At 44.5% G+C, this 60,948-nt stretch overlaps 2 protein-coding genes and 1 pseudogene across 9 annotated transcripts in view; 1 reads left to right on the plus strand and 2 right to left on the minus strand.

Moving 5' to 3' along the window:
- LOC124014393 (RNA-binding protein 4B-like) overlaps window positions 1-10,081 on the minus strand; it is a 12,110-nt gene extending 2,029 nt beyond the window's left edge. The window contains exons 1-8 of one of the 8 annotated variants that reach the window (XR_006835012.1): window positions 8,175-8,325; window positions 7,626-7,830; window positions 7,051-7,178; window positions 5,837-6,795; window positions 4,699-4,770; window positions 4,203-4,439; window positions 2,025-2,112; window positions 1,243-1,347 (exon numbers count right to left, since the gene is read on the minus strand). Coding sequence is in view for 7 of the 8 variants with exons in the window: in XM_046329306.1 (XP_046185262.1) it covers window positions 4,103-4,439; window positions 4,699-4,770; window positions 5,837-6,795; window positions 7,051-7,178; window positions 7,626-7,830; window positions 8,175-8,318 (1,845 nt within the window). In the remaining variant the exon portion in view is untranslated. The other 7 variants (XM_046329306.1, XM_046329307.1, XM_046329308.1 and 4 more) reach the window with 7 other exon arrangements.
- A 74-nt stretch (window positions 10,082-10,155) lies between these two features.
- Window positions 10,156-14,359, minus strand: LOC124014394 (annotated as a pseudogene).
- A 4,648-nt stretch (window positions 14,360-19,007) lies between these two features.
- Window positions 19,008-56,651, plus strand: LOC124014557 (galactose-3-O-sulfotransferase 3-like). The gene is made up of 3 exons (XM_046329704.1): window positions 19,008-19,368; window positions 52,438-52,534; window positions 52,931-56,651. Exons 2-3 carry the CDS (start codon window positions 52,452-52,454, stop codon window positions 54,264-54,266), a joined length of 1,419 nt encoding a protein of 472 aa, XP_046185660.1. The 5' UTR covers window positions 19,008-19,368; window positions 52,438-52,451; the 3' UTR covers window positions 54,267-56,651.
- The last annotated feature ends 4,297 nt before the right edge of the window (window positions 56,652-60,948 follow it).

Raw genomic sequence — 60,948 nt, forward strand, 5'->3', positions numbered from 1 at the left:
TGGTGGTGTTGGTAGTGAACAGTGATTAACCCCCATACAATCATGGCAAACCCATCACAGTTTTTGCTAAGCAAAAACTCTCCCTACAAAGTCTGTTTCATGAATACCAAAGATGGTGGATAAACAAGAGTTGACTCTGGCCGTTAACCATTTTACAATAATGGTCAAGGGTTCCTGTTTGTGTAAGTGGGATTTTGCATCTCTCGCGTGAGCATGCTTTTCCCGCACGAGCTCAGTTCCTCCATATAGGTTGCATTCCCTTGCATGCATCAACCGATGTTTGCGTGCCACGTCATCGACTGACTGATTGCTATAACATAATTCAAGTATCAGCTAATCACATTACCTATCCAGGCGTTGTAGGATAAGGTATGCATCATCAACGCCTGTGCAGAGGCACGCGGCCAATGTCTGGCATGTGAGACTGGCTTTTGTCTATTTACTGTCCCCATCTCACTTGCCCCGACCAACCAGAAAAAAATGAGCCAGTGAGATTTCTTGGCCTGGGTCACCCCCCCCCCCCCCGCAGTAGACCAGAGTGGGCCTGCCCCGATTAGAAAAAAAATAAATAGGGAGTGGGGTGTCTCGCTTTCTCTACCGTTGCTGGTAATACTCTTACCAGCCAAGCGACCCCACTGGGCCACCATACACTGTGTCCATTGTCATTCACTAGGTCTCTATAGCTACAGCCATACCCAGGGGTGGGTGTGGCCAGCTGATCCGCAGCTAGAGCCACAGAACCCAGCCGAGATCCAAGATGGCAGCGGTGGAAGTGGAAAGCGTTGTGTACGGCGGACAGGCACAGAGGGATGGGTTGGGAGGAGGGGTGGCGAACACGGCGGTGTAGGAGTCACTAGCGGGGGGCAGGAGATCCAAATGTGCCAAGCCTCAACACACCAACGACACCACACACTGGCTCACTCTATTAAACATGTAGTCACACACAAAAAGTCAAGCACAAGCACAGAATCTCTCACCCTAACACACACACACATCAGCACGACAGAGAGAGACTGACGGAACAGTCCAAATGTAGGTGCTGCAAGGCAAGAGACGGGACAATTCACTGGAAGTCTGGTAGGAGACATCACAGCAGCAGTGAGCAGTGACCCCTCCCCAAGAGAAGCCCCCCGGCTTTGGCAATGTCAACGCAGGTGAGTGGGGAGCTACGGAGGGGTGGTGGGAGTTTGGTCAAAGCACAGTCAGAGAAGGGGGGGGGGGAGCGGTGCTTTGTTTCATTACCTTGGTGGAGTAGATTTGAGTTCCCACTTCCTATTTGCCTGCGCGACGTTTATTGTCTTCCCCCTCTCACCTCACACGCTTGGCTGTGTCTGGACGGCCGGGGACCTATTTCAGTTGACATAGTTAGTCGGTATGTACAGGGCTTTGGATATAGAGCACAGTGACACATGCACGTCTAGAACAGAAGTCACTGGAGACAGACATTGTTGGGTGTTGTGGTTGGGTAGGAGCAAGCCCAACAGATCAAAATGCTACAGATGGAGCCATTCTATCTGCGTGCCTCTCTCCAGCTCTCGGATGCTGTGTGTGTGTGTCCGCCATTGGTAAACAAGGAATCATCTGCAAACGAGTAATGTGCGCTACTCGGTTCAACATTGAATCTGCAATTAAAATGTTAAAATCGACACAAAGCGGCAATCAAAAAAGATCAGAGGTCATGGAAACGGTTTTCAGACATGAGCGCATGGTAACAGTAGCCTTGTTGGGATACCAGTGAGAGGTTATGTCCCAATGATCTCTTTCTTCCTGAAGTGTACACTCGTTCACTACTTCTTACACATCTAAATCGCATTGGATTAGTGGATGCATGGGCTAGAGGGTGTTTCCATCAAATTTCTTATACAAGTCCTTTCCTCTCAAATTAGTGAAGGGATGTGAACAAGTGCACAATTGAGGAAAAAAAATATAGATATTATTGGGACACACCCGGAGCCTGTCTGTGCTGTAGTCCTACAGAGTTCGAGTGAGGCTGGAAAGAGAGGCCGACCCCAGACTAGACTTACCCCATCCACCGAGGCAGACTAGGGGGGGAAGCACACACTGACGCTACTCCTCATTTTCTCTGCCACCCTGGTCCCCAGTCACATGGGTCTGGTCATTACAACAAGGAGAAACAGGAAGGAGTGAAAAATACAAAAAAAAAAAAAACATCTGAAACACTCAGGCCCACCCCTCCCCACTAGTCAGAAACATTCTTTATTTTAAAAATGGTGGGCATGTATAGTGTACATATTAAAAAGCATGCCAGTTTAATTGTTTATTATTTTTTTTAAGACAAAAAAAAAAGGCTAAATAAAAAACATGGTCAGACACAAGGCAAGCAATAAGAATAAAAAATATTTTTGTTGTTGTGACCATCGAGATTTCACAGGAGATGCAACCGTGTGTGCGTTGGTATATATGAGAGACGGAGAGAGAATATGCAACATAAAAAGCTACATCACCACAACCACAAGGCGAAAGGGCAGTGGGGTACGGGGGTAGTGAGTCGTCTTACAACGGGGGGGGGGTGCACGGACACGTCGGGGGCGGGCGACTGAAAGATACTGCTCCACCTGTCATCATACCATCGGTGCGAAGGTCACCGCACCACAAAAAAAAAAAAAAAGATCACGTCACGTTATCTTAACCCGTTAACCCTCCACCTCAGATTTTTTATTTTATTTAAATTTTTAAGACTGCCATTAGAAAAAAAGCACTTCAAAAACAGGAGCTATTCCCTCCACTAAATGCACTTCACGCAACGCTCGGGCACAACGTCAAGCTCACCGAAACTCATGGTTCTCTAGCTAAAAAGTCAAAAACGTTGACTTGCTTATAAATCCACCAAACAGTTCATACATACATGATCTGAGGGGTTAGAATGTACTCGTCGACCCAACAACCACTTACAAAAAAAACTAAAACATACTTCAAAAGGCCTCAAAATATACTGATGCAGCAAGACACTATTAGTATAGTACATCATCTTTGTCACTAAAATGTGGCATTCTCCAAACTCCTGACCAGGGTTGGGGTCCATTCCATTTCAGGAAGTAAATCGACTGATTTGATTTCAAATGGAATGGATCCAAACCCTGCAACTGACACCAATTTATACACTGGATGGATAGAAAGCAGACAATTCATATTCTAACCAGCTAATCTCAATCCTATCTCATCGTCAGAGGTAGGTATAGATAGCCTGGTGAAACCTGACAATGTGGAATCCTCCATTGTTTCAGTGGTGAGCACAGCATTCAATCTGGTTTAACCAGGCTAAGGTATAGATGGGAGTAAAAGAGGGCAGAAATGTAGCAGTGTCTTTCAGTGTTCTGGTTGCGGCGGGGTGAGGGGAGGGATGAGGCTGGGTAGGTAGAATGTAGTTCTAAAATAATAGTGTGGCTGTGGTCTGTGCCCTCGCGTCCCCCAGGGTTCCACTAGTGAGGGAACCGGACAGTGTGAATTACATTGAAACAGAAAGCCAACATCTCTCTCGCTCGCTCACACCACAGTCCCGACGCATGCAAGACACACAGACCCCTCCAACCCTGGACCTTCACAACAAACCACAGTGCAGTTTCAATACATTCATATCGTTAAAATAAAAGCTAGAAATATTTCTGTTGAACCAGTGGAGAGATTAGCTAAAAAAACGAATCCTCGAGAACCCTCATATTTTGGCCTTTACACTGTAAATCATCACTCTTGAAGGCATTGAAAATGTATGACGGTTCTCAGTCCATTTCTCACACTTTAAAAGGCAATAGAAATCCCTACTAAAAAAAGCCACCGGTATGTGGCGGGTAAGAGCTAATTTTCCCCCTTTTCACTGCACTGTGTGTGTGGTATCAGGACCACGGTTGGGGTTTAGAGGCTTGGGTGTTTATCCATTGACTACAGTAAAAACTAATACCAAACCAACTCCACACACAAAACACTAATTCTCACACAGATACACATCCAGAGACACACACAGATATATATATACCTCCACACACAGATACACACAGCCGCTGAGAGAAAGGAAGGGTACGAGGGTGGTATATACGGGTTGTGTGCGGTAGGGTGGCAGAGGAGGTGTGAGCGAGGGAGGTGTGGACTATCGGAACGGGGGCTCAGGCGTGTGAAGGGAGAGTTCGGGGGCTCGGCGGAGGACGGCCTCCTTGCGGTTCGGTGGCGGCGGCAGCGGCGACTCATACACTCTGGGCACGGCCACCATAGCGGAGGCGGGCACCACTGGCCTGAGGGCGGAGTCCAGCGCCGTGACGTGACCGGGCTGGCCGTGGTGGTGGGCGTGGCCCGCAATGGCGTGGGCAGGGATGGCGGCCATGGCGTGGTGGTTGGGAGGTGGGTAGGCGTACTGGAGCTGTTGGAGTTGCTGGTACTGCTGGAGTTGCTGGTACTGTTGGTACTGCTGGTAATACTCTGCATAGTACCTAGGGGAGAGGAGAGAGAAAGGGGAACGGAGGGGAGGGTGGGTAGAGGGGGAGAAAGGAACAGACAGAGGGAAGGAGAAAACGGAGTAAAGAGGGAGGGAAGTTAGGAGAGGGAAAAAGAGGAAAGGAGAGGGGGGGACAGACAGACAAGAGGGTTTTGGGTTATATACTAGGGATTGTATATTAGTCTTTTACACACAAGGTTTCAAGTGGGGGTACAGAGTCTTTTCGGGGGCGGTAGGTAGGGTAGGTAGCGTACTGTAACTGCTGCAGCTGCTGGTACTGTTGGTGCTGTTGTTGGTAGTACTCAGCATACTGTTGGTACTGCTCTCTAAGATACACACGGAGGGAGGGAGGGAGGGAGGGAGGAGGGACAGATTTTAGATCATGTACCAGTAGGGAACAGGCTTTCAGAGAATGTGCAAAAGGGGGGTTGGTTAAATTAAAACAAGCCTCGGTGACGGCAATGAAGGATAACGTATTGAGCCATTTGGCTCAGCGCATGTCCACTACCACTCCTGAAGTCTGAACATCAGGAGGGGTCATGTAGTGGAAAAGGAGAGAGAGTGCAGTACACTGGGAAATGTCAGAGAGGATTCAATAAGGAGAGCGATGGGTTAAGTGCCCCTAAAAACCATTGGGGGCCCTAACTTCCACAGAAGTCAAATGTCACTGAGCCACGCATTGATGTAAAATGTGAGACTAAGTGAAGAGTCGACTTAGAATGGAAATTAGGATTTGCCTAATTACTGTAACTGCTGGAGCTGCTGGTACTGTTGGTGCTGTTGTTGGTAGTACTCAGCGTACTGTTGACACTGGTCTCTAAGATACACACGGAGGGAGGGAGACAGAGAGTGTTTCAGATCATCTACTAGCAGGGAATAGATGTATTTTCACACAAAAAGAACAGGCTTTCAGAAAATGCACAAGGGGTAAAGCGAGTCTGTGACTACAATGAAGGATAACGTATTGAACAATTCTGGTACAGTACGTACAGGACCAGTCAAAAGTTTGGACAAATACTCATACCAGGTTTTTTTATTTTATTTTAAAACTCATTTCTACATTGTGACATCACATTTGCCTAGTTCTGTATGTCCACTTCCACTCCTGAAGCCTGAGAACAGACGAAGGTTTGTAGTGAGAGGGTAATGTACTGAGAAAGGAGTGTTTATGGTGTCGAGTGCAATGCATTGTGGAGGATCAGAGAGGATTAAACATTCCTACAACCACTGGGGAGAATACAAATCTCTACTGCACTCAGTCCTGCACTGATGTCAACGGGACACTAAATTGTTACTTAAAAGTGGAAATCTGGATACACCCCATAGAACGTAAAGTCAACTAAACGGTGAATGAGGGTCAAATAGGATTTGATAAGGAGAAAGTGCTAGTACCTAGTCATGGGGTCCTCCGCAGCCTCCGCTTCCTCCTCTGCAGCTCGCCCAGCGGGGGTGGGGAGCAGCGGCCGGCGTTGCTTGGGGGCTCTCTGATACATGAAGGGCTTCATGACCGGGTCGGGCAGCAGGGACCCCGCCGAGCGCCTCAGGGGACTCCGGTCCCTTTCCCCGGACTTTGCCGCTTGGGCCGCCGCCGCATTCTGCTGCTCGGCCAGAACCTGCTGTCCCTGGGCGAAGTAGTGCTGCACCCTCGCCGCCTCAAAAATGGCCGCCGACGGGTCCGCCGACACGCTCATGGCTCCCATCCCCATGTGACCGTAGGCATGGTGGGCGCCCCCATAGAGCGCCGGTGCCAAGGCGTAGGCCTGGTTGATGGCAGCAGCGGTCGTAGGCATCTCTACGCCAGGGGCTGCCAGGTAGACGGCCCCTGGGTGGTGGTGGTTGGCCATGGCATGCGCGTAGACGGGTGTGGAGTAGGCAGCGGCGGGGCTGGCAGCGATCTGACTGAGCTGACTGTAGAGGGCGGCGTGGCTGGGGTTCATGGACCTGGCGTACACCTGCGTGGCGCCCGCCTGCGTCAACGCCGCCGCCTGATTTGCTGCCTGGACTCCATAGAGCTGATTGGCCACGTTGGCGCCGTAGACCTGCGTCGCCAGGGCACCGTACACTGCCTGGTTGACGGGGTTGCCGTCCGTCCTCGTGCCGGTGGTGTGGCCCGCCAGCGCCGCGTATGTGGGGTCAAAGGTCGAGGTGTTGTAGACAGAGTTGTGGACGCTCTGCTGGACCTGGAGTGGGAGGCCGGCTGCGGCGGCGGCGGCTGCAGCTAACACAGCAGCCTGGCTCTGGTACTGTTCCAGAGAGGGCTTCCCTGCAGGGCACTCCCCAGCATAGTGGCCCTGCTTCCCACAGCTCACACAGGGGATCTTCCCGGTGGGGGTTTGCTTAGAGGGCTGTACCTGTAAGGATAAATAGACAAGACACAATCCCGTTAGCTTCGGGGGGCATCATTACTGAGATAAAAAAACAGATATACAATGCAGGGCGTTACGGGTACGGTAGTACACATAGAAATACAATCACTAGAACGGAAATATCCCTTCAGCCACAGCAATTTGGCCGCACCCTCACGGGTCCACTCAAAATGGCCACTGGTCCACCCATCAATCCCTTTCCCCATTCTATTTCTATGTCAGGGCATCGTGCTACAGCACCTTGGAGAGCTCCACGGAGAGCGGGCGTCCCTTGAAGGAGGTGCCGTGGAGGGCCTCGATGGCCTGTAGAGCCTCCTCCTTATTCTCCATGTGCACAAAGGCGTATCCTGCAGAAGAGGAGAGCCTGGCTGTCATTGAGCGCAGGGACACCAGTTAGAACCACACCGGGCATGCCACACACACCTTAACGCTCTATACACACATTTCTTATTGTTCTATACAATTATACACAGACCGTACCTGACTGTAATTCAAGTTGCATAATGAAGAAGCCCTAAACAGCTAAGAATACCTTGGCTCTTAACTAGCTACCAAATGGTACACGGTGCTTGAAGTGCACTGAAATAGGTGCCGGTACTCATTCTGGGTGCTGGAACTCTTTATATTTAGTTACTAGTACACATATTACAGCCAATATTCTATAAGAGGTACGGTACTTCCTTCAGCAGTAGAACATTTGAGGTGCAAGTTCTTCGTACCAGACAGCACCATCCGGCCCACTTCAGGCACCGGTGGACCAAAATGTACTGCATCTCCCTTCCGAGTACTCCTCCATTAGAAAGGACGAGACTCACCTTTGACCTTGTCGCACTCCAGTACTTTGCCGAAGGTCTGGAAGAGCTCCTGGAGGTCCTCAGTGGTGCACATGCCCGACAGGTTGCCCACAAACACCTTGGTGGAGTGGAGAGGTCTGCCCCGGGACTCCTCCACCACCAGGTTCCTCCCACGGAACTCCCTGCCGTTCAGCTCACTGATGGCCCGCTCTGCAGCCCCCTCGCCCTGGGGAGTACATTACATTAGATTGCATTTCAAAAATGTTACCTAAATAAATAGGGTCATTTTTAGATATTTAGATTTTAATGTTACATTAGAAAACAATGTGAGAATCACCCAATAAGGAATTTAATGTTGTACTGTATGGACTCAATGTAGCCTACAAAGTAACAACCAACACACAGTTCTGGAGTTCCCTCCCCATCATGGGTTTAAAAACATAGGATTGTTTGGTGTAAACTTTGTCTAGATGGAGTTAAGGCCATAAAGAACAGTCTGTGCAACCAAATATACACTTTAGGAGAATTGGGACATGCCTTAGTCCTCCCTATGGGATATCTATAACGTACCTGTAGGTGTACGAAGGCGAACTGTCGGAGAACGCTGCAGCTGACCACCTGGCCATACGACTCAAAGATGGCCGACAGCTCCTCCTGGGTGGTGTCCAGAGCCAGGTTGCCCACGAAGAGCTTCACCGTGTTGCTCTTGTCCATTGTGGCGCTGGGGACACACCGATGCAGGCGCACGCGCACACACAGAGATACAGGCAGACAGACGCACACAGACAGACAAACAGAGGCACACACACAAGGGAGGGAGAGAGCAGACAAGTGAATAATAATAATAATAATATATATAATATAATAATAATATATGCCATTTAGCAGACGCTTTTATCCAAAGCGACTTACAGTCATGTGTGCATACATTCTACGTATGGGTGGTCCCGGGGATCGAACCCACTACCCTGGCGTTACAAGCGCCATGCTCTACCAACTGAGCTACAGAAGGACCAAGTGAACATACTGAATACAACATTCCTGAACTTCAACTTGTTGCTCTTGTCCACGGCGGTCACTGGAGAAAAGTAATTACAACCACTCAGAGGGAGAAATCAAGAGATGAGTAAATGAATGAAACCACAGGAGAAGAGGGGGATGAAATGTGTCAAGAGATTTGACAGTTGACCACCACCCATAATAACTACAAAGGCATGAATGTCCGATTGAAGACACCATATCGAGTTATAATATGTTATTCTATGGATGACACCATAGAACCGTGGTTGTTGCCTATTCTAGTCACAAGCAACAAGTTGACCTCACTTCCTACAGGTCAAGAAGCACTAAGCTACCCTATAGGTTTGTCGACAGCTTAGCCTGGGCCAGTTGCTATGCTAGCTGTAGATCAAATCAAATGGTATTGGTCACATACGCATATTCAGCGGATGTTATGGCGGGTGTAGCGAAATGCTTGTATTCCTAGCTCCAACACCGCAGTAGTATCTAACAATTCACACAAATCTAAAAGTAAAATAATGGAATTAAGAAATATTAGGAAACGCAATGTCGGAGTGGCACTGACTAAAATACAGTAGAAACATTAAAATAGTGAAATAGTACATACATTAAAGTGACTAGTGTTCCATTTAAAGTGATCGAAGAGCAACAAAAAAATAAGGAACTTGACACCAGAGTGATGTTTCTGTACATACCAAGCACAACATGTATAGAATACTGAAAATTCTAAAGTTATACATAGTAGCCTATCCGCTAAGATCACCTATATTTACAGTAACGTTAGTTTAAAAAGTTCAGATGATGGATCATCGCGTATGGAAACGATTATTTTTCTGATGACGCAGCAATAGAAAATAAAAAATGTTTTGCTACAAACATTGGGAATCTCCAGATCGATCACGATATTACAGAAATTTTACAAAAATGTGGTGCGGGTTTACATGATTTCGAAAGTCGCAGTTAAGACTGAGCAACCAGTTTTATTTCAAACCAGTAATCGACGGGTATATTTCATGTTTTGCTTGGTGTAACCGAAACTGAACAAACCTCGCGGTGAAAATGTGATCAAACAATTTCGATGCCATTTATCATCAACCCAATCTACACAGTAATACGCAAATTGTATCGAGTGAATGGTGTTGGATTGGATACATTACAAAACAATTTTACAGTTAAAACGTTACAATAAGAGCATTTTTCCGCACTGGAATGGACATTCCGCGAGAGCGAAAATCTATTAAATGGTACGACAACCAACTTTCCCTCTTTTGTCTCGTTGATTCTTCCGCTCTCCGCGGATAAAACCTCACATTTCTACGCATCGTCGTTTGGTGTATTTTCCATCGTTTGTAAAGAAATAAAATGAAAGAGATGGACAGACATCTTACTTACTTACCTAAGCAGTGTCGTGTTTCAAAATGGTAGCGCCTGCTTCCGTTTTTTTAGAATGACGCGCATTTTTCACCAATGGGGAAGCTCGGGGCTTGCCACACTAGATCGCCGATTCTTCATAATAACATTTGAACAGATAGGCTATTAAAAAAAGGGTTTATTACAAAAATCAGTAATTTATCAATTCATATACAGGTTTCACTCAGTCCGAAGGGCAACTGGTGCCTTCTACTACAAGTCTGACTGAGAAAAGTAACAACAACAAAAAATCTCTACAACACTGGTTACAAATATTTTGATAAAATGATTGTGATACAAATCATACAACATTTGAGAGGTAAACCACAATCTCCCTTGGAGGTACTGATATTTACACAGTAGAGCACTTGAGATAAGTATCCAAATTGTAATCAAACATAGAATGACAACATCCACATTGATATTACAAAACGATTCAAATTAGTCAACTACAACTGAATAGTCAGCATGGGATGTTTTCGCTTGAAATAAGAACATACATCCTATTCCTGTTGTGTTTCTTTAGTCTGTCATGAAAGGTTCCGGTCTCGGAAGATTTCGATATGACATCTCAATAGAAAGGAAGATGACTGCTGAACAGACAATTCTTTGATCTCTCCTCCTCCTCCTCACTCTCCTACTTAACCTCTCTCACACTCTCTCAGTGCAGTTTCAGTCAGTGTGCGACATCATCAACGACAGCCAGTGATGTTCACCATTTAGGGTCATTTTCGCTCGGCAAAAAAACAGAACACATGAACGGTTAACCTGGACTTGTCCAATGAGATCTCATGTTGTTTTTGTTGCAAAACGTTTTGCTACATTGTGCATTAATGAATATGACCCACGCATCTGGCATCACAGGTGAGCGGCAGGTGTCTCTGTGGTGGTCTTGCTGCGGCCCGTTCCGGCCAGCGGCCGGTCCCTCTCCTCCCATCGTGTCACCACATCACACGCACAGATCTGCTTGGCATTCTGGAACAGGACAGCGGAGTGAGCGATTATCCCACAGGCCAGTCTGTACCCAATGAGCACGGAGCAATAGATACACATACATTGACAGGGTCAGCACCTGCAAAGTCTAGACGATGAAGGCAACATGACACATGAGTCACACAGGAATATACACAGAACACTTGTCACTAAGAGAAATTCCAAGAACCAATAGAATTGTATTTTAAACGGTCAAATACAATTCATTAACTCCAACTCTGACTTACAGTTAGTCCACCTAACCGCTATCCTCATTTCTCCTCTACCATGAGATCACCTCTGCCCGGAGTTCCCGGTCAGTTTGGAGAGGGGGTGACCACCCCTTCCTCGGTCATCCTCCCCAGCATCCACCACCAGTGAACGACCAATCACATCCCACACCTGCAGGAAGTGACAGAGGAGGGGTCAGAGTGGACACTGTCAATGCCTGCATCCCAAATGGCACCGTATTCCCGATTTAGTGCACTACTCTTTCCCTGGTCAAAAGTAGTGCGCTAAATGGGGAATAGGGTGCCAATTAGGACACAGCCAATGTTGTTGGTACAACTGACCAGTGTGCTGTGCTCAGGATGTAATTGTGGCTAAACCTGCCCTCACCCTAGAATTAACGTTCTAGATTACTAATTTATCTCCATAGTGAGTCTAGTTGTAAATTCTTTAAATTGCGCATGCCTCTAACACCATGTACTAAATGTCTACACTATAATTACACTGTACTTGCCTGTGTAAGTACCATGTAAATACATAGGTTTTAGATCAGAAGGAGTAGGTGTGTGCACGTGTGTTACCTTTAGCTGAGGGTCCTTTGGTCTGAATGAGGCTCGGCCATCTGGTCCAGCCACAATATTCCCCAGATCATCTACATGCTGGAAGAAAACACATTTACGGATATGGATATCACAGCCATGAATAGCATTTGACCAGTTTTTACCAATATCTGTCTAATCAACATCAGTCAATACCAATCCTATCATCTCTTTGAGACAGTAAAAGGTTACTTCCTGAGAGCATAACATCTCAGAAAGTACCCCAGTTTCACAAGGTAATGAAGCAGGACTATACATTGTAACCTACCCTGAGTGAAGGCAAGGAAACTGTACCCTGTCTGGGTCCTGCGAGGCGTCATGTTGTCTCCCATAGGGGTTATAGTGTTCTCCACAGCTGTACAAACACACACAGAGAGAGAAACATGAGTTATCAGCTCCCATGATCCTCTGGGGCAAGCAGGTGCAACTGTGATATCACGAGTGACAGATCTAGCCAATGGTTCCTTTAATCGACTTTGAGGACGCACACACGCACTACCTCTGGCAGTCCTGTGTGAGATCTCCTAGCGCGTGGACGTGGAGGCCGTGGGCACCAGGTCCCGTCGATCAAACAGCGCTCCTCAGACAGCTGCAGGAACCGCACCACCCCCTGAACAGGACCACTACCAACGATCATGGCTACCGCCGCACCCAAGTCTGATACACACAGACACACAAACATTTGCATAGTGTACAGACTCACACATAAAGAGTAGACACACATTACACATATAGTAGAATACACAAATACAGATGCACATAGGCTGCCCCCATACACCTGTTATTTAGGCCTACTAATAACTTCAATATTGGACATTAGTCTGTGTTCAGGCATTCTGAATTCACCAAGTAATTCACACACCCTCAGGCTGTTGGCTCCCGCCATAGGCCGTGGACACATTGGGATTTTGTAGTCAGAGTATTTCGGATAGAGGCAATGCTTTTTCAATGAGAGTCATCCTTTGAGGGATGAATGACAACGGAGATGGCTGTCCGACCAAAAACGCACAAATTGTTCGTCTTTTTGCGTAAACAAAAAAAAAAGTCGGAATTTTTTGACGGGCAATGAATGCAAGTAATATACAATTTCATCCGTGTCCGAAACGGATTCAACATGTCTGAAAGTATTTTTATTTTTTATTTTACTAGGCAAGTCAGTTAAGAACAAATTCTTATTTTCAATGACGGCCTAGGAACAGTGGGTCAACTGCCTGTTCAGGGGCAGAAAGACAGATTTGTACCTTGTCAGCTCGGGGATTTGAACTTGCAACCTTTCGGTTACTAGTCCAACACTCTAACCACTAGGCTACCCTGCCGCCTCTGCAGCCTTAACCTGTTCTGTTCCCCCAATGCCCTGCGTCCTGTGCTCCCTATGAGACCCTGCACCTCATGGGACGTCAGAGATACTTCCACCAGAACCTCCTCCTTCCCCACGTCTATCCTCACCGACCGCACTCCTGTACTCAGAATAAAGGAGAGGTGAGAAAGAGGGCACGAGGAACAGAAAAAAAAGAGAGAAAGAAAGAAAAGGGTGAGGAACCAAAACAGAGAGAGTGAAAAGCAATGAGGAGAACACACAGAGATGAGGAATGAAGGAAAAGAGAGATTACTGCTGACATGTGACCGACTATGCTTTAAATGGCTTTTAGTGGATGAATCGTGGAATGCATGGAGGGGCCCTGTGGTTTCGTTCCAGTGTTAAGTATTTGAGCAAAAGCAAGAGCAGCCCCTGTATTGCTAACTAAATTGCAATGTACTGCACTAGGATGTAACAGTAATAGCTAACAATAATAATAATAGTAAACAATAACGTTCATAATTTGTTCTACTGTATTACTATTGGTATGCAGCCTAGGGGCAATGCCCCTAATTCACATTGAGTTGTGTGTGCACACTGTAGAAGAAGTGTAGTTCGTAGCCTACTACACTAATCAATTATTTGAGTGGTGGAATGGACAGGTAAAAGTGCACCTGCCTGGTTTTCCCTCCAGCAGCTTGGATTGTCTCTGCACAACTGTCACATGTCATCTACACTGCAAACTCCAGCTGTACAGAACAGAGAAATTAGAGTACAGTACAGCCTGTATGGCCAGATCTCTAAATGTTAAATTAAGCTACTTTAGTTTTCCACCAATACTGCGTTCCATATCAATTATTGACGATAGCTAATGTAGGCCTACCAGGTACGATTTATGAACTCACATGACTGATAGCTAGATTTTTCAGACAGTCCTGGTATTAATTTGTATACGCGGTCTTGACTATTTAATATAGTAATTGAATAGTCTATAAGCAATTGTTTACATTCAGTAGCCTACTGACACTCAGGATCGCAAAATTGACAATTTGTCGTTTGAAGAAAGCTTAACATCAGATTGTTTCAAACCTTCGTATTTCTATCTGTGTCCATGTTTGTGCTACACGCAGTTGTCTGACCTATGATAACAAAATGTAATAGATAATCTCCTACTTTCCTCCAAACACAAACGGGTGAAGGGCGCTGCCATCTTTACGAGGTCGGTAAACGGTATTTTGACCGTCACCGCCACCTAGTGTTAATTACAGTCACTGCATAAATTTGGTGTTCACTTTTTATAATGTGAACGTGACAAGACAAGTAAACGTAATATGATGGGGGAGTGGACTGGGAATAGGGGAGTGGACTGAGAATAGCAAATGGCACCCTATTCCCTATATACTGAAAGTAGTGCAATATATACAGTACCAGTCAAAAGTTTGGATACACCTACTCATTTAAGTTTTTTCTTTATTTGTACTATTTTCTATATTGTAGAATAATAGTGAAGATATCAGAACTATGAAATAACACATATGGAATCATGTAGTAACCAAAAAACTGTTAAACAAATCAAAATATATTTTATATTTGAGATTCTTCAAAGTAGCAATTGCCTTGATGACAGCTTTGCACACTCTTGGAATTCTCTCAACCAGGTTCATGAGGTGGTCACCCGGAATGCATTTCAATTAACAGATGTGCATTTCTTTCCTTCTTAATGTTTTTGAGCCAATCAGTTGTGTTGTGACATGGTAGGGGAGGTATACAGAAGATAGCCCTATTTGGTAAAATACCAAGTCCAAATAATGGCAAGAACAGCTCAAATAAGCACAGAGAATGACAGTCTTTCATTACTTTAAGACTGACCTTCAGTAACTTTGAAAGTTTCCTCAAGTGCAGTTGCAAAAATGATCAAGCACTTTGATGAAACTGGCTCACATGAGGATTAATCAAAAATTTGACATTGTTTTTCCTTTGGAATTTGGTTGTGCTTTTAGATGGTTGAAAGCATAGTGATAACACATTGGGAATTCAACAAACTTCTGGCTGTCTTTTTGAGTGGGTGAATAAAGGTTGAAATCGAATTGATCAATGTCTCAACCAACTATTACCCACATTTCCACATTGAAATTACGTTATTTGTCCTGTGGGGAGGGGATCAATAAACCCATCAACTTTGGGACACACATGGCTTTAATGATGCTTTTAATATGATCGACAGCAGAGTAGGACACACAATATAAACACAAAGGTTGAGATTGAGAGTATGTTGTACTGCACTGTCTGATGATGCAGTGACCTACCTACCTTAGTCAGATGTGCAGTGGATCTAGGGCACCCTATTCCCGATGTAGTGCACTACTTTTGACCAGGGCCCATAGGGTTCTGGTCAAAAGAAGTGCACTATTTAATGAATAGGGAGCCAATTGGGAAGCAACCCATAGAAGAGGATCACTTAGAAGATTGAGGTTGAGTTATTAATGATAATTGCTTTTCCTACACTGCACGTGTGGTGTATAGATGGTTGCGTCCTATGGGCCCTGGTCAATAGTAGTGCACTATATAGTGAATAGGGTGCTATTTGGGACGCAAGCCATAGACCCAGGTCACCCATCTCAATCTGTGGTAGATTATTAGATTATTGTTACCCATTTCATCCTGCAGATTACAGGCCGTTAGATTCCCGGTATGTGGACTGCACCACTAAGCTGATCACTAGTGAGATTTCAGAACACCCAGGGGTCAGAGGGGAGCTGGTTTGATATAGTGTCTGTGGATTGGGGGGGGCTGAATTGGAACCAGTGCTTTGATCAGATGACATGAAAATAGAGCTTCTTGGCCATGTAAACCAGCGGTGCAAATGCATGAGAATGAAAAATATCTTTGACGTTATGGGGCTATTTTGCTTCCACTGGTCCTAGGGCCATTGTTAAGGTCAACGACATCATGAACTTTACCCAGAACCAGGGCATTATAGCCAAAAACCTGGTTGCTTCTTGAAACTTGGCCACAAGCGCACATCAAAATCCACAAAGAAATGGTTAATACACCCCAAAAAAATCAACATTTAGCAATGGTCAGTCTCTAGACTTGAACCCCTTTGAAAACATGTGGCTTGAATTGAAGAGGGCCATCCATAAGCACAGATGAAGGATTTCAAGGATCTGAAAATAATCTGTATGAAGGAATGGTGTAAGATCCCTCCCATTGTGGTCTCCAATTCATAAAACTTTTTAGAAAAAGGCTCAGTGCCGTGATCCTCGCAAGTTTCCACTGGATGTCATAAGGTGAATGCACCAATTTGTAAGTCGCTCTGGATAAGAGCGTCTGCTAAATGACTTAAATGTAAATGTAAGTTGAGGTATTGAAAGGTATTGAAAACAGGGGTGTCAATAATTTCTGACCAAAAAAGACAGATTGTTCTTCACCATACATTGTACTGTAGACCTGTCCTCAGCCAAATTTCTACTCAACTCAATGTACACTAGGTTAAGTGCTCCAACACTAATACTATGTTAATGACACATATGATACCAATACACCCTCGTTATACAGAGAAAGTGAACACTCTAAAAACTCCTGTTAACACATAGGCTCTCCCCAAAGCCACTTTATTCTGTATATAGTGCACTACTTTGGACCAGGACCCATAGAGCTCTGGTCAAAAGTAGTGCACGATATAGGAATAGGGTGCGATTTGGGACGCAGCCATATCCACCTTTCCTTGTCGGCTCTTCTGTTTTTACCTTTGACCCCATTCACAGTTAATGGCCACTTCTTGGTGGAGGTTCTAAGGGTGTGTGTGTGTGTGTGTGTGTGTGTGTGTGTGTGTGTGTGTGTGTGTGTGTGTGTGTGTGTGTGTGTGTGTGTGTGTGTGTGTGTGTGTGTGTGTGTGTGTGTGTGTGTGTGTGTGTGTGTGTGTGTGTGTGTGTGTGTGTGTGTGTGTGTGTGTGTGTGTGTCACTTTAACAGGCAACGCTGGCACTCCCTCAGCCTTGCCTGGTGAACTGCTCCAGTTACTGACTGGACACAAACACACACACACACAGTTGATGAGAGGACGGAGAGTTGAGCTCCCTCTGTAGTGTAATCAGAGAGAGGGAAATGATGAAAGAGCAGCTTTACCATAGAAAATATGCAGGGAGTGCAAAAGGCCATAACATGCAAATTAAATCATCACAGAAGATTAAGCCCCCCCACACACACACATACACACACACACAGCGCAAGTGCATGCACGTATGCACACACAAACACACAAACACAGAGCACCCATTAATCCGCCCAGGACTGAGCTAAGCAGAGAGAGATGGGGAGAGAGGGAGAGAGAGAGAGAGAGACCGAGAGAGCGAGAGAGAGAGAGAGGCCTGGCTGTACGGGATACCTGATCCTAGAGAAGTGGGGTTTCTCCTCCCTCCAAGAGTCAAGCTAACACAGACAAACACACACTCTCTCTCTCTCTGGAGTTGAAATCCAAGCAGCACTACACTAGCCCCGGCCGTACCAAGGGAGCAGCGGAGCAGGGGATGAGGGAGGAGTGGGGTGGTGGGGGGGCCAAGGAAGGCATTGTGGTGATCGATGGTGATGACAAGCCTTGTAGGAGGGAAGGAGGGAGCAGTAGGGGGCTTATCTAATCCTAGATGGTGTGTGTGTGTGTGTTCGTGCGCGTGTGTGTGTGCGTGCGTAAGGTGAATTAATTATTCAACTCTTCCATAGGAAGATAAGAGGGCTTTCGGTGACAGAGGACCCCTCTGTGAGGTCGTCACAATGTCACAGGACAGGGCCACACACCATCCTTTCTTCACACTTCACAAGGTAGACATATAGAACATGTTTGCATTTGGTTCACATGTTGTTTGTCATATTCCGTAAAGTACATGGACGACGAAGGTGAAATGCTGAAGCAATTATATAAGTAGCTAGGCCAATGATACACTTGGGGTCATGCATGAGTATCATGAATCAGATTTACATGAGCTTCTGCACAAACCATTGTTTGTCTTGTTTTTAGTCCAAGTGAAGCCATTTGCCTTGCTTGTATTTTGTAATAGGAGGACAATCTTCTCATAAATAACCAACTCGTCAGATAAGTGCTCTTCATCCAGTTGCTACAGCTATTGTGTAAAGTAAGCTCTTTAATGTATGGTAAGTGTGATAAACAGACATATAGATATCCCATGTGAATTCCATAACTTTGATCAACTAAAAGCATGACAACATTGAATCAAGTGTAGGCCTATGCCGCCTAGCAATAACCCTGAATCACAAATGCTTTTTTTTTAAGCGCAACTGTCGCCATCAAATGAGCCAATACATTCTATGAAACAAAAACATGTATCAGAAATGTCTGACATTGCTGACCAAGTAGCATTTAGGGAACAATGCCTCGTTAAACGACACTGTCTTGTCTCCTTCTTGAAGAATGTGTTGATTGTGAAGTTCATTATGTTCCTCTGCTTGTTATGAACACAACCCACTGTCTTAGTAGTGCACTTCATAGGGGACAGGGGGCTATTTGGGACATAAACAGACATTGTGAAGACAGTGAAGACAGGAACATAATAAACTTCATGGATCAACTAATTATTCAATAAGGAGACAAGACAGTGTCGTTTAACGAGGGATTGTCTCCCTCTATTGTCCAAGTAATGCTCTATCCAGTCTACCCCGACCATATGGACCCTGCAATATGGCGCCATGGGCCATCCACACACAAACAACACTTCATCAAATTATAATAATAAAGAACGTCTTCGCTTACAATATATAATTGAGTCATTCCACATCATCAGCATGTGTGAGCGCTTGTGTGTGTGCTGCCCCTTCATTCCACGACTGGGAGGGGGGGCGCGCATTCGGCGCGGGTATAGAAGAAAAGCGGTCTCAAAAGACATGACCGTCTCGTTTGTGCGCACGAGGGGTCTCAAAGCATTGATGACATACAGCGGGAGAGCAGCATCCGCCGGACAGAGGGGCAATCAAATGTAAAACGAACGATTCCATCCTGCAGCGTTTCCATAGCAGTAGCCTCTTATTACAGTCCTTTTGATGTTTCTATCACGAATGAATCGATGACGAAGAAGAATAAGAAGGGAAAGGAAGATTGGAGGAGATTCGCTTCTCTCATAACGGGGTACCGGTGAAAGAGGGGCAGTAGCCTACCTATTAGTCAAAAACGTCAAACAAGAATAGCCGCACCATCATCAGTCGCGTCTGTTTGTCGTGAGATGACAAAGGTGGGTGATATAGAATAGATCATCATAATGTTTTGTGTTTGTAACAGCACCCTTTTTTTATTCCAATACCCGTTAATCGCTATTTCCCCAATTTTTATGAGAGTATATTTATCTGGGAATTTTTGCTGGCATTGCTCCCAGTAGTCTACAATAGAATATATTATTGTGTCGTTTCATTGCTTTTCCAACGTCACCGGGCTGGTGCACCCAGCACCCCACTGCCCCGGGTCTTAATTCTTTACAACGCCTGCCTCTGCGGTGTTGTGTCAGTCACTGACCGATGATCAAGCGACGACGGTCTCAGGCATAGGCTGTTGTGACAAGTACGTTTGTCATTTCAGCCCGTCAGTCATGCCGGTTCGCAATTCATCATTAATATTATGCCCTTCGGAGTTTATTTTTGTATGAATGAATTATCCCAAAATCTTGACATGTGGGTTTGGATCTAGGTGCCGTGCTCATATTCTCCCGGTCTCGTCCTGTCCTGTGATTATACCGCGGACGGTAGGCTACTTTAGGAACTCAATAGATTATGATCATCTTCAGTGCTTTCAGAAAGTATTCATACCCCTTGACTTATTCTACATTTTGTTGTGTTAACTAACGCCTGAATTCAAAATGGATATATATAAAAAAAAACTATAATGACGTAATAAAAACATGTTTTTAGAATAGTTTGCATATTTATTGAAAATCAAATTCCAAAATATCTAATTTACATACATATTCACACCCCTTTGCTATGACATTCTAATTGTAGCTCCGTTGCATCCAAATTCCTTTGATCATCCTTTAGATGTCACTACAACTTGATTGGAGTCCACCTGTTGTCAATGCAATTGTTTGGACATGATTTAGAAAGAAACCCACTTTTCTATATAAGGTCCCACAGTTGACAGTGCATGTCAGAGCAAAAACTATACCAGGAAGTCAAAGGAACTTTCCGTAGATCTCCGTCGAGGCAAATATTTTTTTGGAAGAGTGTAAAACCATTTCTAGAGTGTTGAAAGTTTACAAGAACACAGTGGTCTCCATCATTGGGAAATGGAGACCAAATGGCTGTCTGACCAAACTGAGCAACCAGGCAAGAAGGACCTTGGTCAGGGAGGTGACCAATAACCCAATGACCAATCTGACAGAACTATAGAGTTTCTTGGCTGAAATGGGAGTACCTGCCAGAAGGACAACAGTCTCTGCAGCACTTCACCAATCTGGGCTTTATAGGAGAGTGGCCAAATGGAAACCACTCCTGAGAAAAAGGCACAAGACAGCACATTAGGAGTTTGCAAAAAGGCATGTGAAAGACTCTGAGATCATAAGGAAAAATATTCTGTAGTCTGATAAGACAAAAATGTAACTATTTGGCATTAATGCAAAGTGCTGTCTGGTTAAAACCAGGCACAGATCATCACCTGTTAAACACCAACCCTCCCGTGAAGCATGGTGGTGGCAGCATCATGCTATGGGGATGCTTTTTCAGCGGCAGGGACTGAGAGATTGGTAAGGATAGAGGGAACAATGAATGGAACCAAATACAGGCACATCCTTGATTAGAACCTGCTTCAGAGTGCAAATGACCTTCGACTGGAGCGAAGATTTTACATTCCAACAGGGCAAATACCCCAACATGTAGCCAAAGCGACACTGGAATGGCTTCAGCACATGTGACAGTCTTTGTGTGGCCCAGACAAAGCCAGACCTGAATCCCATTGAAAATCTGTGGAAAAACTTGAAGATTGCTGTTCACTGCCGCTCCTCAACTAATTTAACAGAGCCTGAGAAAATCTGCAGGGAAGAATGGAGAAAAATCCCCAAATCCAGATGTGCAAAGCTGATGCAGAAACACCCGCCAAAGGTGCTTCTACTAAGTATCGTCTCAGGGGTGTGAATAGTTACGTAAATTAGATATTTCTGTATATTTCTGTATTTCATTTGCAAACATTTCTAAAAACATGTTTTCACTTTGTCATTATTGGGTATTATGTGTAGATGGGAGAGATAAAAAAACAACAACAATATAATCCATTTGGAATTCAGGCTGTAACACATCAAAATGTGTAATAAGTCAAGGGGTATGGATACTTTTAAGGCACTATCTTCCAGAAGGAGCTGAAAGCCATTTGATTGATTATTCTACCTATCCATTATATTAGATTAAATTGGTTTAACACTCTCTCCGCTTAATGAAAGCCTAATTCATTTGCACGATACAGGAAATAGAAAACATATATTTAAGATGCATTTAGGCCTATGAATAAATGCAATGTTTTCGCAATATAATAGAATTGGCTATTTTGTTTCAGCCTAATTTCCTTTTTACCAACCTATTTCAATTAGTTTGCTATGGGTTAATTAGAATGAAACATGATATCTGTCAGTCATTCTACCAAAGTGCATCTTGTTCTCACCCTATCATCTATAAGGTTAATATTAGTGTGATTGAGTTGAAAGTGCTGTCAGAATAGATATACCCTGAGTGTACAAAACATTTCATGACATAGACTTACCAGGTAAAAGCTACTGTTCCTTCAGAAAGTATTCATACCCCTTGACTTACTCCACAATTTGTTGTGTTACAGCTTGAATTCAAAATGGATTTAAAGAAAATAACTACATAATTTTTTTCTCACCCATTTTTCTACACACAATACCCCATAATGACAAAGTGAAAACATGTTTAGAATTTTTAGCTAATTTATTGAAAAATGAAATACAGAAATATCTCAATTTACATAGGTTCACACCCCTGAGTCAATACATTGTAGAAGCATCTTTGGCAGCTATTACAGCTGTGGGTCTTTCTGGGTAAGGTTCTAAGAGCTTTACTCACCTGGATTGTACAACACTTTGTTAATTAGTATTTTAAAAATTCTTCAAGCTCTGTCAAATTGGTTATTGATCATTTTAGACATCCATGTTCAGGTCTTGTCATAGATTTTCAAGCAGATTTAAGTCAAAACTAACTTGGTCACTCAGGAACATTCACTGTCTTCTTGGTAAGCAAAACCAGTGTAGATTTGGCCTTAAGTTTTTGGTTATTGACCTGCTGAAAGGTGAATTCATCTCCCAGTGTCTGTTGGAAAGCAGACTGAAGCAGGTTTTCAGCTAGGATTTTGCCTGTGCTTAGCTCCATTCCTTTTTCTCAGTCCTTAACGATTACAAGCGTTCCCATAACATGATGTAGCCACCACTATGCTTGAAAAATATGGAATGTGGTACTCAGTAATGTGTTGTATTGGATTTGCCCTAAACATTACACTTTGTATTCAGGACAAAATGTGAATTGCTGTGCCACATTTTCTGCAGTATTACTTTAGTGCCTTGCATGAGCAGGATGTAACTGCAATGTTGTTGATCCAGCCTCAGTTTATCCTGTCAGAGCCATTAAACTCTGTTTAAGTATAAAAATACAAATAAATAACAATTATGTTAAAACACTATTATTGCACACAGAATTATTCCATACAATGTATTATGTGGCTTGTTAAGCAAATGTTTACTCCAGATCTTATTTAGGCTTGCCATAGCAACAGGGTTGAATACTTATTGACTAAAGACATTTCACCTTTTCATTTTTATTAATTTGTAAAACTTTCTAAAAACATAATTCCACTTTGTCATTATGGGGTATTGTGTGTAGGCCAGTGATTAAATTACATTTACATTTAAGTCATTTAGCAGACGCTCTTATCCAGAGCGACTTACAAATCAATTTAAAATGCAGCCTGTGACACAACAAAATGTGGAAAAAGGGGTGTGAATACATTCTGAAGGCACTGTATGATCCCTTATTAATGTAACTCGTTAAATCCACTTCTCTCCGTGTAGATGAAGGGGAGGAGGCAGGTTAAAGAAGGATTTCTAAGCCTTAAGACAATTGAGACATGGATTGTGTATGTGTGCCATTCAGAGGGTGAATGGGCAAGATAAAAGATTTAAGTGCCTTTGAACAGGTATGGTAGTAGGTGCCAGGCGCACCGGTTTAAATGTGACACGCTGCTGGGGTTTTCACATTCAACAGTTTCGCATGTGTATCACAAATTGTCCACCACCCGAAAGACATCCAGCCAACTTGACAGAACTGTGGGAAGCATTGGAGTCAACATGGGCCAGCATCCCTGTAGACAGCTATTGACACCTTGTGGAGTCCATGCCCTGACAAATTGAGGCTGTTCTGAGGGCAAAAGCAGGTGCAACTCAATATTAGCAACTCAATACTGTTCCTAATGTTCTGTACACTCAGTGTAGTTTGGTGTGAATGAGGGATATGCTATGTAATTAGTCTAGCAGTCTACAGTGCATTTCATTCACTACTGTAGAAGTTTGAAGTTAACGTTCCCATTTTTGTGTGGTTCAGGTAGGTTCACTTCTATTAGATTGGATTTATTTTTACTTAAATCGCCACTTGTTTCATTATTAGCCTATATTGACAGTACAACTATTTCTTGGCGATCAAATTATTTACATTGAACAAAATTGAGGTCAGTGTTTGCGTGTGTCACAAAAGAGCACAAACTGAGGACAAATCAAGTATATTGAGAATGTGGCACCACAGTATAGAATTAAAGAGATTCTCCAGTACTTGTGCACACTTTTTATCCAGTAGTTCTGAAAGTAGTGCTCACGAGCCAAAAGTGGTCCCCAAAAACTGCATTGCACTCTCTCTCTCTCACTGTGTATGCATGTGGTGCCTCTTGCGAGATGTAATTCAAATGGTGAAGGGCTGAAGCTCATTGGTTGAATTCAAATTGTTAGGGGGTTGGCTTAAGTGGGGGGAAATGTCGGGAAAATTCAGATAAACCCATTCACACCACTAATGGTATAGCAGTGTGTTCTCTTTGAGGGTGGTCCAAATGATTAGCCAAGCAAGGGATATTTGCAACATAAGCCCCTCAGCCCTCGATTTTAGTCGAGTTTGCGAGTGTACAATCATGTTCACTTCGGGGCCTGAAACTCCCCATAATTCAATTTGTGACGATTGCACATCCGCTAAGAAAAGTCAGCCAAAAATGTAAACCTAAACATGAATATATAGAGTCAACATAAGTAAAAACTCATGTAAATAAGTTAGAAATTGTGCTACTAATGCACATGACGACACAAACACGTCTCATAAAAGTAATTATGTTTTTGTTTGGTTAGCTTTTGGAAATTGTAGAAATAAAAATGGTTTCCAGCTAAGCAGTCTAACGTTATTTAAGTAATTAATTTGCTAGCTATTATACAGTAGGCGTATATTAATAATTATATATTTAATGTAAGTAGGCATGCAATTATAATTGACTGTAAGCGCATATAAAGCACCCACAAGCTACCGGTGGCTGAAAAAACTCATCACGGGATGAATGAGTGACGAATTCCCGGGCCATCCCTATCCCCTCAGCCAACTTCATTTGAGGGCTGAGGGGATAGGGTGTGTTTGGACTGCTTCCGTTGTCTTCCTGCCTGGACCTGTGGGAACACAATACAGACTAATGAATGCATGCTCTTGAAGTGACAATGCAGGCTTATGAATAACAGTGATAGCATCCGCCACACACACACACACAAAAACATCTCTCTCTTTCTCTCTCCTCCCCCGTGCGTGCGCAATCGCCATACCTGGCAGACTGGGAAAAAGGCACAATCGGGTGCGTGAGCGGTTTCCCAATAGTGATGGAACTCATGCCCCATTTACATCGTGACAAACGTATTTCATTGCGCCATACGTCATCTTTATGCAATCTCGTTCCGTTACTGGACAGATTATAGGGAGGGTTTCACAATGCAAGAAAATATGAAGGACAACCTAGTCTCTTGTCAGGGATCGCATTTTTGGGGGAAGATTGTAAAATAGGGACCTTTTCATTCAAGACAGGAGAAACATTGTTTCAGTTGATAATAAAACATGTTTTTGTTTAGTTACTTTTTCCCTCAACTTCCTTCTATAACTTTCTAGCAAGTCAAGCTAGCATACAGAGCAGCTAGCTAGCTAGCTAAAAGCTAGTCTATACTGTAACTTGCGACCTTCACCTAATAATTATCATAAAAAACAAACGTCATTACCATCACAATAAACTAAAACGGGAGGCAACAGTCAGTATAATTGGTTTAAAATACAATGTGTATTATTTTTTAACATACTCTTAAAATAGTACTCACTTATAGGAATGAGTAATTGTTTACAAGTTGCTAGCTATCCCATAAACTCAAACACATATTTTCGTCTTCTATGGTTTGGTAACTTTAGTCTTCGACGGACCTTGGCCGGACTGAAGACGTAGAGTTCGGAAAAATTGTGCTCATGATTAATGTGAATGGGGTGTCAGGCTTACAAGTGTTTTAATATTCATCTTTCCTACAACGGCCAAATATGCAACATGCGTTTCCCAAAACACCATGCAGAGAGAGCGTTCGCTATGTGCGATGATCTTACCTTAACATTATAATTATTTCACAATACTGACGACGGATCAGTACCTAGAGAGATATTACCACCGACAGCTGCAAATATTGAATCGGTTTACTTTAATGCTTACCCAATAAAAATGCACTGAATCACAGATTTGGCATATCATTGCGCACATGTTAGGCTACACATCATAAAATACACTGAGTGTACAAAACATTAGTAATACGAGCCAATGCTAACGAGTGTTAGAGCTATTGCTATTGTTTTGGGAAACAGCTCAGCGATTTAATAATGCTCCTAAACGGTTCTAACAATGAACTTAGCCTTAAAATGCTTTTTGGAAACCGGGCCCATATCAACAGGCGCAACCAACGGATAGGGTGGGGGGTGGCGATCATGACAATGACTTGAGGGCAGTGGGTTCCAAACAATTACATAAAATGTATAGCCTAGAAAAACAAACAAGAATTGTGGAAATTATACCACAACCTGCACAGGTAGAGCTATATCTGTGCACATGCCTGCATACATAACAAACATACATGGAGGCATGGCAATGATAGAGCAGTGGTTTTCAAACCTCTCCTCAGGGACCCCCAGACGTTTCACAACTTTGTTGTAGCCCTGAACAAGCTCACCTGATTCACCCATTCAAAGGTTTGATGATTAATTGCAAGTTGAATCAGGTGTGTGGAATAGTTCAAGCCCAGTGCAGTCCAAAACATAATTATCCTGTGTTATATATATATATATATATATATATATATATATATATATATATATATATATATATATATATATATATATATATATATATATATATATATATATATAACATTATATTTCCACACTATGAGGTTGTGAAAATGATGATAATGCCCTGTTTGAAAAGATAGCCTGAAATTTCAGCCTGTTTTGGAGGGATGGAGTTTAAGCCTTTCATGGTGATGTCACCATGTGATAAATTAGTTAATAGACCATTTAAGAAAGAGAGTTTCAAACCTCTCTGTCAATAGCAGAACATTTTACATTTTCCCCTCCCCACTCACACCTCCCAGACAGTCCTAGCTAAATTCATGCTTGAGAAATGTCCCTTTGCTAAGTAGCTATTTCGATGTATTTTTTACTATTTTAATTCAAAACAATTACAGTAAGGTACTTAATTGTTACCCAGAAATGATTTGATATTGAAAAAAAAGAAGCTGCATTGGACCTTTAAAATACATGGGTTCAAGAAGAGAGGTTTGAAAACCTCTGGGCTAAAGCACGTACAGGTCTGGTGCAAGGATACGCTAGCTGCGGACTTCAACCCTGGTCCTGCATAGCCTTAGGGTCCTGACCCTCATGCCACTACCTCATCTCTGTGTAATTGGGTGGTGGTCTCAGGCTAGCCCTCATACAACTATCTCTTTCTGTAGTTGTGTATTTGTGTGGTGTGTATTTGTGTGGTGTGTGGTGGCTGGGCTCAGGGCAGGACCTTCTCTATAGTTGTGTGTGGTGTAGTTGTGTGTGTGTGTGTTGTAGTTGTGATTAAATCCACAGAGGGGGGTGTGTATATGAGAGAGGTGAAAACAATGAGGTAATGGAGAGGCAGTACTACAATTATGGTCCTGGAGGTTTCCCTGACCAGGAAAAATTCCTGGCCAACTAGCAATGCAATCGTTCTCTATAGTGTGCCCTTTGCCAGTGCCAGACCAACGTGGCAAAGCAGATATAAAAACAGATGGGCAGGGTTTGCAGAGCCAGGTGTGTGTCCAGTGGGGCCGGGCTGCTCTTGGTGTGGCAAAACATTATTCTCATCTCCTTGTAGATGTACAACATCCCCATCCATGGGGACCTGGATTAAATTGACAGTCGGGAATTGACCGTTGTGGATTATTGGAAACACACACACACGCACGCACGCACGCACGCACGCACACACACACACACACACACACACACACCTTTTGATTTGAACGAAACCTTCCATACATATACATACCCATTGTAGATGTGCTCAGAAAGTGGCTTTTTGGACCACCACAGGTGTGAACGTTTCCCCTGGGTACAGATCTAGGATCAGCCTCTCCTGCCCCAATCCTAACCTTAACCATTAGTTGGGAAAATGCTAAACTGACCCAAGATCAGCACTTAGGGGCAACTTCACACTTACATCCCAGGTTTGGCTGGAAGAGTGGGCGTGACCGTTGGAGTTTCCCTCCGGCTCCACCGCTGTGGTTCCCATGAACCCAAGGAAAGACTACCCCCTCGGAGGGAGGAAACACAAAACCCTTTCCCCACATGATAAGAACATCAAAGGAAGACATCTTCTGGCGCTACCACACCAATGCCATATCTTAGCCCTGCTCCCAATGATGTAACTCCGTGGTTCTCAAACCTCTCTTCGGGTCCTCGGGGACCCCCAGACGTTTCACAATGCTGTAAACTAACTCATCTGATTCAAGGAGTCAAGGGCTTGATGATTAATTGGCAAGTCGAATCAGGTGTACTATCTCTGGAATAGATCAAATACATGGAATGGCTGGGGGCAGAGAGGAAGAGGTGAAGTGAGAGGGATAACAGGGCCCAACATATGTATTTTTCAACAGGTGGTGTTTTTGTGTGTTTTCTTTACTCACCAACCGAGGAATTTTTGTATGGAGGTCAATGCGAGTGTTGAATTGGTTAACAAATAGTTGAATGGCTTATTTGCTACCTGTGGCTTATTTGATCGAATATACAACTTTGAGATAAAACTATTAATATCGATGTTGTGCCTGGTTGTCACTAGTTACCACAGCCACAAGATTATAAACCCCGCCTATTTCGACAATTTATCTTCTTAACATGCGATTTTAAACCTAGCACTAACCTTAACCACACTGCTAACATTATTCCTAACCCGAACCTCAAATGAACACCACAAATATTATTTAAAAAATGTGCATGCATTTTTACGATATAGCTCATTTTAATTTTGTGGCTGGGGTAACTAGTGGAAAAAGTAGTGTCTGTTTTTCAAACCGCCTGTTGTTCTGCCCTCTCATTGGCTAGAATGGTCCCTCCTGATCTTGCCTTCTTCCGACTACCTTTGATTTTTGAAGACATTTATTTTCATTGTTAGAGCGGCCACTAGAGTATCTGGCCAATATGTGCTTGGGGTCCTGACAGAGAGGTTTGAGAACCACTGATGTAACTGAACAACACCAGCAGCAATAGGCCATCTAGGTTCACACCACCCTATAAGAACACACTGGATTGCCTGTCTAGTTAAGGCGTCAGCATACATCAATTTGGTTTGCTCCTAGCAGAACTCGGCATAGCTAAACGACCATCTGTGCTCTCATACTCCCTAAAGACCTTTGCTTGAAAAACGAAAAAATAACAGCAATGTTACTGTTGTGCCTCTTGAGCCACCCTCACAACGACATAGCCAGAAACACTTCCAAAATAGTCAGAATTAATCTAAGATGAATCAAGAAATCTGTCATTAACGTTGATGTTTTTGCAAATGATGTCTTAGTCGCTCAATTTTACATCGAACGTGTTTTGTGCGGTAATTCTCAAGTGACAAAATTTGTATGAAAACGTACCCCTTCTCATTGAACGACAACAAACACTTCACGTTCCCACTCCTACTAGAAGTAGTACTGTTGACCAATCACTGACGGAGGGGCAAGGACTTTGACTACCGAACTTCGACTTGCCTCAATTTAAAAAATGTGTGTGGACGAACAAGCCAGAGAAAAAAAACAGCTGAAGACAACAACAACAAAAAAGGTCACAAAATGTCAACGTAATATAAGCGCAAACTGGTTCGACTGGGAAGCGCACGGTAAGCTTTACAGTGTCCAGTATCGGGACACTGTAAAGCTGCATACACAGGTGTCCCAATAGACAACTAAGCAACTGTTGTCCAAACAATGTCATATTTCACTGCAGAATATAATCCAGCAGAATGTTTCAAAAACCTTTTTCCTATTCAAAGAAATCCTTACCAGCGGCAGCAGGACACGACTTTCATATATTTTTTTAGGTTCTTCAACACTTAAACAAATCCTCAGAGTAGATAACTTTGAGGTGAAAAAAACGCAGATACAAACTGCTGTGTACAGTACAAAATAATGATTCAAAATACTGAGAAAATAACCGTGTGAATGTAACGGTGTCAAGGTCTTTCCCCTTGGGGCCATGACTGTCTGGCAGGGGTCAGTAATAGATTGTCTCCCTACTGACCCGTCTCAGTGCAGAGCCGTGTGCGTGTCTGTGTGGTGCAGAGCAACCTTCCCTTAGGGGGTCTGGATGGATTAATGAATCTCTCCTCAGATGGAGGGTCTCTGTTACCTATGGGGCGCTGTTTGTAACATGTAAGCGTATAATGTTGTGAAAAAGATGTATTCCGTGCATACAGTTTGTGAAAAATATGAATTGCTTCCTCCTGTTCCTCTTCTTCCTCCTCCTCCTTCTGGCTGGCAGTAGAGGAGAGTTCGAGGAGCAGGATCTTTAAAACCACCACAGTTAGAGAAGACTGGAGTGGAATCTGATTACAGTCTTTAACAGCACCTTTGTGGCGGCGGGGAGATATCACATTTGCCTCTCTCTCTGTCTCTCTCTGTCTCCCTCTCCCCCTCTCCCTCTCGTTATTATTTCTCTCCTCTTTCTCTGCCCCCCTCTCTCTTTGTGCCTTCCTCCCCGCTCTCCATCCCCATCTCTTTCCTTCCCTTCCTCTCCTACACTAAAGCTCTGCCAGAGGCTATATGCCATCTGCTCTGACATTTTTAGAATAAGGAGAACTTTATTAAAAATTGTTGCATCACAATTAAGAATTCAACCAACCCCACTGGCAGACTTACAGGCATTAGCATGAACCCAGATCTGTTTGTGCTGTCTTGCCAACTTATTGGAAGTCATTGTCAAGCAAGACAGCACAAACAGATCTGGGATCAGGCTATGACTCCTTACAGTGCAAGAAATGGTACACACCCTACAGAGGAGGAAAATACCAAGGAAATGACCCCATTCATCATTATCAGTTGGACCTATGACCTTTACCCCCTGACCTTTGTGGCTTGATTTGCATAGACTCAAATAGTCACTGTGGATGCCCAGTGTGTGTGTGTGTGTGTGTGTGCATGCGCATGGGTCTTTGGATTTGAGGATGTTATTTGTTTCTTAATCGAGTCATTTTGTTCATAGATCCTTAGAGGTAATTTAATTAGTCCTCATATATATGACAACTGGCCAATGCTTACCTCAAAAAGAATCAACACACTTTACCAGCCAATTCCCTCCATTATATAATTGCGTCTGGACGGAGTTCTCTTTAAATGGTGTTTAATCATTAAAATATGTACAGACATATTGATCCAGCCATCTGTTTCCATATTAGACATCATTAGAAGTTATGGGATAGTTGCAACCATAGACTCTCATATTAATAGATTTATTATAGTATTAGTCACACTAGTATTAGTCGGTGTGTGTGTGTACACGTTTTACTATACGTGTGAGTACCAGAAGTCCTCAGTAATAGTAAACCAACTAAAATTCAGAGAAGTGAGGACATTTTGCCAGTCCTCACTTTTTAAAAGGCTATTTTAGGCTTAGAGGTAAGTTAAGGGTTAGAATTGGGGTTAGGGTTTAGGGGTTAGTGGTTAGGTTTAGGAGTTAGGGTTAGATTTAGATTTAGGGTTCCGGGTTAGATTTAGGGTTAAGGGTTAAGGTTAGGGTTAAGTTTAGGGTTATCGAAAATTCAAAAAGTCCTCACAAGTAGAGTAAGACATAACTATGTGTATGTGTGTGTGTGAGTGTGTGTATGTGTGTCCTACGCCTTGCCCCAACATCCAGTTAATGGTGTGTTTATTTTTCTACCTCCACGTCAATACAACTAAGTGATGAAAGAAATCTTCAATCCCTTTCATATGTATACAACCCACACACATATTCTACAGCTACACACCATCCAACAAACCAAGACCTCTTTCATGTTCTCACTGTCTAAAAACTCAACAGTATGTTAATTGGAGCGTGTGTGTTTTCACCTCTCTCATAGAACATACACGATCTCACACACACACACACACACACACACACACACACACACACACACACACACACACACACACACACACACACACACACACACACACACACACACACACACACACACACACACACACACACACACACACACACACACACACACACACACACACACACACACACACAAACAAACCTCACATTCCTTCCTTGCTGCTGCTGCTCTTCCGATTACACTGTGGAAAAATAAACTACACTCAAACAAATCACAGTCTAGCTGCCTTGGCTGGCCACACACATACAGACACACACACACACGGATTGCCTTTGGCCTGGAGAGTGCTGGTAATTGCTGTTGTACTTAACAGCAGGGTTAGGCTGTGTGTGTGTGTGTGTGTGTGTGTGTGTGTGTGTGTGTGTGTGTGTGTGTGTGTGTGTGTGTGTGTGTGTGTGTGTGTGTGTGTGTGTGTGTGTGTGTGTGTGTGTGTGTGTGTGTGTGTGTGTGTGTGTGTGTGTGTGTGTGTGTGTGTGTTTGTGTGTGTGTGTGTGAGTGCGTGAGTGCGTGCGTGCGTGCGTGCGGGTGGGTGTGCGTGTGCGTGTGCGTGTGCGTGTGCGTGTGTGTGTGTGTGTGTGTGTGTGTGTGGGTGGGTGTGCGTGTGTGTGTGTTCTATAAGTAGGGTGAAAACAATGAGGTAATGGAGAGGTAGTGCTACAATTAGGGGGAAAAATCCTGGCCACCTAGCAATGCAAGTGTTCTCTGTGTGTAGAGAGGGCAGTGTGGAGACCTTGATAATGTGGTTTTATAACAGAGTACTGTTTACAACACTCGCTAAATTGGACGCAGGCGGGACCGATAGCATTGTGGTAACTGGCTGTGCTTGGCAGGGTGTGTGTGTGTGTGATTAAAGTGGGTTTTGGAGAAGAGGGACCCAAAATGTAAACTAATTTGGCGATGAGGATGTTTCTTATGTAAATGAACAGCTGATCTGTCAGTTTGATAAGCAGCACTGGCCTGCATGCTTTTTTTAATCCTTCTGCTCTCAAAAACAAAGAAAGTAGAGCAAGCTTTTTTAGTGTTTTAGAGAATTGGGTCTATTTCTGGGTTTTACTTTTGATAGAAATTGAGGCAGTCGGTAATGGTCTGTCTGGGTGATTCAAAAGACCCACAGACCGTTTTTGTAGTTAATTTTGGAATAGGCCTTGAGAAAAGGGTGATTGCCTGTGTTGCTCCAAAATTAATTGTATGTTTGCTATTCAATTGTATTTTTCTAGAAATGGCACTGTCATATTTGGAAAAACATTAGAGTTTTTATATAGCTTGCTTTTAGTCTCTCTGTCTCTCTCTCTCTCTCTCTGCGGGGGGTCGTTTAGGGAGAAGTGTTGTTTCTATGAAAGTCCTTCATAGAGGCAGCAGAACAGTAATGAACCTCTCAGGACCACAAAGAGTCTGTCTCAATGTGTGTCTGGCTAACGGGGTGTGGCCCAAGACAAAAACTGTGTCCCAAATGGCACCCTACTCCCCTATATAGTGCACTACATTTGACAAGAGCCCTATGGGTTCTGTTGTTTACGATAAATGGAATAGGGTGCCATTTGGGATGCAGACAAAACACTGCTGGGAACGGGTCTGAAAGTGAATGCGCTTATTGTAGGGAGAAGGGGTTAGGATGGGGGGGTAGATATGTAGGGTTGGTGAGGAGAAGGGGAGAAGTGGTTGGGCTGGGGGAAGAAAGAAGGATGGCGGGTGGGTAGGAGAAGGGGAGAAGGGGTTGGACTGGGGGGAGGAGGAGGGGAGGGGTAGAGATAGGGGGATGGAGGGTGGGTGAGGAGAATGAGGGAAGGGGTGGGGGGTAGAGGTAAAGGGTAGAAAGGAGGGATGGAGGGTGGTTGAGGAGAAGGGGAGAAGGGGTTGGGCTTGAGAGGTAGGAGGAGGGGACGGGGTAGAATTTAGGAGAAAAGAGGGATGGAGTAGGAGAAGAGGGGGATAGAGAACGGATGTAAGGTGGGTGAGGAGAAAGGAGAAAAGAGAAAATATGAATGTAGGGTAAGTGAGGGGATGGAGGGGATAGAGAGAAGGGAGGAGGAGGGATGAGGATGTTTTTCGGAAGAGCAGATAGAGAGAGGATGGGTAGAGGGCAGATGAGGAGAGAGGGAGAGAAGGATTGGGAGGCAGTGCGAAGTACAATTTCAAGCCGTTGTATATCAGGTTGATTCTGAGGATTCCAAGAAAAATATAATACTTAAGACTTATGTAAGCAAACAGCCCCCTAAGAACTGGGGCCGTACTTATCAGGCATATCAGAGCAGGAGTGCTTATTTAGGATCAGTTTAGTCTTTTAGACCACGATGAAAAGATTACACGGACCTGCTCCTAGATCAGCACTCCTACTCTGAGTGAGACGCTTGATACATATGGCCCTGAGTCCCTGTGAAAATGATGTCACGTTTAGTTGAGTTTAGTTTGTTTGATCGTTTAAAACAAGGTACACATACAAAATGATGCATTTGATTAAGACTTATCGAGGATAAACAACAAAAAGTCTGATTTTTTTCCTTTGGGTTCCTCTTTCATGATAGAATTTAGCAAGTTTGGCATATGTGGCAGGATTTTAAAAAACGGAAGCTAAAATGCCACGTCAATTTGGTTATTTAGCCATATAAACACAACAACATATACGTACCATACACAAAGGAACTCTATTTGGTCATCCTCATTGGGCTAGGAGGGATTGCTCACAGAGGCACCCTCTCCTTCAACCAGGATATCACCTTCCTTTGAAAGCTAGACAGTGTTGGAATAGTTTGAACAGGCAGAGGCAGACTTTTCCCACTCAGAGGCTCCGGAATATGAAAGAGTACCTTTCCCTGTCAGGCTTCTGAATCTATATACACACGCACATACACACACGTTAGCTACCCTAGTTCTAGCGTTACGGTTGTGTGAAGAAAGGGGTAAAGTTGTGGATTTACTTCTTTGGGATGTGCCTCTCTGGATTTGACGATTACATTTGTACGACTTACAAGATATAGAAGGGCTATGATAGGGTGGCTGTCTTTCTCTCTCGCTCCCTCTTTTTTCCGCCTATTTCAAAAAGTTCTCAATTGAGTACATCCACTGTAGTCTCTGACAGATAGCTGAGTTTCTCAACTCCACAATATGTACATCACATCGCCGACAGTCGTCTCCACTCAACTCCATTGATGTGATGTACATATCGTGGAGTTGAGAAACCCAGCTATTAGACAGACCGACAGACAGACAGACAGACATAGACACTGATCTATAGCGTTTCCATGATGATGCCACACACACACACACACACATGCACGTGCGCACACACACACACACACACACACACACACACACACACACACACACACACACACACACACACACACACACACACACACACACACACACACACACACACACACACACACACACACACACACACACACACACACACACACACACACACACACACACACACACACAGGATGCGTGTTTAGTGCTATAGCGTGACATCTTCTGTAATAACTACTGTGACTGGTCCAATCGGAATCTCTGGAATATCTTGTTTTGATCAATTGGTGTCAGAAGCAGATGATGGACGTCTAGAATTCCCAGATGGAATTCTGTCACAGACTATAGTCCATTAAGATCTTATGATCGTGTTTTAATATGTTCTATTTAGCGCTGCGCTGCTGTCACCGTGTCTTGTGTCACTGCAATACCATTGAGACGTATTCATCCCTTCATCCCTCTCTCACATCCCTTCATCCCTCCTCTCCCCTCTATGTGCCTCTGTAACCTTCAAGTGGAACACGCTGAAAGAGAGAGAGTTTGTTACAGAAGTTCTCTCTCTCTCTCCACGTGGTCGCTAATAGGGGACGGCTAAAGCATCAAGGTTGGGTTGGAGGGGGATTAGACTGTGGGAACGTAGACCCGCAACCAAATGCGGCCCTTCATGATGAGTCCAGATTTTTTTCTGTCCCCCACCTCCATCAAAGTTGCCCATTCCTGGACTTGAGAAATAGAGCGAGAGAGACACGAGAGAAAAGAGAGAGGGTACAGAGAGAGAGGTGAGAGAGGGAAAGAGAGAGAGGGTAGAGAGAGAGAGAGCGAGAGAGAGGGAGAGAGAGAGTATATGGAGAGGGAGGGTAGAGAGAGAAAGAGAAAGTGAGAGAGAGGGTAGAGGGTAGAAAGAGAGGGTAGAGAGAGAGGGTAGAAAGAGAGACAGACAAGGAGAGAGGAGAGAGGGTAGAGAGAGAGAGAAAGAGAGAGAGAGGAGAGAGTGGGTAGAGAAATAGAGAGCGAGAGTGGGTAGAGAGAGAGAGAGTGTAGAGAGAGAAAGAGAAAGAGGGAGAGAGAGAGTGAGAGAGAGTAGAGAGAGAAAGAGAAAAAGGGAGAGAGAGAGTGTGAGAGAGAGAGAGAGGGTAGAGGGTAGAGAGAGACAAGGAGAGAGGATATAGAGAAAGAGTGACAGAGTGGGGGATAGTGCAGTTAGAGGGTAGATTCCCCATGCCCTTGGTTGCCGCCGGAGACGCTCGCTCCTTCCCCAAGCTCTGATGATGGGTCATCTCCCCGGGGGCAGAGTGCTGAGTGAACAGCTGGAGCATCGCATGTCAGTCAGCCGCGTGTGTGTGGTATTACTGTAGCAGTGTGACCCCTACCACTGGTTGACATCTGTTCTTATGCCAGTCATATTTTATAACAAAGGGAGGGAGGGAGGGAGGGAGGGTCATTCATTCCTCACTTAGCACTGTAGTAAAGGGATAGTTCACCCAAAATGTATTTATAATCATTTATAAAGGATTTCTAATCATTATTAGGTGTTACCAACAATGTTCCCTCAAAGCCGCGCACTTCCTCAGACTGCCACGCAAAAGAAATGCCAGGCCTCGCAAAGACGCAAAAGATTGAAATTCACTGAGTTCACCCTATTAGTTTGCACTATATAGATTAACATTTTTTTCTGTGATCAAATCAACATTTTAAATGCAACAAACCAAAACAAATCTGACTGCAAGATTGAGTCTGTGATTTTGTTGTAGGCAGAGCCAGAACGCAACGGAGTAGAATCATATTGGCGAGGGTAGCCCACGAGCGGTCTTTCAATCACCTTTGAGTAAATGCTCTTTTCAGATCAGTTCAGATCAGAGTGCATGTGCAGGTGCACATTTGTTGATATTCTTTGCTAGTTAGCGAGTAATTAGCCTGGTTTTCGATAAGTATAGGTCAGCAATGGGGAGTTACTGCTTCTTACAAGAGCACAAAATGTGTAGGCTACATTTAAAGCTGTCTTTGAGAAAAAGCTTACTCTTGATTAAAGAAGCAGTGTTGTATTTTGAGGCAGGCTTGAATGTGCAAATAAGCCAATAGGCAGAGGGGTAGTCTACATTGTCTAATTCTCTGTATAGTAAAAAATAAATACAAATATTTCATAAAGTGGCTTCTTGCATCATACAACACAATTCAATGCAATTTACAGTCACCTATTTGGCCCATGGTGTTATAATTAATTAATGTCAAGACCTTCATATTGTAAAAAAACAACGTTTTTTAAAAGTCTCATGCAATGTAGGCCTGCATTGAACACCCCATATACAGTAGGCTACTGTAGGCTATATCATAGATATCAAACGCTATTTCCATGTGAAAATGTTATGGGGATTTGCTCCATTGGTTTTGTTGGTAGGCCTACATGATCTTCAAATAGCCACAATAGCCTATTGGCTACTGTCTAAAACTGTAAGGGTACAGCCTCAGTGTTCACTGTAAACGGAAACGGCTGGAATTTGCACAACATATTCACAATGTTCAAGTTTCTGTTCACAAGACCACAAATTTGCTCAGTGCCCCAACAAATTAGAGAGAACAGTGTGGAGGTAAATCGAATCTAAATCATAGGCCTGTTGCTTCATCCTGAACTGACCAATTTGATAATAGGTTTGTGGGTCTTGTGTCCACTAGAAAACCTAGTGAGGGAGGTCTCTGACAGAAAGTAATCTACGGTCGTACAGGGTCAAAGGTTAGGGGTCGACGTATGACGTCAGGACAAGACGCCGTCAGCATCGACTATAAGCATCTGCCATTGGGCCGGAGGGAGTTGAGAGTTAGCTAGCGTGAAGGTCTGCTCATTACTTCATTAAGGCTAGCCTCAAATAACTTTTATGTCGGTCACGCTAGATGTGTGTTGTTCGTTTCACGGTGTGTTTGACGTACTTTTACGCCACTGTCTGACAATGATTGGTGTAGAATTATTGTAAAAGAAAATAGAGTGCTGGAGGAATAAAAAGGGAGAGGGAGAGAAAAGAAGATAGAGGGAGGGAGAGACCGAGAGAGAAAAGGAAAGGAAAGAAAAGATAGACAGAGAGAAGCAACAGAGAAATGAAGAGAAACTGACCGTTTGAATTCCTTCATGTCACACTGAAATGACTGTGACTTTAGTGAAAGACACTGATGTAAACAGCTCTAACGTGGACAAATAACTCTCTGCCCTTTTTCTAAAACTAAGCTGATCACATAATGGATGGCAAGGCTTTATTTACGACTCCGTAACAAAAGAGATTGTCGCAAAATCTTTTTTTAGGTCAAAACACACAAAGACAGAGACAGACACAGACTCTGGCCATACTAGAAAGGAGCCGTGTTTAATTAAAAAGGCCTGATTGAGTTTCACAGCGATTGGCACAGATATGACAGCACAGGAGGCTGACACCCGGCACCCACTACACGACTATGATTTAGTAGTAGTAGTGTGTGTGTGTGTGTGTGTGTGTGTGTGTGTGTGTGTGTGTGTGTGTGTGTGTGTGTGTGTGTGTGTGTGTGTGTGTGTGTGTGTGTGTGTGTGTGTGTGTGTGTGTGTGTGTGTGTGTGTGTGTGTGTGTGTGTGTGTGTGTGTGTGTGTGTGTGTGTGTGTGTGTGTGTGTGTGACCAGAATCTGGGGCTCACTGACAGAGAGCCACTTAAATCCCTTTCTTATTAACTCTCCATGACACCTGATCCACCACGCGGGGTGGCTCACTCATAGACACACACCACACACCACACACACACTCACTGCTTAAACCCACGGCTCATCTTACCGCTGCAAAATGGTGTGTGTGTGTGTGGATGCTTGTGCATCTGTGTGCCTTTGGGCCCTTTGTGTCTGCTGTTATCTGGGCGATATCTCATCAGTCTGGTATTAGTCTGTCTGTCTGTCTGTGGCACTAAATGAAACATATGTCTTGGTAAGTACACTCGTGCTCTTCAATGGAGGTCAATGGGGCCATATTGTAACTATATAGCAATCTGCTAGGGCTATATTCTGGACATACAGTACATTGTAATAGTATGGGCAAGATAGATAGATCTAGTGGTGGTATGAGCGGCCATTTTGGGGAATTCAGAACACATGGATTAACACCACTACACCAGCAACAAGTGCCAATGGATCCTTAGTGACCACAAGTGGGTCAATACCTTGGTTTAACATCCCATCCGAACGACAGTTAACTTCTTGCTTCGAGCCATCCCGGATCCGGTATCGTGACTACAGCCTCAAGCTCATTACCATAACGCAACGTTAACTATTCATGAAAATCGCAAATGAAATGAAATTAATCTATTTGCTCTCAAGCTTAGACTTTTGTTAACAACACTGTCATCTCAGATTTTCAGAATATTCTCAACCATTGCAAAACAAGCATTTGTGTAACAGTATTGATGGCTAACGTAGCATTTAGCATAGCATTTAGCATTAGCATTCAGCATGCAACATTTTCCACAAAAACCATAAAAGCATTCAAATAAAATAATTTACCTTTGAAGAACTTCAGATGTTTTCAATGAGGAGACTCTCAGATAGCAAATGTTCAGTTTTTCCTGAAAGATTATTTGTTTAGGACAAATCGCTCCGTTTTCTGCGTCACGTTTAGCTACGAAAAAAACCCTGCATCCAGGATTGTGTAAATCTATCAGCAAGCTCATTAGCATAACACAACATTAACTATTCATGAAAATCGCAAATGAAATGAAATTAATCTATTTGCTCTCAAGCTTAGCCTTTTGTTAACAACACTGTCATCTCAGATTTTCAAAATATGCTTCTCAACCATTGCAAAACAAGCATTTGTGTAACAGTATTGATGGCTAACTTACCATTTAGCATTAGCATTCAGCATGCAACATTTTCCACAAAAACCATAAAAGCATTCAAATAAAATAATTTACCTTTGAAGAACTTCAGATGTTTTCAATGAGGAGACTCTGTTAGATAGCAAATGTTCCGTTTTTACAAAAAATATTATTTGTGTCGACTAATCGCTCCGTTTTGTTCATCGCGTTTGGGTAAGGAAAAAAAAAGTCATTAAAACGTGAACTTTTTTCCAAATTAACTCCATAATATCGACAGAAACATGGCAAACGATGTTTAGAATCAATCCTCAAGGTGTTTTTCACATATCTATCGACGATAAAATCCATCGTGGCAGTTTACTTTCAATTCTGAAGAAATGGAACGCACATGGACCAACAGATTACGCACACAGGACACCGGGCGGGACACCAGGTAAATGTAGTCTCTTATGATCAATCTTCCAATGATATGCCTACAAACACGTCACAATGCTGGAGACACCTCGGGGAATAGACAGAAAGCGCAGGCTCATTCCTGGCACATTCACAGCCATATAAGGAGACATTGGAACACAGCGCCTTCAGAATCCGGGGCATTTCCTGTATGAAACTTCATCTTGGTTTCGCCTGTTGCATTAGTTCTGGGGCACGCACAGATAATATCTTTGCAGTTTTGGAGAAGTCAGAGTTGTGTCTTTCCAAGGCTGTCAATTCCATGCATAGTCGAGCATCTTTTCATGACAAAATATTGCGCTTAAAACGGGCACGTCTTTTTATCCAATAATGACACAGCGCCCCCATAGGTTGAAGAGGTTAAAGCTTGGAGGAAACTAGAACTTTCTTTCTCAACCCTGGCCCTGGGGACCCAAAGGGATTAAGGCCACCGCACGTATATATCGGGTGGCCAAGGAGGAAGAAGGAGAAGGGGAGCAAAGTGAAAATTACACGGTTTGGGAACACCTCTTGGAGCCTGTGGTCTGAAAGGGGAAGACTGGGTGAAAGCATGAAGAGGTTTTTAGGGCCTTCATTTTTGTGGAACCCAGCAGGAAAGTATCCTGAAGGCATAGAGTCAGGTGAACAGAGAGTGGGAATTGTCATGTTATCAAACTTTGGTTTTTCTTTGCATATATAATTATGCATAGTTACACCCTTCTATTAATATGCGTTGTGTTTCTCTTTGCTTTTCAAGTCTTATGCTCTCACTCTCTTAGGAACCAGAAGCTGAAATGGAGAAAGCCAAAAACTCCAGTTGAAATGTCATGCTGTTGTCCGATGAGAGATAGAGATAAGAGTGTGCATTGTGTGATTATAGATCAGAGGCCATACGTTTCGGAGTTGTAAACCTAATCACTAACTGTGAATGTTAATCATGTTTTTTAAATGTTTTATTATCATTGTTTGTTCATTTATAAGTAATTTCCAAGTTAATTTAATGTTGAACAGTATGGAGTTAAATGTTCAAAATGGGGGACTGATGAGTTCTGACTCTAAACTTGAAATATTGTTAATTATCAGGTATCCTATGGAAATATTGAGTGCCATAGTCTGGTTTCTACACCAGAAGTTAATGGTTATGTAAGGGTAAGTAACAACACATCCGCCACGCTGATCCTCAACACAGGGAGCCACTCAGGGGTGCGTGCTCAGTCCCCTCCTGTACTCCCTGTTTACTCATGACTGCATGGCCCGGCACGACTCCAACACCATCATCAAGTTTGCTGATGACACAACAGTGGCAGGCCTGATCACCAACAACGATGAGACAGCCGACAGGGAGGAGGTCTGAGACCTGGTCGTGTGGTGCCAGGACAACAACCTTTCCCTCAATGTGATCAAGACAGGAGATGATTGTGGACTACAGGAAAAGGAGGACCGAGCACACCCCCATTCTCATCGAGGGGGCTGCAGCGGAGCGGGATGAGAGCTTCAAGTTCCTTGGTGTCCACATCACCAACAAACTATCATGGTCCAAACATACTAAGACAGTCGTAAAGAGTTTACGACAAAGCTTATTCCCCCTCAGGAGACTGAAAAGATTTGGCATGAGTCCTCAGATCCTCAAAAGGTTATACAGCTGCACCATCGAGAGCAACTGCTCGGACTCTGACCGCAAGGCACTACAGAGGGTAGTGCGTACGACCGTGTACATCACTTGGGCCAAGCTTTCTGCCATCTAGGACCTCTATACCAGGCGGTGTCAGAAGAAGGCCCAAAGAATTGGTAAATTGTAACGGGGTAAGTGACTGGTTGCCGGGAAATCAGGCGTAGGAGAGCAGAGAAGGGTGATAACAGGAGAACTTTAATACACACCCTGGCCCAAAGGCACAGGCGAGGCAGCACAAAGCACAACCACGGTAACATGAACCGGATTAATCAAAAACAAACAAACCTAGGTTTGAAACAAACCTAGCGCAAACCAGCCTGTAGCGTAAAATCCTACACAAAGAAAAATTCTACACACAGACATGGACTGGGGAGTGTTCTAGTTTATTATTTCTATGTGTAGTCTAGTTTTTGTATTTCTATGTTGGCCCGGTATGGTTCCCAATCAGAGGCAGCTAGCTGTCTATCGTTGTCTCTGATTGGGGATCATATTTAGGCAGCCTTTTTCCCACCTATTGTTTGTGGGATCTTGTTTTTGTATTGTTGCTTTTGAGCCCTACAAGGCTGTATGTTCGTTTGTTTGTTACTCTTTATTGTTTTGTTGCTGGTTCACATTTAAATAAATTATGATGAACCCAAACCACACTGAGCCTTGGTCCACTCCTTATAACGATCGTTACACATGGGGGAAACAGAGGGTAAAATACATTTAGTCTGATGAGGGGATGTGAACCAGGGAAAACGAGACAAAACAAATGGAAAATGAAAGGTGGAGCAGCAATGGCTAGAAGACCAGTGACGTCAACCGCCGAGCGCCGCCCGAACAAGGAGAGGGCCCGACTTTGGCGGAAGTCGTGACATAAAGACTCCAGTCACCCTAGTCATGGACTGTTCTCTCTGCTACCACAAGGCAAACGTTACCGTAGCGCCAAGTCTAGGTCCAAAAGACATCTTAACAGCTTCTACCCCCAAGCCATAAGACTCCTAAACAGCTAATCAAAGGGCTATCCAGACCCCTCTTTTACGCTGCTGCTACTCTCTGTTTATTATTTATACATAGTCACTTTAACAATACCTCCATGTGCATATCACCTCAATTACCTCAACTAACCGGTGTCCCCGCACTTTGACTCTGTACCGGTACCCCCTGTATATCACCTCGCTTTTGTTACTTTACCACTGCTGTTCATTTATTTGTTACTTTCATTTTCTATTTTTTACTTATCTATTTTTTACTTATCTATTTTTTACTTAACACTTTTTAAAATAAAATTTCTTGAAGCATTTGTTGTTAAGGGCATGTAAGTAAGCATTTCACTGTAAGGTTGTATTCGGCGCATGTGACAAATACAATTTGATTTGATTTGATTTGACGTGGTGGAGGCAATTAAGCTTGGAATGTACTGAGTAAAGGAAAAGCAATCACATGTTGGAAAGCACTGATGAAAAGATGCAGTTTAGTGAGGAAGGAAGACAAGGTCAGGTCACATTAAGGGAGAAGTTTTTAACTTCCTGCCTCTCAATAAACATGTATTGTTCAAAGGGGAGGAGGATGTTTGGCTATATACACTACCACCGGGGGAAACATGTCTTTGTGTGGGTTGCACCAACATGGATTAACTCTTAAACTGGGTTGAATCAAGGTGTATCTATTAATGTTGTTGCACCAAATGTTAAACATAGTTTTAAATGATTCATAGTTAAATTAAATGTTTCCTTTAATCTAAATGTCGTTTCCACTTTAAACCTAGATACATTTTAAGGCTGTTGCTCAAAGAATTCTTGTTAAAAATATAAACTTAGATTGGAGATTAACTATAAACTGCCACTTGAGGTGGTTTAACTGATCAAATGGCAGCATTACTACTGTGGAGAGACCAAAATGACAGAGTTCCTCAGAGAATAATTAGAGATAATGATGGATTTTCAAGGAGGTACCACTTCTCCAAGGACTCTGTAATGCAACTGGAAAGCATGGGAGTGATAGAAACGCGGCTGCACCGCTTTTGGTGACCCTACTGTTCTACGCAACTGGATGTTCTCCAGATGATGGATGAGGATCTTTTTGGACTCCACAAGTCAACCGTCTACAGGACTGTAGTCAGGATGTCCAATGTTATTGCCAGTCTGAAATCGAATCAAATGTTATTGGTCACATACACATGGTTAGCAGATGTTATTGCGAGTGTAGCGAAATGCTTGTGCTTCTAGTTCCGACAGTGCAGTAATATCTAACAGTAATCTAAAAATTCCACAACAACTACCTAATGCACACAAATCTTAGTAGAGGGATGGAATAAGATTATATACATATAAATATATGGATGAGCGATGACCGCATAGGCAAGATGCAATAGATGGTATAAAATACAGTATATACATATGAGATGAGGAATACAAGATATGTAAACATTATTAAAGTGGCATTATTAAAGTGACTAGTGATCCATTTATTAAAGTGGCTAGAGTTGAGTCAGTATGTTGGCAGCAGCCCATCAATGTTAGTAATGGCTTTTTAACAGTCTGATGGCCTTGAGATAGAAGCTGTTTTTCAGTCTCTCGGTCCCATCTTTGATGCACCTGTACTGACCTCGCCTTCTGGATGGTATGCGGGGTGAACAGGCAGTGGCTCGGGTTGATGTCCTTGATGATCCTTTTGGCCTTCCTGTGACAACGGGTGCTGTAGGTGTCATGGAGGGTGGGTAGTTTGCCTCCGGTGATGCATTGTGCAGACAACACTACCCTCTGGAGAGCCTTGCAGTTGTGGGCAGTGCAGTTGCCGTACTAGGCGATGATAAACCCGACAGGATGCTCTCACTTGTGCATCTGTAAAATTTTGTGGGTTTTAGGTGACAAGCCAAATTTCTTCAGCCTCCTGAGGTTGAAGAGGCACTGTTGCGCCTTCTTCACCACACTGTCTGTGTGGGTGGACCATTTCAGTTTGTCCGTGATGTGTACGCAGAGGAGCTTAAAACTTTCCACCTTCTCCAGTGCTGTCCCATCGATGTGGATAGGGGAGGCTCCCTCGGCTGTTTCCTGAAGTCCACGATCATCTCCTTTGTTTTGTAGACGTTGAGTGAGAGGTTATTTTCCTGACACCACACTCCGAGGGCCCTCACCTCCTCCCTGTAGGCTGTCTCGTCTGCAAACTTGATGATTGAGTTGGAGACGTGCATGGTCACGCAGTCATGGGTGAACAGGGAGTACAGGAGGGGGCTGAGCACGCACCCTTGTGGGGCCCCAGTGTTGAGGATCAGCGAAGTGGAGATGTTGTTTCCTACCTTCACCACCTGGGGGCGGCCCGTCAGGAAGTCCAGGAACCAATTGCACAGGGCGGGGTTGAGACCCAGGTGCTCAAGCTTAATGATGAGCTTGGAAGGTACTATTGTGTTTAATGCTGAGCTGTACTCAATGAACAGCATTCTTACATAGGTGTTCCTCTTGTCTAGATGGGATAGGGCAGTGTGCAGTGTGATGGCGATTGCATCGTCTGTGGATCTTTTGGGGCGGTATGCAAATTGAAGTGGGAATGGAGTGGCAAGTAAGGTGGAGTTGATATGATCCTCGACTAGTCTCTCAAAGCACTTCATGATGACAGAAGTTATTTAGTTCAGTTACCTTTGCCTTCTCGGGTACAGGAACAATGGTGGCCATCTTGAAGCATGTGGGGAAGGCAGACTGGGATAGGGTTGAATATGTCTATAAACACACCAGCCAACTGGTCTGCGCGTGCTCTAAGGACACGGCTAGGGATGCCATCTGGGCCGGCAGCCTTGAGAGGGTTAACGCATTTAAATGTTTTACTCATGTCGGCCACGGAGAAGGAGAGCCCACAGTTTGTCTGGAAGCAAGACGTCGGTGTCCGTGACATGGCTGGTTTTATTTTTGTAGTCTGTGAATGCCTGTAGACTCTGCAACATACTGTCTGAGCCGTTGAATTGCGACTCCACTTTGTCCCTATACTGACATTTCGCTTGTTTGATTGCCTTGCTGAGGGAATAACTACACTGTTTGTATTTGGCCATATTCCCAGTCATCTTTCCTTGGTTAAATGCGGTGGTTCGCGCGGATAGATGGCGGGAGGGCGGGGGAGTGCCTTGTATGCATCGCAGAAGTTAGAGTAGCAGTGATCCAGTGTATCGCCCGCACGAGTGCTACAATCAATCAATATGATAGAATTTAGGTAGATTTGTTCTCAATTTTGCTTTGTTAAAATCCCCAGCTACAGTAAATGCAGCCTCGGGATATATGATTTCTGGTACATAAGGTTCAAGCCTACAGAGGAAACAGCAGCCGGATTTTACAGGAGAGCTAGATTCCCAGGTGTACTATGGGCAATAGACTGTACTCACATTCCTATTCCCAACCCTGGTGGTGAGAATGGAGAACTCTTCCGTAATTGTAAAGGTTACTGCTTCGTCATTTAAGTCATCAACGTGCAGGCTGTCTGTGATGTCCAAGGTCAGCTCACCAACATTGTAACTAGATGGCCGGGATCCACCCATGACAGCAGAATCTATGACAATAGTGGTCTGTGTGCAATTCTGCAAAGGGGGCCATATGAAGGCCACCTACTGGGTGACAATGGATATGCCTGTTGTGAGTACCTTATGACTCTCCCTTTAAACCCCCAGTCACCTGAAGAGAGAGAATACAACACCTCTCATATCCTGGCAAGAGGTCACATAAAGAGAGTTTTTGGAGTGTGGAAAAAAAGATTTCCCCTGCCTAAAGGAGGGCCTCCGCACGAAGATGGACACTACACTGACAATCATTATTGCAGTGGCGGTACTGTATAACTTTGGCAAGAGACAAGAAGACGAGCTACCTGAGGAGGCTGAGGAGGACCTACCTGAGGAGAATGCAGATGATGGCCAGGTGCAACATGCTGCCAATGCAAATGGAAATGCTGTGTGGAGAACCTTGATTGAGAACCTTTTTGCAGCCTTAGGTGTGTATAATGTAACATTGGTAACATGTAAAAAGCAATATTATATTTTCATTGGCACATACAATTCCTAATTAGGCTAAATCTATTATTAAGACTGTGTTATTCTCAATACCATACAGGGTGGAACTGGAAGCACCAGAACACAATTGTGGGGACAAGACTGGAGGATACCAAATTGCTTGGGAAAGCATTGTTTTAAATAATTGCTTAAATAAATAAAAAAGATCAGCATTCTTTGCACAGTGGGCATTTGTTTCCCTGAAGGAGTTTCTGTTTCTGAATTTGCAGTAGCTCTTATTTGTAAATTCAGGGCCTCAATCTGCAGTAGATTATTCTCTCTCTCCAGCTCTATAACATCAATAGGAGCTTGGTTCATGTCAGTGCTGGGGCGTTTGCTTGGCCTGTTTGGTGTTTTTTCTGCTGGTTCAAGATCCAGGCACTGCTGTTTCTCCGCGGCACAGGGTCTCAGCTCAACTAAAGGAAAGGAAAGAAAGAAAATGACCTCGTTATTCGTAGGCTATTTACGTGCCCATTTTGTACAACAATTGAATTGGGGCTTATGATGTGTCCAGCCTTGGTACGAATTATAATGTCATGCAACATGCTGTAAGGGGGCTGATAACGGTAACATTGTAGTGAAGTAGCATTAACGTTAGTTTTAACGTGAGTTATAGTCATTGATATTTACCAGTTATTTATGCTTAATAAATATTGGTGGGTCGAGTTGTCCGTCGTCATCATAGGGGTTAAGGAGAGGGGAAACTGCTGGGGAATCATCCTGCATATCTTCTAGGAGAGAGGATCAATTCCCTTGGACCGAGGCCCCCCTCCGGTCTGAAATAGCCCCCGCCTCTCCTATGCCTTATCCTTTTTGGCTTTGTCTTTTAAGTTTTTCCAGCACGCCTTCATCCAATTTGGGTCTCTCTTCTCTTTAATCCGTGTCGATCCATTAAATCTGTCCTTCTTTTTGAGTCTTGTTGTCTGTCTTTTTATCCTCCAGTACTTTTCTAAATTCCTCCATCAGAGCCAACAATAGGTTTTTTTCATAAGCAGAGACATTTGAACCTCTTTGACGTTTCATGATCAGGTGGCTTGCAGACAAATAATAAATGCCTAAATAAGTAATAACAATGATAAATTATATTTTATGCTAGCTAGCATGGTTTATAAACTAGCTAGCTACAGTTGCTAAAGTTAGCTAATGAAATAGTTTTCTGTCTAGTACTGGCTAAATAACAGACTTTATTTCAAATCAGCCAACCCATGAGAACCTTTCACGTTGGAGATGCAGTAGTTCTAACGTTACATTGTTATTATTTTATCAAGGAACAGCAATTTTGTGGCCTCATTTGTCAAGTAGGCTAGCTACTTCGCTTCAACTCACGAAATACCTCATATATTGGTTTGACACTTCACTCATCATAGTTTAAAACCTTTGATCATAGATTTACTGATCCAGATTTAAAACTAAGTAGTGCAACACATCTCTGATGAATTATTAACCTAGATGTACAAAACCTAGATTAGCTCTAATCCTAGATGAATTTAAACCATGTTGGTGCAACCCACCCTTTCTCTTATGCAGCTGTGTGACCCAATGGGTGAATAAACTTGGTTTGAGCTTTACTAATCGTCCGTGAGCTTTTATTAAGGTTCCATTAGAACCTAACACCCCCTACACTAGCGACAAGTGCCACAGTGACCACAGTGGGTGAAGACCTCGGATGAACCTCCCATCCGAAGGACAATTAGAGCCTGGAGTAGACTAGAGCTGTCTTTCTCAACCCTGGCCCTTTGGGTCCCAAAGGGATGTTCATTTCCGTTTGTTGCCCGAGCACCACCAACACACTTGATTCAACTAATCAACTCATTATCAAGCCTCTGAAATAGAAATGTGTTAGATGCTAGGGCATAAACAAAAATGTGCATCCGTTTGAGTCTCCAGGCCCAGGGTTGAGCACTGCTGGACTAGAGGAAGTAGTTGTGGAAATGTGGTTACAATGTCAGTGAGTAACCCGACCTGACGTGCTGAGGAATGGGATAGTGTAATCAAGAGGCGACATTGGCAGGAGGCCATTATTATGCAGGAGGAGAGGAGGTTGGCTTGGAATCTTGAGGTGAGGTGACATAGGCAACCTGGAAGCTGTCACTGTGTACCACTCTCACTCACTCTATTCCATTGAATGAGAACATGTTCTAATGTTCTACGTTTTTATTCTATTCTACCTGCAGGGTGTGCTTTTTTTAACCCAATTTCGTGGTATCCAATTGGTAGTTACAGTCTTGTCCCGTTGTTGCAACTCCCCTACGGACTCGGGAGGGGTGTAGGTCAAGAGCCGTACGTCCCCCCGAAACACAACCCAGCCAAGCCACGCTGCTTCTTGACACAATGCCCGCTTAACCCGGAACCCAGCCGCACCGATGTGTCGGAGGAAACACAGTACGCCTGGCGACCGTGCCAGCGCGCATTTTGCACCGGCCCGCCACAGGAGCCACTAGTGCGCGATGGGACAAGAACATCCCTGCCGGCCAAACCCTCCCCTAACCCGGACGATGCTGGGCCAATTGTGCGCCGCCCCATGGGTCTCCCGATCACGGCCGGTTGCGACAGAGCCTGGACTCGAACCAGGATCTCTAGCGGCACAGCTAGCACTGCTAGCACAGTGCCTTATAGACCACTGCACCACTTGGGAGGCCATCAACAGGGTCTGCTTACAGTAATGTACGCATCTTGATGAGTCCTAGGAGGAATGAGCTAATGGCTCCTCAGTATTCTAGCTAGGTACATCCAGTCCACTGCCTATTATGAATATTCAAAGAGGCTAATGAGAAGGACCCGATGCCACTATCATTCAAATGGGACAAAAGTCAAGTCTTCTTCCACTAACCTCATTGCAACTCCCCTCCAAGTCTCCGACCACTACCTTGTATCCTTTTCCCTCTCGCTCTCATCCAACACTTCCCACACTGCCCCTACTCGGATGGTATCGCGCCGTCCCAACCTTCGCTCTCTCTCCCCCGCTACTCTCTCCTCTTCCATCCTATCATCTCTTCCCTCTGCTCAAACCTTCTCCAACCTATCTCCTGATTCTGCCTCCTCAACCCTCCTCTCCTCCCTTTCTGCATCCTTTGACTCTCTATGTCCCCTATCTTCCAGGCCGGCTCGGTCCTCCCCTCCCGCTCCGTGGCTTGACGACTCAATGCGAGCTCACAGAACAGGGCTCCGGAAGGCCGAGCGGAAATGGAGGAAAACTCGCCTCCCTGCGGACCTGGCATCCTTTCACTCCCTCCTCTCTACATTTTCCTCCTCTGTCTCTGCTGCTAAAGCCACTTTCTACCACTCTAAATTCCAAGCATCTGCCTCTAACCCTAGGAAGCTCTTTGCCACATTCTCCTCCCTCCTGAATCCTCCTCCCCCTCCCCCCTCCTCCCTCTCTGCAGATGACTTCGTCAACCATTTTGAAAAGAAGATCGACGACATCCGATCCTCGTTTGCTAAGTCAAACAACACCGCTGGTTCTGCTCACACTGCCCTACCCTGTGCTCTGACCTCTTTCTCCCCTCTCTCTCCAGATGAAATCTCGCGTCTTGTGACGGCCGGCCGCCCAACAACCTGCCCGCTCGACCCTATCCCCTCCTCTCTTCTCCAGACCATTTCCGGAGACCTTCTCCCTTACCTCACCTCGCTCATCAACTTATCCCTGACCGCTGGCTACGTCCCTTCCGTCTTCAAGAGAGCGAGAGTTGCACCCCTTCTGAAAAAACCTACACTCGATCCCTCCGATGTCAACAACTACAGACCAGTATCCCTTCTTTCTTTTCTCTCCAAAACTCTTGAACGTGCCGTCCTTGGTCAGCTCTCCCGCTATCTCTCTCAGAATGACCTTCTTGATCCAAATCAGTCAGGTTTCAAGACTAGTCATTCAACTGAGACTGCTCTTCTCTGTATCACGGAGGCGCTCCGCACCGCTAAAGCTAACTCTCTCTCCTCTGCTCTCATCCTTCTAGACCTATCGGCTGCCTTCGATACTGTGAACCATCAGATCCTCCTCTCCACCCTCTCCGAGTTGGGCATCTCCGGCGCGGCCCACGCTTGGATTGCGTCCTACCTGACAGGTCGCTCCTACCAGGTGGCGTGGCGAGAATCTGTCTCCTCACCACGCGCTCTCACCACTGGTGTCCCCCAGGGCTCTGTTCTAGGCCCTCTCCTATTCTCGCTATACACCAAGTCACTTGGCTCTGTCATAACCTCACATGGTCTCTCCTATCATTGCTATGCAGACGACACACAATTAATCTTCTCCTTTCCCCCTTCTGATGACCAGGTGGCGAATCGCATCTCTGCATGTCTGGCAGACATATCAGTGTGGATGACGGATCACCACCTCAAGCTGAACTTCGGCAAGACGGAGCTGCTCTTCCTCCCGGGGAAGGACTGCCCGTTCCATGATCTCGCCATCACGGTTGACAACTCCATTGTGTCCTCCTCCCAGAGCGCTAAGAACCTTGGCGTGATCCTGGACAACAAACTGTCGTTCTCAACTAACATCAAGGCGGTGGCCCGTTCCTGTAGGTTCATGCTCTACAACATCCGCAGAGTACGACCCTGCCTCACACAGGAAGCGGCGCAGGTCCTAATCCAGGCACTTGTCATCTCCCGTCTGGATTACTGCAACTCGCTGTTGGCTGGGTTCCCTGCCTGTGCCATTAAACCCCTACAACTCATCCAGAACGCCGCAGCCCGTCTAGTGTTCAACCTTCCCAAGTTCTCTCACGTCACCCCGCTCCTCCACTCTCTCCACTGGCTTCCAGTTGAAGCTCGCATCCGCTACAAGACCATGGTGCTTGCCTACGGAGCTGTGAGGGGAACGGCACCTCAGTACCTCCAGGCTCTGATCAGGCCCTACACCCAAATAAGGGCACTGCGTTCATCCACCTCTGGCCTGCTCGCCTCCCTACCACTGAGGAAGTACAGTTCCCGCTCAGCTCAGTCAAAACTGTTCGCTGCTCTGGCTCCCCAATGGTGGAACAAACTCCCTCACGACGCCAGGACAGCGGAGTCAATCACCACCTTCCGGAGACACCTGAAACCCCACCTCTTTAAGGAATACCTAGGATAGGATAAAGTAATCCTTCTCACCCCCTCCCCCCTTAAAATATTTAGATGCACTATTGTAAAGTGGTTGTTCCACTGGATGTCATAAGGTGAATGCACCAATTTGTAAGTCGCTCTGGATAAGAGCGTCTGCTAAATGACTTAAATGTAATGTAAATGTAAGTCACTACGCTCTTGGTTTTGGATGCGGCCAATTATACGTTAAATAAAACTCCCTCTTTCGCTCCTTTGGTTTTGCATATACAGTACGTTTCCCCTTTCTATCGCTCTCCCTTTCTCACCTACTTATCTCTGTATCTCCCTTTGACCTTATTCCCATTTTCTCTGTCCCTCCCTCCTCTCGCTCTCCTTTTTCTCTCCCTCAGTGAAGTGGCGGATCATGTCTCAGAAGAAGATATTTCTGGTCTTTGTGGCAATCAGTACCGTCAGCCTACTGCTGCACCATGGGGGCCATTTCAGCTGGTGAGACACACACACACGCACGCACACACAGAATTTGTTACAGGAAATAATCAATGCCACCTAGTCAGGTTAGCAAGGGCTAAATGTGCCAGGTAATGAAATGGGAACAGCTAACATGTAGCGTCAATGATTTTAATTGGCTGATGCGCACTTAAACCTTTTCTATTGTTAGCAAGTATGGCCCGCCTTGTTTCACAGAATACAATAATAATCATTGTCACAGTCCCTGTTCCTCTAGTCTGGCATCAATCACTGTCAACAGATTTAATCCATAACATACAGCATCGAATCTCGTGACCGTCAACCCACACCCAATCATGTGTATTAAAGACAAGGAAAATATATAATTATGCTAAACCCCCCCCCCCACCCCACCTCTCTATTTTTTTCATCTAGGACGATGGATGCCTTTCACCTCGGCTGTCCGTCACTACGCACCCACCTGTCCTCCTCTCTCAAGCCCAAACACACCAACGTGGCCTTCCTCAAGACGCACAAGACGGCCAGCACCACCATGCAGAATCTGCTCTTCCGCTTCGCAGAGCGCAACAACCTGACAGTGGCGCTCCCTGTGCAGGCCTGCGGACACCAGTTCTGCTACCCGCGCACCTTCAACGCCCACCTCGTCCACCCGCACACCCTGCCACCCAACGTGGTCACCAGCCACATGCGCTTCAACCGTGCCGAGATGCAGCGCCTCATGCCTAACGATACCATCTACGTGACCATACTTCGAGAACCAGGGTCCATGTTTGAATCGTTGTTCAGCTACTATAACCAGTACTGTCAGAGTTTTAAGAGAGTTCCCAATGGGTCCCTGGAGGCATTTCTGGACGAGCCGTGGCGGTACTACCGTCCGGACGAAAAGGACTCCATGTACGCCCGTAACACGCTGACCTTTGACCTAGGTGGGGATAAGGACCATCCGGCGGCAGACGCAACAGCGTACGCCCGGGCCTTTGTGGCCGAGACAGAACGCGTCTTCTCCCTGGTGATGATCGCCGAGTACTTTGACGAGTCGCTGGTCCTCCTCCGTCACCTTCTCTCCTGGGATCTAGAAGACGTGCTCTACGTCAAGCTGAACATGCGAATGTCCGGCTCCAAGCACAGCCTTTCGCCAGGCCTCCCCTTCAAGATCCGCGCCTGGAACGCCTTGGATGCACGTCTCTATGATCACTTCAACGCCTCCCTGTGGCGCCAGCTGACTGCCCTGGGCCCGGCATGCGTGGCCAGGGAGGTGCGGTTGCTCCGCAGGGCCCAGGAGAGGCTGGTGAGGGGCTGCTTTGGAGGACGGCTTCCCCAGCTCCGCTCTGCTGCCCAGATCAAGAACAAAGAGCTGCGGCCGTGGCAGCCCAGTGCAAAGGTGGACATCGTGGGCTACGACCTGCCGACCAACACCAACGCCACGTGGCCCGGAAGTCTGGCCCACGAGCTGTGTCTGAAGCTCATCATGCCAGAGGTCCAGTACACCAGGGTCCTGCTTCGATCGCAGTCGCTACGCTACAGACGCAGCTACCCGCTCCGCTCCCCTCAGCCCCAGCCGCAGCAGCCCGTACGGTCGGTCCTGCCACGCCACCAACAGGTGGGGATACAGCAGATACACCGGGAGGCCCTTCCTCCAGGACTTGGTCCCGCCTCTAGCCCCACAGCCACCTCTCGACCTGCAGGGACCCAGAGCAGGGCCACAAGGGTGGGGCTAAGGCCCTCGGGCCCCCAGAGGCAGACGCCATAACTTAAGACTGCAGAACCAGCCTTGAATATAGAAAGACTGAATACAGCCAGACTAAATACAGGCATGCAGGCAGACAGACAGACTGTCCTCCAGACTTCAGCCATTTGTCCCCAGGGACTGTATCAGGGGGTTCTGGAGGAGATAGGGAGAGGGGGGGACACCCCCAAATTGGGGCTGGAGATTGGGGTAGGACCCCATTATTATGGGCACGGTCAGAGCACTCTCATTAATTACAAACTCTGTATGGAACAATAAAGAACTGTTACTGTCGCTTTATCTCTCTCACTCTCTAATGCCACCCCCCCCCAAACCTTGAGAAGATCAGTGAGATGACAGTGAGAGAGGGTCATCGCCCGGGTCTGTGTCCAACCCTCTAAGCCTTCTCCAGAGAGGAAAACCATCCAATCCTGGGCCTCTCACCCAATGACTTTACCCCCTCCCACTGAGTGTTAGGCCCGAGGACAGGTCAAATGTCAAAAGTTAGGTCAGCGGTCCTTAGACTGACCCCCCACACACACACACAAACACACTCGCAGCCCTTACACAAACTCTCTCCCTCCTGCCCACCCTGCTTTAGAACATCTCTCTCTGCTTCTCCGACCCCAGCTCATCTCTCTCGCCCCTCCACCAGCAACTGAACTAGACCATGGCGGCTGCTGCTGACAAATGGGATGTTTTTAGATATGGGAATTGTGTGTGTGTGTGAAAGCGTTTTTCCTATGTATTTTGTTTATCTGGGGCGTTATCGCAATAAAGTTTTATGTAAAGTCTTATGTAAAGGTAGGGATCTTATAACCACAAGACACACACACACACCGGACTCAACCCGTTGTTTGTTCTGCAAGCCTGCTAAAAGACATGATGAGTGAGAGCTACAGTGTTTGAATATTTAATTATGTATTCTCTTTGGAGAGACCTTCCACTTGGGTTACACAGTGAAACACACACACACACACACACACACACACACACACACACACACACACACACACACACACACACACACACACACACACACACACACACACACACACACACACACACACACACACACACACACACACACACACAGCAGTGTGGAACATGCCAAAGCAGCTTACTTATCCGAAGCAAAGCATAGGGAGGAAATAACTACGATACTGGGAGAAAGCAGTAGAAGAAGAGAGAGTCTGGGTCCTGTTCATTTGGACACACTGCGGAAAACATATTAAAACATTTTGCAATGGGAATTCGAAAAATATGTGTTTCTTCTTCGACAACTCCATATACTATTTATTCCCTTCCTGTTTCAGTCCTTGGTCTCCCATTTGGTGCCTAATGAACATGCCCCTGGTGTGGTGGCTGTCATGTGGAGGTGTTTTGCCACTCGTTTCATTATGTGGTACATTTTTTAGGCAGTTGGTTGTTCATGTTTAACCTAAATGGTATGCTTCAACCTGGGTGTCCTTGAGGGTGTGTGTGTGTGTGTGTGTGTGTGTGTGTGTGTGTGTGTGTGTGTGTGTGTGTGTGTGTGTGTGTGTGTGTGTGTGTGTGTGTGTGTGTGTGTGTGTGTGTGTGTGTGTGTGTGTGTGTGTGTGTGTGTGTGTGTGTGTGTGTGTGTGTGTGTGTGTGTGTGTTTCTGAGTATATATTATTTATTTATTTTCTTCTTCACTGGAAAAAAAACAGTCTGTTTATGTTTACCTTCAATGTATATTTCCGATTTTGGAACAGGACATTGTATTGTGGACCAAACCACTAATGGCAATACACACTGTGCTGTACATGGCATGTTCTGATGAATAAAATGTCAAATTTCTACATAGGCCAACCACAAAAGCTACTCAGACAGCACCAAGTGTAATCACTGAGGCATGAATTTTATTGTGTTTTAAGTGCTTCATAATGCTCTAGATTGCATCCCAAATGACAGCCTATTCCCTACATAGTGTATTATTTGTAGTGCACTATGTAGGGAATAGGGTGCCATTTGGGACACAGTTCTAGTCTACTGGAAAGAGGACAGGGTAGAAAGATAACTTTCCGAAGGGCCCTAGACCCGTGAAATCCTCCATGTTTGACTGCTGTTCATTTTTAAAGTGCTCTTTGATTGTACTTTATTTTTCATCCCAAATGTCACCCTTTAAATAGGGAATAGGTTGCCATTTGGGACACACGGTATCAAATCTAGGCTGATTTCTTGGTTTTGAGAGACATAACTAACACAGAATAGAATGGTGGTTGTGTCATTTACAAGTCAGTGTTAGTCAGCCTTTTTAGGAATGCTAGAATTAAGCAATAAGGCCCGAGGGGGTGTGGTATATGGTCAATATACTATGGCTAAGGGCTGTTCTAAAGCAGGATGCAACGCGGAGTGCCTGGACACAGCCCTTAGCCGTGGTATATCGGCCATATATCACAAACCCCCGAGGTGCCTTATTACTATTATAAACTGGTTACCAACATAATTAGAGCAGTAAGAATAAATGTTTTGTCATACCTGTGGTATACGGTCTGAAATACCACAGCTATCAGCCAATCAGCATTCAGGGCTCGAACCAACCAGTTTAGAATAGCTGTTTTACTACTGTACATCTTGTCACTTTATTTGTCAAACTCTCTTTTAGAACAACATGGAACAAAAGTGTTCTTTTAGAATGAACCGTGTTCTGTTTTTAGAGTGTCTTTCTCAACAAATTGTGTCTTTGTTAAGAGAAAGTGTCAATGTGACACAAAATGATGCGCTTGATCTTTTTTCCGTGACTATATTTCCAATGACATTGTTTCTCTTTCCATGGCATTAATTCATTCTCGTACGATATTTATTGATGTATTTGAACTGAAAGGGGTGTTTCTGTTTTTGACTGGGGGGCTCTGATCATACAGAAGTAAGGTAAAGTTTTCCTTAGAAGCGTATCTGAGGACAGTTTAGCATTTTCTCTGCTAATGGTTAAGGATAGGATTGGGGAGGGGTAGCTGATCCTAGATCTGTACCTAGGGGAAACTTTACCTAGATCATACAGCTAGAGACAATCAGAGCTAGATGTCCCAAAGCTTTGTACTGAGGGATGATGGGGGAAAAGCCAACCCTTAAAAGTTGAATGATTCAAATCAATGTTGTTTGTTGTCATTTTTCATTTTACATGGGGTATCGGTTTTTAATTACTTTAATTGATAAGCCATTATAAATGGTTATACATTGTTTAGAAATGTTTGTACATGTTTATAAATGGTTATAAATGCTGAAATATGCATTAATAATAGTAAACACTAGCTGTAGATTTATAAGACTTATTCATGAAAGCTATTACATGAAAATACACATGTACATCATTAAGAAGATACATATGTATACAACAAGAAGGGATTCAAATCCCCAAGAGTCTCAAGCTGCCATGAAGCAGCCTAATATGCAAATACACAAACATCTTTCTCCTTTTTCAATGGGAGAACCCGATGCAAATCAAATGTGTTTGATGTTTACTATGATTACAGCAATCAGCTGTCCCCCTTGCCAATGTTTTATTATTACCGCTGTTGTTGTCATGGTTTTATCACGAGCTGAAGTGGTGAAGCTGTGTGTGTGTGTGTGTGTGTGTGTGTGTGTGTGTGTGTGTGTGTGTGTGTGTGTGTGTGTGTGTGTGTGTGTGTGTGTGTGTGTGTGTGTGTGTGTGTGTGTGTGTGTGTGTGTGTGTGTGTGTGTGTGTGTGTGTGTGTGTGTGTGTGTGTGTGTGTGTGTGTGTGTGTCTGCCTGGCTGACTGCACTGCTCAGATCTGTGGCACTTCAAACGGACGACAAAGCCACTCTCTGCCAGAGCTCTAATGAGACGCTAATTGAAAGGAGCCGGTGAACATCCACTGCATCCCAAATGGCAGCCTATTCCCTAAGAGCGTCTGCTAAATGACTTAAATGTAAATAGGAAATAGGGTGACATTTGGAACGCAGGCACAATCTCATTCAACCGCCCCCCTAATCAAGACAGTTCCATAATTATTGGCACCCTTGATAAAGATGAGCGAAAAAAGAATGTATAAAATAAGTAATTCAAATACTGAGTTATATTGTATGATCTAATAAATGTGAACATGATATTATTTTATACTAATACAATTGCTCAGAGAAAGATATTTGTATGACTTGATTGGCACCCATAATGATTATTGTAAATCAAATCTAACAAAATAAAATCTGGATTAACATTCTACTTTTTAAAATTCATCTCAGTTTAAGGAACTGTATTGTGGCCTTCCATGGCTTCCTGTTTCACTGGGGTATAAAAATTAGGTAACACACATGTACAATCCCTTTGTCACACATCACTGTGGCAAAAGTCAAAGAGCTCACAAACAAAAAAAGACAAATGGTTGTTGACCTTCGTAAAACAGGAAATGAGTACAAAAAAATAGCAAAAACATCTGAAATATACCATTTACCACTATTAGGGCAACAACTAAGAAGTTTAAACACACTGGAACAGTGGTGTACTTGCCTGGTATTGGTCAGAAGTGTATCTGGTTGGTTCGGAAAGCAAAGAAAAATCCTAAATCTAAAGTTGGAGAATTACAGAACTTGGTTGCATTTTAGGGTCGCCAGGACTCAAATCTACAATTCGATGCCACTTCCATGCCAATAGACTCTTTGGAAGGGTTGCGAAGAAAAAAAAGCCTTGATTAAAAGCCTTGAGCAAATGTAAATGGAGGGTGAGGCATACATTTGTATGCGTCTCTGTGTGTGGAGTAAGTTTGCTAATAGGCATTGGCACTTGGATTGAAACCGGTGCTACTGTATAGTCAGATGACCCGAAAATAGAGCTATTTGCCAGCACACACCAGTGGTGGGTTTGGCTTCAAAAGAAGGATGCATATGGGTAGTTGCCATATGGCCAAAATAAAAGTGAAACATTTTCTCTAACATTAAAGTAAAAAAACATATAGTCACAATAAACTTCAACTTTGAATTTACATCAAATGTAATTCATAATTTCATGCATTAGTGCCTTGAATTTGTCCTCTGGTGTGACATTACATTTAATGTGAATACATATATGAGCGCAGCAAGAAAAGAAGCGTCTTCTCACTGTCAACTGCGTTTATTTTCAGCCAACTTCACATATGTAAATATTTGTATGAACATAACAAGATTCAACCCTGAACAAAGGGGGGGTCAATATCAAAAGTAACCATCACTATCTGGTGTGGCTACCAGCTGCATTAAGTACTGCAGTGCATCTCCTCATCATGACTGCACCAGATTGGCCAGTTCTTGCTGTGAGATGTTACCCCACTCTTCCACCAAGGCACCTGCAAGTTCCCGGACATTTCTGGGGGGACTGGCCCTGGCCCTAGCCCTCACCCTCCGATCCAAGAGGTCCCATACTTGCTCATATCCCAAGATGGCGTAGCAGTAAGTCGTCCTGTCGTATCGTCTCTCTGTATATATCGTCTCTTTCGTTTTACATATTTTTCTTCGCATATCTTTAAAAACATTTTGCTAAACCTAAGCTTCCAAATACTCTCCTGCAACCCGCCTCACCCAATGTAGCTACTTTTTCCTAAAGTATTTATATTTACTTTGGAACCGGAAGCCCTCAACTGAAGCTAGCCAGCTAACCACCAGCTATGCTAGCGGTCTTCAGCTAACCGGTCATCAGCTAACCTTTAGCTCGGAAAGCTCTCACCAGTTCGAACAACGCGACGCTAACCAGAGCATAACGGACCTATTTTTTTTTTTATCCCCGGATTCCCACCGCAAACGGAACATTTTTCAGCTGGATCTTCACAACTAGCTATCGAGCTAAACCGCAACCCTGGTTGATTACTCCTGGCTAGCGTTTCCACCCACGTAGCTTGAAGCTAGCCCGGCCAGAGCCCCTGTGTTGCCACCGTAGCATACTCCTGGGCTACAATACTCGGACCCACGACCGGTCTATCGATGTCACCGCATGAAGAGGAATTAACAGACTCACCCCATCGCAACGTCCCCCAAAGGCTAACTCTCTAGCCCTCGCTATCTTGCTTGCTAATTCGGCCTGCTAACTGCTAGCTTGTTTAGCCCAGGTCCGCTAACTACTACCTTGTTTACCCCGGCCTGCTAATCTGTTAGCTTGTTAGCACAGGCCTGCTAACAGTCTGCATCGCCGCGTCCCAAACACTCAGTGGCCCATATGTACTTTCTATCTCTTCCCGATTTAAAAAAAATGTGTTTATACCTTCCGGAAACCTGCCTCACCCAATGTGATACGGAATCGCTATTATTTTTTATTTTTAGAACACACTCAAGAACCTCCAGAAGCTAACCAAGCTATTTAGTCATTGTTATTTTTTTAACCTGGATATCACTCGCCAGTCCAGCTCCCCCTGCCCCATCCACCGCTGCCCCCTGGACACGGATCACTTGGCTACATAGCTGATGCACGCTGGACTGTCCATTAATCACGGTACTCCATTCTGCCTGTTTGTTTTATCTGTCGGCCCCGTTGCCTAGTCAACGCCATTTTACCTGCTGTTGTTGTGCTAGCTGATTAGCTGTTGTCTCACCCACTGTTTTAGCTAGCTTTCCCAATTCAACACCTGTGATTACTGTATGCCTCGCTGTATGTCTCTCTCAAATGTCAATATGCCTTGTATACTGTTGCTCAGGTTAGTTATCATTGTTTTAGTTCACAATGGAGCCCCTAGTCCCACTCCTCATACCCCTGATACCT

Source organism: Oncorhynchus gorbuscha, linkage group LG25 (assembly GCF_021184085.1).
Source record: "Oncorhynchus gorbuscha isolate QuinsamMale2020 ecotype Even-year linkage group LG25, OgorEven_v1.0, whole genome shotgun sequence".
In the NCBI taxonomy this organism is placed as follows: domain Eukaryota; kingdom Metazoa; phylum Chordata; class Actinopteri; order Salmoniformes; family Salmonidae; genus Oncorhynchus; species Oncorhynchus gorbuscha.

What these genes read in the sequence shown, in the direction of transcription:
- LOC124014557 (XM_046329704.1), top strand. Translation starts at nt 52,452, where the DNA reads ATGTCTCAGAAGAAGATATTTCTGGTCTTTGTGGCAATCAGTACCGTC. An exon ending in CATGGGGGCCATTTCAGCTG is followed by an intron (nt 52,535 to 52,930) that starts GTGAGACACACA and finishes TTTTTCATCTAG; the next exon opens with GACGATGGATGCCTTTCACC.